Source organism: Cyrtonyx montezumae, unplaced genomic scaffold (assembly GCF_038088225.1).
Source record: "Cyrtonyx montezumae isolate F1298 unplaced genomic scaffold, pur_monq_1.0 scaffold_21, whole genome shotgun sequence".
Classification (NCBI taxonomy): Eukaryota; Metazoa; Chordata; class Aves; order Galliformes; family Odontophoridae; genus Cyrtonyx; species Cyrtonyx montezumae.
Genome location: NW_027071948.1, coordinates 2358027 through 2418974, shown reverse-complemented (window position 1 = coordinate 2418974; position 60948 = coordinate 2358027). Strand labels below are relative to the sequence as shown.

Sequence of the window (60948 nt, the reverse complement as noted above, 5' to 3'; positions counted from 1 at the left end):
AAGTGAAATTCATGTCATACAACATGCAGGCAAACAACCAGGCATGCTTCAACTGCACACAGGCCAGGTGAAGAGCACTTTTATCAGTTCTGAATGGAGGTTCCACTGCCAGGACATTCAAGGTGAACACACATATGAACACTCAAAGCATAGTTCATGCATCTACCCACTGTTACATGACATCCATGCATCTTTGCTACAGTGCAACCCTTGAAGGCCCATATAGATAGCACTTCTTATCCAGAAGTGAACAACTAGGGAGTTCAACTAGGGAGTTACTATCATTAAGTTATCATTCACCAGTAGAAGTTTTACATGTCCGTCTACTAAATCTAAGATATAAAAAGGTTTTCCCCAAATCCAAACTACTGTCTGGAACCAAGCTTGCTCCTGGGTTTCTCCCTGCATCCACATCACTTCAAAGTCAGCAACCAAATCCCACAGAAGTGGTTTAAACTAAACTATTTTACTGCAGACAAGTCCAAGCTTCCCTGAAGCAATCTTGCTGGGGACAGCCACACCGGGGTATTCAGCACAACATAACATCCACCAAGAGGAAACAAAAAGCATGCTGTCTGCCCAGAGTTTACAGACAAAACATGAGTTATACACAGCAACTTCCAACGTCTACAGCACAGACAAGTTATACCCTGCCTTTCCTCCTACTTTGAACTACAGTTTCCATTAATAACATTCTAAAAGAAGATACCACTCCCTTTGCCTTCTGGCAGCAAATACACAGATTCTACTTTTGAAACACATGAGGATCTCTATAGATCTTCAGAACACTTGGAGATCAGGAGCTATTTGAAGTCATGAATAATTTGTTGGTCTATGGGGGTACTGCTCAATATTTAACATGACATTTTCTCAACTGGTCTGCCTTGAAGACAAGCAGAAAAGAAAGAAGTGGCACTAAAGAGCCACTTCTCATCAGTCGCTTAAAAACCACCACCAGAAATAGCAGCTATGACAACTGTCTCTAGAGGCACAAATAACATACTGCTCATTTTGAGTGAGAAACAAAAAAGCTGAAAAAAATGGAAGCACAAAGGAGGCTGGCTAGGTTCATTTGTGGAGACTCACCATCTAAAAGGAGGAGAACTCCATTGGGAGTTGGCCTGAAACACTCAAAACAGCTGCACTGCAAAGAGATGAGCTCTGCTTAGCATCTCAAATTTGCAGGACAAGATAGAAGTCTAGTTAAAAAAGCAGGTCTTCTGATTTTCCATTTGTCAATCTGCTCAACAATTAGTTCTTACTGCTTCATAAAGACTTCCTGCTTTCTGAAGCCAACTGGCTTCCATTACACATATAATTGGTTAGAAGTGCACAAAGGACTGTATAAACTCAGGCTTGGCACCAGAGATGCAGCACAAAGGAGCTAAGGAAGAAGAATCACAGTTCACTAAGAGCAGCTACAATGCCTGAGGGCCACTCAAGGAGACCCAAAGGAACTGAAATACAATTAAACAGTTAACACACAGCCACACATATAGCCACTGAAAGTTCTGTCACATTCTTTGTTACAATTGACTGGCTCAAAAATGCAGGATGCAGTGAAGTGATGTGGAGTCAGTTCTTTATGAGACTGGAATTGGAGTCAACTTGTTCTTCCTGGATAGGAATTCGAAAGCTCCTTTCTGAAAGACAGAAAACAGACTTCTGTATAAAGCAGAAGGGGAAGGAAAACCAAAGTCATGGACTTCCCTGGTTTCATGGATGCATAGACACCTATGGGAGACATTTGGGTCAGTGGTGCCCTTCTCCAGCCTGTCCTAGCAAAGAACAAGCATAGGAAACAAGGGGAATACACTTCACCATTACTCCATGAATAAAATGTGAGGCAATAGCCAGGTTACTACTGAATTACAAATACTGAGGTCAGTTCTTCTCAGTCAAGCCTTTCCCATGTTTGCAAGTCACATGAAGAAAGTTCACTTTCACATAGGCAAAATAATTTACAGTCTACTCCTTAAAAAAAAAAATCACCTTAATTTCATAGGATCTCTCACTCTTTCAAATAGAATTCCATGCATAGATTAATTTTTCTTTTCTTTTTTTTTTTTTTTTGCAGGGACTACAGGGGAAGGAAGATTGGAGATCAAAGTCAGAGAGAAAGAGGAATACAAACCAAATCAAACAGTTAATGGTGTAAGAGCTCCAAGGAATCACATCAAAAGCTGTACAGGAATAATTTCACACCATTTCCACCAGCACACTATAAACTGAACCCTTCTGCACAACAACAAAGGAATCTCTGCTTTGTAACACCACCAACTTGAGGCAATATGTCCTCCAGCACATCAGGACTAAGAAGATGATTAAACACTGGCATTGACTGCAGATGGTGCTGTCCTACTCAGCCAAGTAGATTTAATTATGATGGAAATGATCAAAATTCAAGTAAGGGACCCTAATTATTCTCTTTCCTATATATTTTCCTCCCTAAAGAGTAACTCACTTTCATGGTCATTCCTACAAGGCCTCTTCTTGGTCTCTCTTTTGGCTGCTTGGATAATCAACATGAAAATGGATATTCCAGACACCACAAGGAGTATCAGACAAATCAGGATAAGTGATAGAGACCCTGGAAAAAACAATATAAAAGATATTAACGAAAACTTATGATTTTTGATGGAATTTCCATAGCTTTCTATCTTCAAAAAGAAGGAACCTGGAACTTCAGATCTAATATAAGCAATCAGCTAGAGGGACAGTAAACCTGAACCACAAAGCTCCTAAGTCCCACATATCAAGAAAACTAGCAGATAGCCTGGAACCCCATGCAGGCCTTCCTTAGAGACTGTGTAAAATACAGATAAGTGTTCCAAGAAAGACCAATTTCTGATGAAATCAGCCTCAAGTGAAAATTCTCAGTCAGCTCTCAGAGTGACTAGGCTTGGTTATTCTCTCCTTACCCCAGTTAGTGTTTGTGGGGCCGTTCGTATCCGGGCAAACAACAATAGGGTTCACACTGGGTTTGGAAGGTGAAGGCACTGCAGTCGGTGTATTATTCCTGTAGTAGTTGGTGGAAAGGTGCAAAGTAGGTGTTGCATTTTGAGAGGTAGCTGGCTGTGTCACATTGTCACTGCAAACAGCATTATCTGATTTTGTCCCTCCTCGAAGAGTCTTTTTCCCAATAGCACTGCAGCTAGGAGATGTAAAATACATTACTTAGTTCTACAAGTAGTTACAGGAATGACTTTATAAGCTACCTCCATAGAACAAGCAAATGAAAAATTGTGAACTTCGTTTTATCAACACAAACTCGGGCTTCACCTTTTCCAGGTTCTACAGATATGTGAATAAGAATTAAATCAATCAAAAGTTATTACTGGAAAAAAAATTCTGCTTTACCTACCATCTGTGCACATAGCAGCCTCCAAGCACAGCTGCATTTGTTAAGGCAACTTTTTGCTACAGACACCTCTAGACCTTAAAAAGGGGCTGCATATATTGTTGCTCCAAGTGAAAAGAGGAAGGGCAGAAGATGGATGGATGCATAGACAGCCCAAGGCTCCTAGGTCATCAGCACCATGGTTTTACTAAATCTTCTGCTGGCTTATTATACAGATCATGACTTGAGCATTAATTGCTACAGAGTAAACCCAAACACTGTTCTGAATATGTTGGGATGAGTGATACATACTTGGTCCAAGGCTGGCAGCTTTCATTCCCTCCTGTGGAATAAAACCCTTCAGGACACAGTAAGCATACTGAAAGAAAGAAAAAAGCAAAATTTGAGTTCAGTCAGCAATGTAACCATATAGAAGCTCTGTGGTAGTTACACAAACAGCTTTCAGAAGGGATCCAACAAAACCCACAGCTTACAAAATCAATAATCTACCCTGGGACAGAATACAACATGCTCAGAGGTTCATTTTAGTCTGCAACTTGCACGGATTTCTGTTTTCTCTGCAGGCTAATTATGGATATTAACGGGCAGAGCATTACAATCTCTGACAGCTCAAATTACAGAGCAGCAGTTCACACAACTGCCCTGATACAACACTTGCTTTGAGATACCAATCAAACGGATGACAACAGCTTTTGTACTAGAAATTGCAATACCAGAAGTGGAGGCAGGAGCTGGAGAGTCTCACACGTCCCTAACTTACCACTTCCCAGTGTATATCTGACATCTGGCATGTAACCTGGAATGCACTTGCAAATTCTGTCAGAGGTCTTCTCACACTTCTTCACTTCCATGCTTCCCTTCTCTAGGAGCAGCAGAGTCAAGGAGAAAATAGAAAGCATCAATTAATCACTACTCAGGGCCTACCAATTGTGTGTAGAAACACTCTGCAGGCACTGCAGAGGACAAAGCCCTGCAGCAATTCTTGAGGTATCAGCTTTCAGGCAGTATAAACCCACTTCCCTCCAAAGGCTCTGTCACCAGTATCATTTCAATATCCGATTCTCCTGGTTGACAACCCAAGAAGTTTTTGGACTTGGGTCTTCTCAGGAGACAGGCTGTATGTCATCAGCTGATGAGGGGCTTAAAAAGATGGGCAAGCTTATGATGGCTGACACCCTCCCAAATTCATATCCAGAACTGACCACAGTACTACTGACTTACTAGTGTTGCAGACTGTACAACTCGTGCAGAAGTTATGATTGTGCTCAGTGCTAAAGTAATCATCTTGGCAGGGGGCACAAACTGTGTCTGTTGTTGCTGTGCAGCGGCTTCTCATTCTTTCACCTAAAATACAGGCAACACAGAAGGAGGAACTGATCGTTATAAGAAGGAAATCCTCTTTGTTATCATGTACTAGAACAAACTGTCCAGGAAGTCAAAGAGTTTCACTTACAACTCTGGCTGAAACATTCAGCAGATTTACACAAACCAGAATCCCTATAATAGTTATTCTATAGCATCATTGTAAATTAAGCAGTGAAAGCAGGCTAGTAGTGGCCTGGCAACTTGTGGAAACTTGAAAGCTCAGATGAGACTCCCAAAGCATTTCACTTCTTCACATGGTTTAGCTATCAGAGTTTGCAGTCAATGTCAGTTGGAGAAAGTAGAGGAAAAAAAGCATCTTCTCTCTTATCTGTGTGTAATATTGTAGCTTTGTGCAACAGATCCTGCCCTCCCTTGTGAGGTATTTCATGCAATTCAACACAAAGCTGGCATTCTTAAAGCCCATTAGGTGTGAATGAACAGGGCTGTACTTGGATTTTTATCTGCACTGCCATCCATCACAATCAGATTTGTTAATAGCTCCATTTCATACACGAGGACTGAACAAGATGGAAGGCAGGTATTTCTTATGACTCCATAGAGGGTATGTGCATTACACACTGCATTTAGAACCAAGCTCTGAACACCTGCACCCACAGATACAGATCTGTATCACACCAAGCACATTCATAGGTCAGATTTATGCACTGGGGTGCCAAGGTTAGTGAGCAAAACCACTTGCTTCAAATGAAACAGCAGGTTAACAGCCAAATTCAGTCAAAGAATCAAATTCCTCTGTCTCAGTAGCTTCCCTTCACACAGTGCAGGCAGGAGGAACCATGAACAGCTTTTAAGGAGTCTTAGATATATAGAATTTTCTATATCTGCATACAAGCATTTCCTCAAACTGAGCCCAAACCCACTCAGATTACAGTAGTTTCAGGAATAATGCAGTAACACTACTGCCTCAAGTTCTAGGTTTCATATTGAACACAAACTTACTGCAACTGGCACCCCTGAAGACAACACCATGTTCAGTTTCTACTGTAACATCACAGAGTATTGATCTCATGTAGCAGGCAATTGCAAAAAGAGAAAGTGCCAAAGTAGAATTTGCACACAGACTAACAGGAAAAAAAAAAGTTGGGTGCCTATCATCTATAGTTCTTCAATTGCTGTTTAATTTTTCTTTATCTTTTTCCTTACAAAACAGCAAGCCTTAAGTAGAATAAGCCTCACTACAGAAGAAAGCTTATAGAATATCCACAGCAAGAGAATAACTGAAGGGTTTCTGCCATTACTCAAGATTTCTGGGTTGAAATCCTTTTTCATAGGTAACAGTAACAACTCCTACCATCCTTTCTCAGATAACACTCTCACAGTGAAAAGGCATCAGACGGACACAGGAGAGGAACTGAGCCACAGAACTGAAGTGTAGCACCACTGGAGAAGGTTCATAAATTCAGGTAAGCTACAAAAGAACCTGCCAGCCTAAAACGATGAAAAATCCTCAAACCATTTTTTCTTTCACGTTATGTTTCCTAACTTGAGGACTTCCACTGAGATACTAACTAATTGATATTATATCAAACAAGTACAATAAACGTACAGTGAAGGTGACTTACCAGGAGCACAATCCTTGCAGCATTTTGCACCAAAGGGATATTCATGTTCTTTGCATTTCAATCCCAAGCAATAGGTAAAAGTGACTGCTAGCAGCAAGAATGAAACAGTGGAAGAATGCAAGTAAAAACCTGCAGCCACCATCGTGTAACCCTACTGTCCTAGAGTAGGAAACTCTACTCTGCCAGCAGCAAACTCTTGGAGGAGCTGATTGTAAACCAGTAGCAACCAGAACAAATTCTTATGTCAGCTGCTGGGAAATTCCCAGTATGTGTTCCACGCCCTCACATTTCTTCCCACCCCCTTGGCAAGCCCTATTTTTGTAGTTCGGAACTGTATTCAAAGGAAGACAGACATCATGATAAGTAGCATTATGAAATGACTATCACTTAACCCTAAAAGAGAGTGCCTCCAACCAGGTACACACCTGACCACCAACTGTTAAAGCACACAGTTTCAAAGTCAGGAGAACTAGAAGAGATATTCCTTAATGTTGTGAAGAGGAGAACTAAAGCAATATCGAGGCAACACCGGGTTCTGTATCAGAGCCACAGGTAAAATGAAACAGCCCACAGAGATTCACTCCTTAACAGGCAAGGAGCAAAGAGATTCTCCCCCCTCAGTGCCATGTAACAGCATTATCTGTCACTTCTATCCCTGCATAAAAACCAACATCGTTAGCACCTTTCTCTGCTTAGAAGAGTCATCTTCATAACATCCTCCAAACTTGCAAAGGCTGAGACCTACTTGTACAAGTCCAGATGAAAGCTGTAACGTCACATTCCCTGCACTGCCACCGAAGAGAGGTGCGTGTGCTCCTGACTCAGAAATAGAGACTGGTGTCACTTTTACCATTTGCTCCAACGGAAGGAAATTTTTCTGGTAGAGGTGCACTCTGTGAAAGCAAAGGATGCAGTATTTATGTACCAGCTACTTTTGATGCCTATTTTGTTCCACACAGCACAGGCATTGCAGTCTGCCCCTCACCTAAAGAAGTACACATAGTAGAGGTTAAGGTGCTCACACTAGGAATCCATAGGTTTCATCTTCCAGATTCATTACTGGAATTTTCCTAATACAGGACCCAAATTCAAAGGTCTTCTCATGCAGAGACTTCAACAACTCTTACACAAAGCCCAAGTAAATGAGATATCCTACAGTAATCGGATACTTTATTTTCATCAGATTGCCTAAAGTGGATCTGTTGTCCATTTACAGGTAAACATGAAAGATCTGACTGGAACAGACTTACACTTGGACTCCCAGTTAGCCTGCAGAACCTGAAAGGACCAAACAGCAATACCCTTGGCCTAGTTTAGCTGGAATGCTGCTTTTCATTTCTTCAATTTCTGTGAGACTGTTTAAGCACAGCAGGGAAGACAGAATACTAAGGCAAAAGGGTAGCTAGCTTTCTACTTCTCTTCTGTATTCTGGAAAACAATCACTACAGAAAAGAAGTTACATCTGAAAACCAATCCTTCAAAAATGAAGCGGAGCTGAGAGAGAAAGTAAAGCAGCTGAACTTCAACAACCTTCACACTCAATCTGCATGCACAAGATAACCAAATCTCCTTTTCATGCAGTATTGCACTCAGTGCCACTTAAGTGGCTTTACACCTCATGACTCAGTTATTCCCCCAGCAATATTGAGACTTCTTTTTCCAATAAGAAACTGAAAATGCAAGCTCATGATATTCAGAAGCAAGGTCTGGTTAAAAGTCTGCTATCTACATTTAAACTGAAAACTCCTAAAATGTTACATCAGCAATGAAGCACTCACATTCTTGTTAAGGATGCTTTAATACAAATGAAGTTCTCTGATGGGTTTCATTGAGAAACCTAAAACCAGCAACATTTCCAAACCACAAAGAAAAATACTCAATACAAAAAGATATATGTATATAAAGACTCTGAAACAAGCCATTTAACAAAAACAAACAACAAAAAAAGTAGGGAATACTGAAACAGAAAGACAGCAATACTTCTATTTACATTATATTAAGAGAATAAATTTAATCAAATATAACATCTTACTTGGATTTTTCAGGCAACCCTTCAGAAAGAGGGCTTTTACAGTAAAGATGAAACCAGCGTAAAAATATTTTATTTAGACAGTAGTGGGCATGACCTTTGTGTGGCACGAGACTGTCAGAGATTACCCAAAAACAGACTGATTAAAAAACTCCAAGTGCTGACTGCACTTTGCTCTATCAAACACAATTCAAAAGCAAAAAATGCCTTTCTCCCAGCCTTAACACTCATGAGTGCATCAGCATCACCAGTTTGCACAGAAACAAGTAACTACACTGCTCTAAACAAGTTTTAGTTCAGGAGGAATATACACCTAGGTGAAGCCCCTTGCTCTATGCAACCTCTGAAATCCACACAGGGAAAAAAAACAAAACCTGGCACCAGTTTGCTTTTTAAACAGAAGCAGAAGAGCTTCTCAAACACTTAAAGCAAGCTCTTTTCACAGCTCCTAAAGTTCTGTTATGGCAGGAGAACCTGGATTCAATTCTCAACAGTGCATAGCTAGGTTGAGATGCCTTGAAAAACATACTGGATTACCACAGATGAACGAGGAATCTCAGGAATATGGCTATCATCTTTTCTCCTGATTCATGAATAACCACAATGGTTACTGGAAATGGACTGAGAACAGCATCTGCTGGAACTAGTCAACAACAGTGTTCAACACTTGAAGTAAAATCCAGTAAGAACTGAATCTCAAGACACAAACAATGACAATAACCAAATAACTCACTGATACTGAGCACAGATATCATTAAATGTGTATTGACTACACCAGTCAGTGGAACAGTAAGAAAAGAACTGAACGTGAGTGGAAAAAACACACATAGCAAGAACAGCCCAGGCAGTAGCATCCTGATACAATTTACTGATTTTCTTAATTAAAATAAAAACCTAAAACTTTGAAATGGATATGACCATTAACAAAATACAAATAGATGATTTGCCAAGCAAAACCAGAAGTATTCCCAATCAGTCTGTGGATGGATATCCTCATGAGGTCAGAACACTTATCTGAACCACAGTCCCCTTAACAAAAGCCAACATCTTTCAGAGTTCATTGGTGATTTCCCACGGATCAGCAGCTACGAGGGCAACAAGTTAAATATTTAAGATGCCTCCACCAAATGCAATTAGCCAAAAGCAGCTGGAACTTCAGCTGGATTAACTGAATCAAACAGGGTGAACTCATATAGTCCAGAACCTGCCTCGTTATTTTTGGACTTGGTTTTAATATTACATATCAAGGGCAACAAAGCTGCAGATCTTCTATAAGGACGGAGGGTTTTTTAGTCTAGTACAACACAGTACACGTATAACACAGATAGCAGCAAGGAAACTTGGTGAGTGTTGATTTGTTTTTTTTGAAAGCAGGAAAGTGCTTCAGAGCTCTGGAAAAGCGAGCAAGATCAGAACTCCTCATGGACATTACGTGCATAGTCCATAAGTTTGCTGCCTGTGAAGTATTCGCTGTATTTCAGGATCTCCTCCAGCTCTAAGTGATGGTTTTGATTTTCATCTGCGACCGCTATCATTTGCTTTGCTTCATTTAGGGCATTGTATTCGTTCATAGGATCCATATACTCCTAGAAGAAGAAAATTATCAGCAATCACTAAGAACACAGGTCTTCTGGTAAATTCTTCAGTGGAGAGTTATTTGGAGAAAATCCCTGCATCCACACACAAGTCTAAAGAGGCCATGCATTAGAATCCACACTTAAAAGCATAATTTTAAAGCATGAAAAACACTCTGAAAGACATAAGATCTTTGCTATTCTTCAGCCAATGGGGCCCCAGGGCTGCTTAATTTTACTTTAATACAGTTTTGTTTCTTTTAAATGAACACGTTGCCTGTTACTTGTTTAGTAAGTATGACTTATTGTCCCATTAAATGAAATTTGTCACTAGTTTTCATGCACTACATATCCATGCAAGCATCTACGTTACAAAGAAAATAAACCCTAAAAGCATACCTATGAATAATAGCAGTGCTAGGAAAAGTCCTCCTCCTCCAAGAAAAAGCATTACAACATCCTTCCTCCAAGCACCACTGAACAGTACTACAGTCCAAAATTTGGCAGACTGCTAATTCAAATATTTCTGGACTTCACAACCTCTAAAGCAGCCTCAACCCTTATTTAAGCACCTGCTGATTTCAAGAACACTAGAACTATTTGATGAGGACTTACCTCCAGCTCTTCCATCGTGACAATGCCATCATGGTTAGCATCAATGACCTCCTCAAATTCCTTCTTTCTGTCTTTCACCCAATCATCATCAATGTCTTGGGCTTGCTGGTTCTCCACAGTACCAACAGGTAGTGAAATGAACTCTGAAAGGGTAAGCTTCTTATCTCCATCTTGATCTGTGACAGAAATACACAGTCACTGAAACTTCCCTGTTTAATGTCCATTAGAAATGACATATTCCCTCACATCAGGGATGTCACTGGTACAGTTGGCCCAATTTCCACAGTCCTGACTATGCCACAGAAGAACTGGCTATCATTTATACCTTTGGTTAGCAGAAAGCTCTATTAGGGCACCCACACAGTGTTTTAGAACATGTCAGTATGCAAAAAAAGTACTCAACCATGTCTGAATAATGCACCAGCTGGCAGGCTAGGTCTTGGTTTATTTTACAGGTGCTGTTCATGTTTGTTTATTTATTTTTAATGAATCTATTGCAGCATAAAGCTTTTGATAGCTGTATCCAGCTTCCTATTAGAATTCAAGTAAAACATTCTTCACAAAACTGTACACTGGGATTCTGTGTGTGCACATCACACACTTAAGTTATCACTTGGAAACTCCACATTTATTAAATCACTTACTAGCAAAATGGGAGCTCGCTTTTTTTTTCCATTTTTTTTTTCCAAGTATGCTTAACTATTGACTCCATAGGAAAAACATCAGTGAAAACATCAACCACGTATTTCCACTTCCAGCAGTATGTATCACAATTCTTACGTGGCTGCTATGCTGCAGAAATACAAAGCAAGTACTGACTCCTCACCAAACATCCACATCAGTACTTGAATATTCATCAGATGTTTTCTCCCATTGCTACAGAGACCCTACAAAGCAGCAGCATTTGAGTGTGAAATGTCAGCTGAGCCGCTCTGTAAGAAATACTCAGAATACCTTTGTAATATAAAGGTGCTGCTCTTGAACAAGCAGAGGCTAAACCTAGTCTTGAATAACATACAGACAGCATTTGTGCTAAAGGAGAATGTGTAGAACAGAGGAAACAAGACATGCCAAAACTCCAGATTGAGCCATGACACTGCAGTGATGTCACAACACCTCCCAAGAAAACATCTATTAACATGGTATACCCAAATCACGGATGATTTCTTTGACCATAAATTTCAGCATTCCCCTGCTGTGCTCTGGATGAAGAAAGGACAAGAATTCCTCTTCGTTCAATAACATATCAGGAGGAGGGTTGTCAGCTTGGTACCACCGATCCTTCAGGTTATCTAAAACTTCCTGTGCTAGAAATGTAAGAAGATTAAAACGTGTTTAACCTATTCACAGGGTTTTTTTAATATATCTTCTATTAATTACTGTTTAAACAAGGATGACCTATGAACCAGTTACTTCACAGCTCAACTTCCAAGGAAAATTGAAACAGTATCCTGTACTTCAGCCTAAGTATTTTAATTGTTGGAACTATTTCAGACTTAAGAGGGTAACTCCACAGAAGAAATACAGATGTTATACAAAGCACCAAGAAATACATTTAGTTTCCAGTTAATTCTGGATTATAAGCACTCATTACTCCTTTTGGCACCCTAGTCTATTCAGTTTCAAAAAGCATGGGTTTTGGGTCTCAGTAAAATGAAGATAAAATATTTCTCCTACAAAGAATAAGCACAAGTCAAAGTGCACGTGTACAAGTAAGCACATCAGCACCAGTAATCATTTCACAACTCTACCTATTTCATCTTGCATCATGCCAAGAGGCAATTTTGAAGTGAAATTTACCTAAATTCAAATGAGGTTCATAATTTAAACATGAGTTTCCACTAAAACCATATCAGTGACTTGAAGAAAAGTCACCCCGCAATACCCAGCACGAACATTACACGCAGCAGTGGTCCTAACATAACCAAACAGGAAAACAACACCTGTGCAGAGCATTCTTTCTCTGGTGTAGGCATTTTCTAAATGACACACTGGAAAAAAAGATACAGTCTGTGGCATACCATATCTGTAAGATGTACTAAGAAATATGAAAAATGAAGCACTGGCATTTCACAAGTTATAAAGAAGCTCTAAAAGACCACAGTCACTGCATAACATACTTTTTTAAGTTAATAAGCTGTCTTTGATATCTCCAGTATGCTTTTGATATGATAGTTGCAATTACAAGTTAAGACTCCAGCACATTTTTTTGTGGAGTAAAATTCTTTGGAGTCTTAATACGAATCTCAAAGTAAGTTTGTAAATGGAAAGATTTAGTTGTTTCAAAAACACCATTTAGCACTGGGTAATCAGATCACGAAACGTTAGATGTCATAAGCCAGCCTCCCCCTTTGCCTGCCTTTCTTTTTTAAGTCCTTAATGAAATTCAACTGCCATTGATCAGTTGAAACAGCAGTTATCTGCATAAGATAAATCAAGTTGTGTCCCCAGCTTTGACCCGATTTTTAAACTGCAACGTGCTAGGGATCATCACCATCTTCCACCCAAAACTCAGACCACGTCTTATGGTTGCCATGTACAGTTATTTTCTACAGAACAGATATTAAAAGTACTTTTGCACAGCACTGGAGAACAAAAGCTTTGCCTATCATCTTCAGAAAGCAGACAGTTAATTTGCTTATTCTCAAATAAGGCTTGTTACCCAGGTAGAAAAATTATATCTATACTTCCTATATTCAGTCAATCTTTTATCTGATGAGCATTCTTGTAAACTGTAGCCATTAACCACACTGCCATAGAATACGCTGCACAGGTGTTTTCCCTGCCACAGCACTCAAAGGACCATTTGCATTTTAGTTGCTTTTTGATAAGTGGAAAATAAAACCCATTTTTAAATGACTAACTCCCGCAAGGAAAAGCTAAGGCTTGATGTTCTACTTAACAATAAATTTGAATACTTTTAGATGTGGGAAGGTTAATCTCTAGCATTGCCATGCTTGTAACAAGTCAGATTCAAATGAAAGTTTCAAAAGTAGTAAGGAAGAAATGATAGATCTCACTAATCTGAAGAATCTCTCAGTAGAGAACTTAGATGAAACATGAAACAATTGTTAAGTAACCTTCAGCTATTATCTCCTAGAAGCCTTTGCAGTGCCTGTTTGAACAGAACACCATCTGACATACACACACTGATATATACTGTATCTGCATACACACTCCTCTCCAATTTCATAGTTGGAAGTACCTGATTTCTGCTCTTTGTCATTTGAGGCAACAGGGAAGCTGGTACTCCAGGTAGCAATGCAACGGTCCACAGATAACACAGGTTAACAAATTTCAGCAGACCATTAAGCAGAGATACCTGGAACTGTTCAAATAGGAAGTAACAAATAAGGAACCAAAGTTTTCAGTGTTAAATATTTGTATCAGGAGTGTTGGGAGTGCAGACTTGATTTAGAAACAATTCTGGTATTTCTGCCTTAAAACTCACACGTGCTACTTTAGTAAGAGGCACCAGAACAACCAAAACAAGTCTCACTTTAAGAATAGTTCTGACACTCCAGCTTTAGGAAAGTAAAAAAAGACCCAAAATTAAAATAGTAAACTACACTCCAACAGTCTCCACTTACTTTCTTCATCTATTTTCAGCTCCTCATTGTTTTTGATCTTCTCTGCAATCTCTTTTTCATTAAATCCTTTACTTGCCAGAAATTTAATTTTATATTCATCCCAGGAAACATGACCTGTAAGAGAGAACGAGATCTCAGACATCACTTAGCATATTTGAAGCATGAACTTTGGGTCTCACTTCTTAACAAGGCCATCACAGTAAACTTTAGGAACAGTACCATGACAGCTACCACCTGATTCATTTTCCTGTTTCCTTACAGCTGACAGGCCTTGTGAAAGTAATATATTTATGTCACAGGAGGCAGAAGAAACACTTATCTTACCATCACCATCAGGATCCACAGCTCGGAAATGCATTTTGTTCTCTTCCACAGCTTCCTGGAAATGTTCATCTGTCTTTTCCATGATCCAGCGCTGCATCTCTTTAGCACTTATCTTTTTATCATTATCTACATCCACTCTATGAAAGGAATAGAAGATTTGCATTTTTTTTTTAATTTGAAGGGATTATAAATAGTAATAATACAGAAGACAGCACAGACTCTGGGCTTACAGCAGAAAAGCACACACAGCAGAAGGTTCTTGTTTTTCACATCCACTTTTCTACAACCAGGAACAACTAGGTAACTTCCTAGCTCAAAAACATTCTACCACATACTCAAAAGCATAGGATCAAAATGAGTTTATGTTTTTAGAGGAAACTACAAATACAGATGGTATCCTAATGGCTCACAACTGCCAACTGGTAGCTCTTGCAGACTTTCACTATGGTGACCTACTTCTACCCTAAAAATCTCCCAAACCAGTTACTCCTTCTCAAATTATCTTTCCAAATCCTTTTTCCTTCAAGGTCTCTGAAGCTTACAGATAAGCTGCCTTTACATGTCTGCCTCAATCACATCCTATTTATTGCAGCCATTAAAAATGATGAGAAGGTAAGGTGAACATCCTTGGCGCAAGGACCTTCAAACAATTTCATAGTTTGTTGATCTTGTAAGTGGGGGTGGGGGAAATAATCAAGTTGCCTTGATGATCCCTTGATCTCTGGTAACACATTACAGGTAATACACTTCAATTCTTTAATAAGCACATTTCAAAAGCTCTGCACATACATTTGTTCTCATCATTTTAGGGCCAGGAGGCTCACTTGGCTTTGTCAAAACGTACAGTGCTATTGAGCAACACTCATATCTGCTGAGAAACACGTTGACAAATAGAGATAAATAATAGTGAAATAAATAATAGATGTGTCCAACCTGACAGTCCACTGTTCTCCATGTTCTACCAACACCACTTTATCAAGACAGACAGACTGCCAAATGAACAATGCCATTAATACTTATTTCCTTACAAAGAATATAAAGGTAACAGGTGTACAAAGACAATAACCTGCCACTTTGTTTTTTCTTTTTCCTCAGCATATCATTAAGTATTTAATTAAAAAAAAAAGAATGTTTTAAACTGAAATCAGTCATATTTAAAAGGCAAGATTCTATTTAAAGCAAAACAAAACCACTCTGATTCAAAGATAAAGGCTGCCAGGTTGTTTTCTCTTTAAACTGAACTAGTCTTAACACTACTTGAAGTGTTATCACTGAAACTCCAGCTATTAAGTGTGAATGCATTTAAATGTCACATTAATGTTAAAGGCTTAAGACAAATAACAACCCTAGCATCTGATCTTCTGAAGCACATTACCACTGTTTTTAAATATTGTAAATACATTTCTACCTATTTATGCACAGACTCAGCAACTTTCCACCAAACAGCAGTAAGATCAGTAAAATGGTCACGTTCCACTTGTGTCATCTTGCACTCACCAGGTGAGCAATGTGGGTTTTGATACAGAGTAGGTGCTAACAGAAACAAGAAGGGAAAATAAAGCATTGAGGTGAAAAATGCTTTATGTTCTAGTTTCTTTAGACCAAAGCTCCCAAATTTACTGCTTCCACAGGGTAAGTGAAGGAAAGGTAACAAACACCCCATTTAAAGCTCTACTAGCTCATGAAGGTACACCACTGTTCTGCTAGCACAGTACAAATCAGCACCAAAAAACATAACTTGAACGTGCTTCCCGCAGAAGGACGATCAATAGTTCTCTGATTGAAAGTGCCACCTCAAGATTGCAGGAGCTCTGGGCTGTCAAGCACTGGAAGATAAGAAGGTTTCTATAAAGCCCTGTAGTAAGGGCTGCATTGAAGATGTGAAGATGTCAAGCCTGGAAGAACAGCTGTTAAACACTTGAGCCCCATTTCTCAAGCACAAGCCATTAAAAACCAGATTTCCATGGCCACTTGCCAAAAGGTCTGACAGTATTATTAATAAACAACTGGCCACTCAAGATTTCCAGATTCACATTTTCAAGTTCCTCAATGACAACAATGCAACATGGGGGGAACGAGGCAGCAGCGTGCCCACCTACAGAGATAAAGGAAAGTACATTGCTTTAGAGTTGGTTTCTGATTCAACCAAATAATGAAAAATTGATCCAGAAAATGATTTTAAAAGCCAGAAGCCAAAGGAAAGCACTACCTAAATCATAGGAGATACAAAAAAGTAATGAGATGTACTCCTAAAATGGTTAGGAAAACACAAATTAGGGAACACACGTTACTTAAAAGCTTCCAAGCTCATGAAATACAAACTTTTTAATCAAGCAATACAGAGCTGTAATCAAAACAGAAGATATCAAAAACAAGACAGCTCAGAACACCCCCAGTAGAAATGCAAACTCTGCAATGCTATGAGACAAACTCAGAACTTGCCAAGAGGGATGTGCAATGCAGAACCATTCAGCATGCACAGTCTAAAAGAATAACTTCACATTAAATAAAGGAAAAAAAAAGGCTGTATGTGGTGGTAGTAACAGAAGGTGTATTTAAGCCTCTGACCTGATCTATTACCATCACAAGACAACACACTCAGCTAACACCAAGATTTTAGTTCATAAACCATAAATCTGGAGCTGCAAGCCACTGAAAACATCGATAAAATGCAAATCCTAGAAGGGTACTCAACTTTTAACATCATGAAAGCAACTCCATCAAAGACATTCTAACAGAAAAGCCATACATAGACACTACTAAACAAAACACTCCTGAATTTATCTGTTTACATTCATGAATGTGAATTAGTACAGGAGATGTGACTTAACTTACAAGATAACTTGCCCTTAAAACCAAGGCTCAACAAACTGAATTCCAGTACTCAATGTCATTGATTACATAGCATAGCATCACAGAACAGCTTCAACCTTAAAATCACCCAGGTCCACCCCTGCTGCTGTGGGCGAGGCTGTTAACCACTACATCAGACACTAGATCAGGTTGCTCAGTGACTTAGTGAAATCAACATCACCATAAATAGATTCAATTGCTTTCAACATCCTTCCTCTTTCTTTCCTCCCATAAAGTCCCACCTACATATATGCCAAGCTACAGCATACTGTAAGAAAATTATTTATAGAGTTCCTGCTAATTAAAGTAGATACTTGAGCTCTCTCCCTCCCCTTCTCCATATCACTTAAGACCCTGTCACACACCTGCTTTGCCTGAAGGTACCAAACACCTGCCCTTGGCAGGGAATGAAGACTACAAAATGCACCTCAGATTCCTGCACCATGCTTTAGCTTCCCAGGGCTACATGGAAGAATGCATTCAGTTGTAACAAGTCATTTCTGCAAACAAGTAGAGCTTTCCCTCACAGGAAACAGGGACTTCAGAAACTGAAATACAGAATTACGACATACTCTTGCTCTTTCAGTAACACATAAGAGCTAGAAAAATATTTGGGAAGCTTACCTTCCACATTTTGCCTTTATTTTCTGTAACCCTATTAGTTCAGATTTAATGCTTTGAATTGAGTACCTTGTATCACACTGGCACACCACTATCAAATTTTTCATCAATCAAAAATGAGTGGAGGTTCTCTTTAAACCCTGAAATACACAGCACCTGTGTACACCCGTGACTCACTGGGCTTTTCCCAAATGCATTTCAGACTTTAAGGGAACATCTAGAAAACCAAATCCCTCAGAATGTACCTTCATATTTCTAATCCGATCACCTGACAGAATGCAATTTCAAGTACACAAATTAAGTTGACAAATTAATTTGATAAGCAATTGCCAAAAACAACCTCTTCCATAACACGCACAAAGAAACAAACAGAGATTGCAACTGTGAATGGCATTATTACTAACCACCACCTGAATGTTTCCAATAAACACAAGGCAGTAAAGAAACTGAAAGCTTCTCACCACAATTGTGCTATTTATGTTTGTATTTACCCTAGCAATAAAGTTAGCAATCTGAATACCATACCACATAGTAAAGAACTGCAGATAAAGGCAGCCTGGCTGTCCTACTCGTCTTTAGCTGCTTTTATTCAGGAGAACACTAGTTGAAAAGAATAAATAACGATTGATATTGGTCCCTTTTTCCCTGCTAACACAAAAGTTACAGAAGATTTTTTTGCTAAGCCTTCTCGTTTCATCTCAACTATACAAACATACCACATCAGCATTACCAGGATAATCTAAGCTGTTGTAAAATTAATCCTCAATAGCAATCATGCAAAATAAAGCTAACTCTGCCATCTAGTGGCACTGTGGCTCAGCCTGGCAGCAGCTCAGCACCCCACACCTGCTTGCTCACTCTTCCCAGGTAAGATGGGGATGAGAACGGGAAGGGTACGAGCTCAGGAACTCACAGGTCGACACAAAAACAGTTTTAACAGGTTAAAGGCAAAGATGAGTTCTGCTTTGCTTGCACACAAGGCATTCATCCACTGCTTCCCATCTGCCAACAGGTGTCCAGCCACTTCCAGAAAAACAGGGCTCATCACACACAGTAGTTGCTTAGGAAGAAAATACCATTTCTCCAAGCTTACAGCAGAGCAAGGCAGCGTATTACTGCTGGAACAAAATCCATTCTCAAGTCATTGCACAGGCATCCTACCATCAGAAAACTCTTCCTTACTAACTCTTTAGTCTACCTGGCAATTCACTGAGAAAGCAGGCAAAAACAATGCCACTTTTCATACTCATTATAACTTTTAATTACACATTTTTCTCTGAAGCTTACTTAGAGAAGATGACCATGAGCTTCTTCCTGTTTTTTCTGGGTTCTGAATCTTCCTCAAACTCTTCCATCTCTTTTCCCAGAAAAACTTCTTGATGAAACTCTTTGTTGAGATGTCCATCCATCTCCATTTTGACCCCATTCAAGTGATCTGGGGGCAAGATCTCATTCTCATCCTTACTGTCAGCTGGCTTCTCTTTGAGGGCCGAATTATTTGCAGGCCTTGCATAAACGTCCATCAGAAGAAATATAAACAGAAGGGATAAATACAGAGATCCCAAACCGCAGAGAAAGGCCTGCCTTGACATCATCATTTTCCCCTTTTTATTCAAAATACTGGCTGATTAAATAACCTAAAAAGGAAAAAAGACACGGAAGTTAAAAACCACAGAGCAACATGCCAGTAATAAAGCTTCTCCCCAGAGCGTGAAGAACAATTGCACACATGTATTTAGAGAATACAGTCCCTAGCAGAGAGCACTGGCCCTGCTCTGGGGCCCTGGTCAATCTGACCTGCTGGAGGGCACCAGGCCACAAAAGGGGCTGGAACTCAATGGGTTTTACAGTCACTTCCAGCCTGAAACACACTAGGACTCTATGAACACAAAGCTCCTTTAAATAAAACGTACACAACCAGAAACTGAACTGTGTCAGATTTCAGTCCATATGGCTGTAACCTCTATCAGAGGACTTTGGATCACTAACAGCCTAGCTGTGCTAGGCCAACCTCCAACCTCAGGTGTTGCAGGATGAGATGACCTGAGAGCTACAATGCAGAGACAGCTCGCAGAGCACAGAGGCCTCAACACCACCTCCATAGAAAGGTGGAGGAGCAGAAAGGAGTTTTTGGGGAAGAGAGGCCTGAGAGGAGCATGGAGACAAGCGGCACTGCATGCTGAGCAGCCGGGCACACAGAATCATAGGGGTTGGAAGAGACCTCTAGAGATCATCGAGTCCAACCCCCCTGCCAAAGCAGGTTCCCTACACCAGGTCACACAGGTAGGCATCCAGGTGGGTCTTGAATATCTCCACAGAAGGAGACTCCACAACCCCCCTGGACAGCCTGTGCCAGTGCTCTGTCACCCTCACCATAAAGAATTTGTACAGAACTTCCTATGCTGCAGTTTCTGTCCGTTCCCCCTTGTCCTGTCTCCATACACTGCTGAAAAGAGTCTGTCCTCACCACTTTGCCCCCCAACACCTCAGATATTTATAAACCTGGATCAGGTCTCTGCTCAGTCTTCTTGTCTCAAGGCTGAATAGACCCAGTTCACTTTGCGTTTCTTCACAGGGGAGATCCTCCAGGCCCCTCACCATCTTCGTGGCCCTTCACTGGACTCTTTATAAGAGATCCCTGTCTTTTTTGTACTGGGGAGCCCAGAAGTGGACACAGAACTCCACGCAAAGCAGCAGCGCGGGGCAGACACGCCTCCCACCACCTGCATGCCGCTGGGGGAAAAATCGCTGCCACGTATTAACTCGCAGGCCTCAGAAACGGTGAACAAACCCACACACGGCCCTCAGGGGGGCAGAGCCCCGGGGCACAGCCGGAGGACGCGCGCACCGAGCGGCGGCCGTTATTAAATCTCCTCAGGAGGAGGGCGCGCCCCTCACAGGACCGTGCCCTCAGAACCGTGACAGAGCGGCCCTCTTCGGCCCGCACCGCCTCCCAATCGCCTCGCCCCCGCAGCCCCGGTACCTATGCGGGACGCGGCGGCTCCTCATGCCCGTCCCGGCTTCCTACACCGCAGCAAACAAAAAATACAGACGAAGCCCCGTCCCGCTCCCGCCCCTCAGGAGGTTACAGCCACACAGAGACGACCGGGACGAACCAGCGCTGCGCTGGAAGTACGTCACACGCCGTGCGTGCGTACGTGCGTGCGTGAGGGGCAGCGGCCGCCATCTTGGAGCCGGGCACGAGGCGCCCTGGGGGCCCCTCGGCCGCCATTTCCCCTCCTGGCTCAGCCACTTGCTACCAGATTTCGAGGTCTTGATTAAGACGGAAGGCAGAAGCGCTGCTGCTGAGCGCGGTTACTCGCATGCTGCTGGCAGCCTTTGTGAAACGCGACAGTCACCTAGCCAGTTAACGCGCAAATGAGCTCCGCCCGCTCCCTCTGCGCCCGCCCCACCGGCCCGCGTGGCACGGCGCGCCCTCAACCAAAATGGCGGCGCCCGGGCTTCGCCTGCCCTATTTCAAGATGGCTGCCGCCGTGCGCCGCCGTGTGTGGGCCGGGGCGGGAGGCGGGGCCGCGCCACACGGCGACGGCGGGCGGAGCGGAGCGGGCTTCGCGCGGAGGGTCTGCACCGGAGGCCCGGCAGGTAGGATAGGCCTGGGCCGGTGCTTCTCTGATCAAAAAAAGAGGCTGGAAGGTGTCGTGAAGGGCAGGCGAAGCGCGGTGGCGGCTCCCGCAGGAAGCTTGTCCCCTCTCGGAGGCCGTACCCCGCTCAGCTGCTGCCATTCCCGCCTAAATCTTCGGTGGGTGTGTGTGAGGGGGGAGTCCGCGCCTCGAGGCCTGCAGGCTCCATGAAGCTGCTGCGCCTGCTGTGCCGCCACAAGACGGCCGTGGGCCTGGGCGGCCTGTCGCTCTTTGCCGTGGTCCTGCTTTACCTGGCCAAGTGCACCTCCGAGGGCCTGCGGCCTCTGCCAGCCCCCCGCGGGCTGCCCCACCAGCAGCCCCCGCTGCCGTGGGGGGGCAGGGGGCCGCCTGCTGTCCCGCCGCCCTCCTCTCCTCAGGAGTCGGCCTTCTTGGCGGTGCTCATCACCAGCGGCCCCAAGTACACCGAGCGCCGCAGCATCATCCGCAGCACGTGGCTGGCAGCGGCCGGCCGGCCTCCTCACGGCAACATTTGGAGCCGCTTCGTCATCGGCACGGGTGGGCTGGGAGCTGAGGAGATGCGGAGCCTGGAGCTGGAGCAGAGCCGGCATAGGGACCTCCTCCTCTTGCCGGAGCTGAGGGATTCCTATGAGAACTTGACGGCCAAAGTGCTGGCCACGTACGTCTGGCTGGATCTGCACCTTGACTTCCAGTTCGCCCTGAAGGCCGACGACGATACGTTTGTACGCTTGGATGTGCTGGTGGAAGATCTGAGAGCCAAGGAGCCACATCGCCTCTACTGGGGCTTCTTTTCTGGCCGGGGTCGAGTGAAATCTGGTGGCAAGTGGAAAGAGAGTGCCTGGGTGCTCTGTGACTACTACCTCCCCTACGCCCTGGGTGGGGGTTATGTGCTTTCTGCAGACCTGGTGCACTATCTGCGGCTCAACAGAGATTATCTGAACATGTGGCAGAGCGAGGATGTCTCCCTGGGAGTCTGGCTGGCTCCTATCGATGTCAAAAGAGTGCACGATCCTCGTTTTGACACTGAGTATAAGTCACGGGGTTGCAACAATAAGTACATAGTAACGCATAAGCAAAGCATCGAGGACATGCTGGAAAAGCACCAGACCTTGGCTAAAGAAGGGAAGCTCTGTAAGGAGGAGGTTAAGCTCAGGCTTTCTTACATGTATGACTGGGGAGTACCACCTTCCCAGTGTTGCCAAAGGAAGGATGGCATCCCCTGAAAGTCTGAGGAAGGAAGAGGCGATTATTACTGAACTCTGTGAGCTGGGTTACTGTTATCTGGGGAGAATCCCAATAACTGGGGCTTAAAAATTACTCAAAAGATTTTGCACGATTCGTTATGTCGCAGTCAATGAAACCCTGAAACTCCTGAGAGCTACTGGTGTGGCATGATGTAAAGTTGTTTATAAAAGAGAAAGATATGACAAAAACCTGGAAAGGCTCGTGTTACAGGACTGAAGGCAAATAATAGGTTGCAAGATGGATAGTACAGAATTCTGGGGGAGATAACTTGGATCAAAAGCTGCTAGAAGATTTTTAACAGATTCTATGATATATTTGCTAAAGATCGTGGCAGGCTTTTATGCTATAAGATTGTGAAACTAACATCTGGTACTTATTTACTGGCAAGAAACAATTGTCAGTTTGGCAAGGTCTGAAAATTCAAATGCGGCCGCAAATCGGTTGCTCTTGCCAGTGGGAACAGGTGTCTGTCACAAGCATTCAAGAAAGGAGAACAGTTTTGCACCAGACATTGGTGTTAGGGGAGTCTGTTCTTTGGAGAGTGCTCTGATTTACAAGCATAGAATTATTAGACCTTTCTGTGTAACTCGTCTCTTTTTGTTGTTGTTTTAAAGACACCTTGTACATAAATTGCCTGGCAGCTACAGAGTAAATCTGCATTTAGAAAGGTGGATGAGTTATGGCATTTGGCAGGTAGAGTATATTGTTTGGGGGCACATAGTTATGCTACAAAGCTAGCCTTCAGTTGTTAGGCATAGATGTTGATCTTAGCTTACTGTCCAAACCCAGGACATCTGAAGAAGCATCCTGCCTAAACAGCAAATGTTCCTACTGCTGTGCAGTCAGATGTTGTAGCCTTTGGATTTATGTTGTTCTAGAGGCACTTGGGTACAAGGTATGTTAGCAGGATTAGGTCAGTGGAGGGTATTCAGAAGTCAGATGAGATTGCCCTAAATAGGATAGCTCAGATGAGAAAGTAAACTCCTTATATCGTCAAGATTATCATTTTTAGGCTGCTCTGGTTATCATTTAGAGGAAGGGTGTTGTTGTTACCCTAAACTTTGAGGGCAGCCCTGTCTGCAGACAGCCTTTTCTCTCAGGAGCTGCATGGCACTCTAAGAAAACAAGTTTCCCAACAGACCCATTCCCTCCTCCCCAGTAGTACCTCGTAGTGAAACAAAAACAATTTTACTGAAGGTCTAAGCTAATTGCTCAAGTGATATGCCAGCAAAATAGGATTATTTCCCTTGGTCCTGTCTGCTCTACAAATAATTCTAGTGCTGACAGAGTTTGTCAGCATCGAGTACAGTGGTGAGCAGTGGACTCAGATGGGACTTTCTTGACTTGTGGAACAGATCACTTCCACAGTTCCACCATCTTATTTACCCTCAGACTTTTAGAGTACGCCTGCAATTCAAGCACTTTTGAATGGCAGATGCTCTAGTACACAAACCAGTATTTTTATTCCAGCAGTGCAGAGCTTCCAATAACTTTTGTCAGCAGCAGATCTTCCAGTATGAGCAGTTTTCTGTGCCTGAGTGGCATGTTCCCAACCATCAGTTTTACCTGGTTGTTGCACACTGCACTTTCATTTGGTTCCTGTGATTTCATCCTCTCCCTGGGCTGGTGTCTGTTCTCACCTGCAGAAAGGCACAAATTGCAAAGGAAAAACAAAACAAAGCACTGCCAGTGTCTTTAGTTTCATTTCTTAAGTTAACATTTCATACCAAAGGAACAGAGGATGTTATTTTGTTATTCTTCCCTTGTTTTGATTAAATTATTGGATAAGTCTTCTGCAGAGAATGATTCTAGTATGAAAATCTGAATGAACCCAACTTCCCTTCAACAAACTTAACAAATGAAGACATTGGAAATAAGTTGTTTTAGCATGTGTCCATTCTGGTGCACGTCCACGTATTGATGGGCAGATGTGCTTTTCAGCAAGTGGTATCATTCCAAAACAGTGAGGTAACATTGAACAGGATTACAGGGAATAGAAATTGGTTCTAGTGTTTTAAAAATACCTGCTTGTTATTTGGGATCAACCAGTATTGTGTGTATATATGTGATGAAATGCTTGTAATGTATTTATAAATATTGATAACGTGTTACGTAGAGGTAAAGTAAGGTAGTTAAGTGTCATAATTTAAATTTGTTTACAAAGCACTTCAGTGTCCATGAGAATTGCTTGAGATTGTTGGTGTGCAGGCCATTATTTCAAGTCCTGGGATCTGAAGGGTGAGCCAAAAACCTGCAACACATCTCTGGAGCTAACGAGAGCGTGCTGCTCAGCTCCTCAACCCACGTCTGAGATGGTGGGAGCTGTTTACATTGCTGACTTGGACGCCCCTTACTGCCCCAGTAGTTGTCCTTGGGAGGAGTGCTGAGTCTCCATCTGATCTCTGACCAGTGGAAAACAGATGCACACAAGCACTTGACAGCTGTGAAATCCTCTTGAGCTGTTTCTTACACCTTCTTTATTATCGAGGTAGTTGGAGATGATCTGAAACTTGAAAAACCACAGCGTTAATTGCTGTCTCTCTTAAGTCAGTGTGAGGAGGCTGATTTCAGTGGGTCCAGCATCCAGGCAGGTATTCCTCTGCTTCTGGAAACTGTCCTTTGTTGGTATATGTCAGCTGTATGAGAATGGAAAGCTCTGTCTCAAAAACAGAGATACCCAGAAGCGGATTCATTATTTATGGCATTCTTAGTGACAGCAGCTTCTGGGTACGTTGGCTTTTTGTCTTTTAAGTGGTGCTTCTGCTGGCTTTCTAGTTTTCTGTTCATAAACACTTTGTACTTTTAGTATTACTGGTGGTGTGCAGCAAAAGGAGTGCTTCAGCTTTTCGACGTGGCAGTGATGACACACCACAAGTTGTGCAGACGTGTGGAGCGTATGAGTTCCTACTGGTATCCGTGTAGGACTACCACTGAGTCAGTCTGCAAGACCACTGAGCTATTTCTTGTCATCAGGTCCTTCAAAACAATGTATAAATCTGAGATTCAGCATTCTTCCAGAGGCAACCAATACAACAGGGAGATTGATTGTTTGTAAGGTATTTTCTCTAGCCACAGCTAAATCTTGATGCTGAAATACTTAAAACTGACAACAGCATGAGCTCAGCTAGGAGCTAGATTTTATTTGTAGCTGAATCATTCATTCCAATACTAAACAAACAAACTCTGGTCTTTCCAACAATTCCTATAGTCAGTTTCAATTAAAAAACCAACTTTATAAATACCATTCCTCAAGCTGAATGCTTCCATTCCCAGCTGGCTAGTCTTGCCCACATGATGCTTCCTCAAATCCAGCATCTGCACGTCGTACTTCTGATAAGCACTGCATGTTTCTTAGTTGAAATGCATCATTTTGAACATTTCAACCTGGATTCCTTCTCTCTGTTCACGCTAACGTTTGGGGGTGGGGATCTCCATTGGGAGATTTCCCATGGCAGCACGGGCAGGGGATTAAGCTTTGCATTCCTATTCCTTACTGTTCAGCTCCAGCATCAGAGTTGAAACACGTTCCTGCTATTGCTGCATGCTTGACAGGCTGTCAACACCTATCCTGCTCTGTGTTTAATTTATAACACACTGCCTGCAAGACTCCAATCTGTTGCTACACATACCTGTGCAAGATATGCTTTTGCCCTGGAACTGGATCTCCTTTATACCAACGTAACATGCCTGCTATCACTTTCTAATCCAGTCCATTTAGTATCCATCCAGTAAAACATGCAGCAGGATCTGTTCCCTGTAGCCTACGTGAAGGATGCTATGTGATAAGTGTGCCTTTATGAAGTGGGATTGGGGTAACTGTGCTGAGTGTGTTTTAAACAACTGAATGAAATTGCACTTTTTTTTCTTTTGCCGCTGTTTGGGAGCAGTGAGCAGCATAGTGTTTGCTCAGTTTATGTAGGGAGTAAACTGCTAGACACCCACAACTGATGATGGCAACATTTGGTATCTGTATATTATATAGGTGTTCGTGTCCTTCCATTATACACTGGCCAAAGGGTCTGTGTGCTGTGATCTGTAATAAAAACAAATACTTTTGCTGTAGAGGCGACTGCTTGTTCTGCTTAAAGAAAGAAGTGCTAGGATTGCTTAGCACTATGTGATCTCCTCCTCTACAGAGATAGTCATTCCAGTGGTAAATCAAGTTAAAGAGATCTTGTCCATCACCAATCCTGGATGGTCAAAATGAATCCCTGTTAGTAACTTTGGGTGCTTAGGAGATAGTCAGCAGGATCAGGGTCTCATGTCACTCAGCTCTCTTCTGCCACTCTCTGGTGGCAAGGAGACAGCCACAGCAGTGTGAGAGCAGTGAGACCCCAGCTCAGGGTCAGGACAAACACGGTTAGTGTCCTGTTTTGGGATACGCATTGAGGCCACGTGGTGCCCAGAGCCATAGCAGAAGAGCCATCTTTGGTTATCGGTCTCCATCAATTTCTGAGGAAGCCATGGGGAAATGGCTTGGAGCAGCTGCTGGCAGCCACTATGAATTATGCATTATTTGCTCTGCTCAGGGCCCAGCCACCCCTGCCTTTAAATTATTATCTCTGGGACGTGGCAGGATCCCATTGCTCAAAGCCTCGTTACAAGCACAGTCGGCCAATTCCAAAGCAAGCTACTTCAGAAATGGTTCCAAGGCCAAATGATCTAAAGTAAATAAAGGCACAACTGTGAAGCCTTGAACCTAAGATGAGTTATTTTGCTACATGATGTTAGGGGCTCGAGCTCCAACGCAAACCATCAAATTGCTGTTGAAGCGAGTGTACGGAGGAGGAGACTGACAAATAATGCAAGTCAAGGGAACCATTTCCAAGCACAACGCCCGGGTCATCTACCAAACCACATATGCACTGGGGTTTCTGCCAGTTACAGAGCGAGTTGCCTGCAAATAGGATTTACGGATCACAGAAAAATAGAGGAGCAGTCAGTGTCCAAGGGCAGGCAGGGTTTTGTTTCACAAGGCGAAGGGACTGCAGCGGGACCACACAGGGTGAGGCTGGAAACAGATCTGGCTTATCCAGAAAGCTGCTGCCTTCCTCTGGCCGAGGGGAAAGCTGAGTGAGTCTTAGGCACAACCAGCAACGAGAGCTCTTTCCTTTGCAGTGAGGCGTGCCAGAACTGTACAAATCCATCTCGATTTCATCCTGCTTGTGGCAGCAGAACCGAGCCGTCCAACCATCACTTTCTTACAGCAGCTTTGCCTCCGTTGGTAACTTCCCTATGGACGTGTAAGCATACTTTGCAGACTGTCTGGGAGTTACAGTGGCAGCTGTCAGCCCCCAGGCCCAGAAAACGAGCACTTTGGGTGGCTCTCCATCAAACACTGCACTTATTTACCCTGAGCAAGCACTCGCACGGCAGGAGGGAAGCAAACAAACCGGGCTGAGGTGGTCCCACCAGCTGAACGCCTGCGGCCAATGCACAGCACCAGGAACTCCAAGCAAGATTTCAGAGCGATTTTCTCATAATTCAGGCCTCTAGAATAGACACACAACACATTATATCTCCTCTAAACGCAAACCCACCTCTTCCACGAGAGCCCACCTAGAGGAACCCTGCTTGAAGCCCATCAGCCCGAGCCCAAATAGCAGCCATCTGTCCCAGGCTGATCCCTGGTGTCCTTCTCACCACCCAAACGCTCCACATCAACAAACAAAACCAGACCAAAACAAACGAGAAACCCACAGAGCTTATTCCTACTGCTTTTAAACCCCATCACTGCCCTCGAGGAGGGAGCTGGGAAGGAGCCAAGAAGCTGCAGACGTGGACCAGACCCAACCATTTCAAAGGGACATTAAGTAGTGTGGATGTTGTCCATCTGTCTGCCCAGGTGTTCTGAATATTTTTTGAACGTGTTTTCTTCCCGACTAAGATCTCTCACAGCTTTATAGCGGAGCTCACTTCTTTTTTGCATCTTTTAAAAAAGAAAAAAAGAAAGGAAAAAAAAATCTATTTCTCATAATAACAAATTAGAAAAAATATTTTCGGTTACTTAAGTCAGAACTTAAGAAAAAAATCTGTTGGGAATTGCTGCTCCCTGGGTTGCTTTGCTTGCCCTGCGAGATTCAGTCGCTAGATGTCACCATGCATCTTTTAGAGCACAAAACGAGATGAGTTCCTCTTTTAAGGAAATCCAGTTTTTGGGGGCCTTCCTCAAGAAATGATGATCAGCAACCTGATGGAGCTGCCCTGATCAGTGCATGGCAGTTGGAGACCAGATGGCCTCGAAGGGTCCCTCCCAACTCAAAACACTCTAGGAAATAAATGTGGGTTTCACCAGCTCAGAACACAATAGGTTTAAATGTTCAGATTTCATCGTTTGAAGGGAAACCCTCCCCTAAAATTTTCAAGGAAGAATTGGGTTCCCAAAGCACCTGCCTCCTTCTTGAACTTCTGGTTTGATTAAAGGAGATGTAGGATTGTAACGTATTAAAACTTCCCGACACATTTATTGAATGGAGGAGCTCCTCAGGCGAGATATTTAGTAAGGAAATAAGGAATGAGGCAATAATTGCTCGTTATATTTATCCATCAGCTCCGGAGCTCTGAGCAGGAGGAGCCCAGGATGAGCGGAGCCGTGGTGGGGCTGCACCCCAGTGGTGCTGGACGTGGCCCAGAAATATTTGATGTCTCAGGGGGATGGAGTGGTTGATCTGTTGTTGATCTCTCACAGCCTTTCTGCTCAAGCAATGCTTAAAATCCAAACTCCAGCCATACTTTCCACATCCCCTCCGCCCTTTTTTTTCTTTCTTTTTTTTTTTTTAAATTATGATTGGGTTCAACAAAAACATTGGAAAAAAAAAGTGGAAAAATGTAGACGCTGATTCATCTTTTGATGACAACTCAACAAGCCGCATCCACTCCCCTTCTGCCTGCTGTTGGATGGTGGCTCCTGATTTCTGGAGACACCATCTTGGTGTCTCCAGAAATCAGGAGCCTGCCTCTACAAGGCAGCACACAGCAAGCCTTGCTTGCCTCTACAAGGCAGCACACAGCTTGGCACCGGGACTAATGTCTCCTCATTTAAGGCCACATCCCCACCTTCTGCTGGTCCCTCTCATTCCCTACTTTGCTTGATAGCCACGACCAGGGGACGTGAGCCCTGTTAGAGCATCTGTTTATTTTCCAGTCTGATGTGCAGTACTGAAATCTGAAGTGGTGGGTAAGTGGAGGAGTCCCACACCAAGTGCCTCCAGTGCAAAGTGCACTGTATTTAAACAACAGCGGGGACTGGAAAATTAATAACATTGCCTTTTTTAAATAAAGAGAAAGGTTGTTGTTGTTGCTGGTGATCAATTGATCTGAGGTGGTGCCAAATGGCTCCGGTTGGCTTTGAAGCACTGTAGCACAAGACACTGCAAAAACATTTATCTAGAGCAGATCCTAGCCACAAGAGTTACAAATATTTACTTTATATATTTACTTTAGGGAAAGATTCAAGCCAGAGATAGTAGATCTTGATTGCAAACACAGCAGCAATCGAGGTGCTAAGAATTGGAGTTTGGGGTCTGATCTTATCTTGTCTAATAAATTTGTCTCTTTTCATGCCTTGACCTCAGTAAAACAAATGCTCTGCGCACCAGAAAACACCCGTACAATGGCATCACGCTGTGCTCTGCTAAGATCAAGGAGCCAGGAGCTAACCCAGGCTCAGAATAACTTCTGTATCTTTTGTCATTCCTTGGGCTGCAGTGCCCTGAGCTCTGTGTGCCGTGCATCAGCTATACAGGCAGAACCCAGTGGAAATAAGTGTTGAAATGAAAGCACCGACTACTGCGTGCCTCAGTTTCTCTCTCAGCAGAATGATAACAGCATTATCTCCTCTGAAGGCGTTGTGAAGCAAAGCTATCAAAGACCTCTGCATCCAGGCACGGCTGGATCCGGGGAAGCGTGTGATTATCTTATGCTTTATAAAAGGCCAATCTGGCTCCTGAAAAACTCCATCAAAGCAAAACCCAGAGCTGGAAGGTTTATGAGGACAGGGAAAGGGGTAAGAAAACAATAAGCAAGATCTAATTTCTTAGGAGTAACAGATAGTCCCGGGAGGATATAATTGAAGTCTGTAATAGCTACAGATAAGATCAGGCTGAGTTACTATTTTCAGCCAGTCTGAGACATCAGGACTGGAGACACCGAAATAAATTCTAAAACCTGAGACAAATGAAATGCAGTCGTCAAGAATCTGCAGGGTCTCAAGGAGAGTGAAATACATAAATACTGCAGTGAGTGGAACTTGCCACCAGGCAGACTGTGCTGTCCCGGCTGTCCTAAGCTCTGGGGTCACTAAGGAAGTGAGAAGTGTTTGTCTGGGGAAGGACCAAGATGAAAAGGAGGAGCCTGATGGGGTAAGATGACCTTGATTCTCATTCCAGCTGTGACAAGGGGAACTTTATCCTCATTACAGTGCACCAGCAACAGCTCTCCGCTCCATTTGCTTTTGGAAATGAGCAGGGCACAACAACAAAAGAGCCAAGTTCAGAGCAAGGAGTTGCATCAGGCTGATCTGTAGGAGCCCACAGAAATGGGCAATGGCTGTACGAAGAAAGCTTCTGCCAGGGGAAACCTGGTCACCATACCATGGTCTGTAGGCCTGGAAGTGCTCATCTGAGGATCCCAAAACATACTCCCTGCACTACCAAGGCAGCAGGGCATGCCTTCAGCTGCCTGTTTCCAAACACAAGCTAAAGACCCAGGGCAATAGGCTTGTTCAGGCTGGAAAAGACTGTTCATAGACTGGGAGGGCTTAATAGCAAACTACTGATATCTGAAAGGTCAGCAAGATGGACCCAGGCCCCCTCTGTGGCAGGAGGACAAGAGGCAACGGGCCTGAGCTGAAATAAGAAAAGTCCTGAGTGGGTTTAAAGAAAATCTCCATCATGTCAAAAGTACTTAAACAGTTTGTTCTGCAGTCTCCGTCTAGGGAGGTTTTCAAAACCCAACCAACCAAAGCCCTCAGTAACCTGGTGTGCCCCCAAAGCTGAGTTATTGGCGAGCAATACGTTGGGCTGGAGATCCTCTGAGGTCTCTTCCAACTTGACTTCTCTTAGGACTGACAGCATCTGCCTCCACTCATCGTTGGCATGCACAGAGATCAGCCTGGGCCAGGGCACATGACAAATGGGAGATTACATCACCGGGCAGGGGAACGCTTGGGAGACATCCCATTGCTCGCTTTACATCAGTTCCACACTGGCTTGTGCAGAGAGCACCCCACCCAACCCATGTGGATCTGCTCACTTCCTACCTCTGACAGCTTGTTTATTCAAAAGCATTTGGCTCTCAATGCCTTGCAGATGAAATAAGAGATCAAAGGCCCTAATTTCCTTTCCTCCCACTGCATTCCCCTTCCACATTCAGGCAAGGGTTCACGTTGACCAAGGAGCCCTTCATGGCCTGAGAAGCACAGCTCTGAAGAACCCCCAGCAGAGGAACAGCCACTTCCATTGAGCTCAGGCACTAAACAGGACCCTCATTGCCAGAAAACCTCCCAGGCTCTACCTGCCCTGGCCTCTATCAGGAAGGTTCATGCAATGAGCTGTTTCAGAAAGGAATATGACAGGAAGAACACAGTGACATCACCACAGCATCCATCGCACCCCAGCATGCTCTGCCTCCCCCATAAGCTTGACACAACTGTCCCACGTGCCCACTCCTTGAATTTTTCATTCCTCTCCTGCCTGCAAACAACCTGTGATTCACTGATTTCTTTCTAAGCAAACACGCAACCCCTTCCATGCAATCAGAGGTTGTTTACTTCCCAGCTTCCCCTTTCATGTGAGGCCTGTGGCTTTCCATTTCTCTTCAGGCATGGAGTGCTAATTTCACTTGGCTTTTGTCAGAGAAATGGGCTGGAACAAAGAGCCATAAACAACTAGATCAGTAACACTCATGTTTATTTAAAAGGCAGTTTTGGGTTGGTTTTTTTTTTCGCTGTCTTTTTAACTCTTGAAACCCAACATATTTCTGCAGCTGTGTAGTTTCTCTCTCTGGCTTTGCAAAAAGAGAAACTGAAGAAAGAAAACAAACAAAAAAAAAGTATTCCCTACAGAGTTTAGGATGATAGGATCATTTAGTGCTCATTGATCCCACACTTCACCAGCACAATGCACACACCTGCTCTTGGAGGCTCATGCCCTTACTGCAAATGGAGTTAGGTAACAGGTTTGAGGGAAGGGAACGGGAGGAACACTGTTGCTGGGCAAAGCTAGAACAAGCCAGTGAAATGAGCCTGGGCAAAATGCCTTTTAAATAGCTGCACTGCTAACATCACACACTGCAGTTCGGCAGGGATGAGAACCTGAAGGGCACGGCCAGAAACCCACATGGTCTTACAGTCAGAACTGGAGATATCATTTTAATATTAGCAATTTTCCATTCAACGTTTTGTGGCTGTGGCAATGATAAGAACACCTTTACAAAACAGGTGGAAATGAAATGTCCCTCTCAGGGAAGGGATTGGGGCCGGTGGGTCCATTTTATGATGGCTGCCTAACAGGGCTGAAGCATTGCCTGCATCCAGCCCCAAGTCAGTCCTCAAGCTCTGCATGGAGAGCGCTGCAGCATCCCACTGCTGAACCCTCCTCTTTCTGAAGCTCTCAGATCTGCACAGAGCATTTTTTTGTCCTTGGGGAATGTTGGAAAGAAAACAGTGTTGTCGATAACTGTGAATTGCACTAATTGGGATATTTAATACTTGGTTGCAATTGCACTGGTGCTGAAACCTTCGTACCCTGGCTATAAAAGACCCTAGTGTCAGAAATACAGTAGAGTTTTTCATGCCAACTGCTGTTCTGGGTTATGGCTCCAGTCTGGCTGCATTGCTTGGTGAAATGTGTTATTAGAAAATTAAACCAACAAAGACGACGTTACAGCAATGCTCAGTCTGAGCCCAACCCACAGAGGGCTGAGACATCCATCACAGAGCAAAGAATTGCATCCCAGCTCTGCCTCAATGCTGGCCTCATCCTGCAGTGCCATGGAAGTCTTTTGCTTCCTCTCCTGTGTCCCTGTTCCCAGCAACGTGCTGGGACATAGCACCCTTAGTCAAAGGTCTTGCTACATGCCCTCCTCTCCTCTCAGGGCCACTGGCAAGCAACATGACATCACCCACTCCAGAGAGCCCATCCAAAATACAGCAGCTATGCCAAGGCCACCAGCAAGGAAGAAAGCTTCCTGGTCATGATGTCTCTTTGTTTGAACTGGACTCGTTTTGGGGTTGCTTACTGGTGACAGAGGCTTTGCAGTCCATTGCATCGAGTGCCATTTAGTCCAACTCATGCCACACTCGCTGCAATCTCTGCAGCTCACACACAGGACTCTCCTGGCTGAGCCAAAACCCACTGGAGACACATGAAATTTCCCAATCCCAGTCTGGAATAAAAGAAGAGAAATATCACCACTCCACGTGCCGGACAAAAGTTTTGCAAGCTACAATTTTTCAGCAGAGGGAGTTTGAGTACTTGGGGCAGCAAATCAGTATTTGATGTATTATTTCCACTGCCTATAAACTGAAGTGATGGATCCACTTTGCACCTGAACGATGATTTAGAGTCTCCACTACATTAAATGAAACAAATTGATTATTTTTTTTTGCAAGAGGTGCAGAACAGAAAGAGAGGATGACTATCAAACCTATGAGGCTTTCCCCACTCTGGTTCTACACTCTTGCTCAGCCAAGCTTTCTGCAGAGGAGCTGAGCCAGAGAACTTTTAGTGGTAACCCAAAGCCCATCCCAAGGGGGCTTATGGGTGAGCCAACACCAGGCAATGTCCTCTGCGTCTGGTGTGGCACTGCGAGCGGGCGCCGTGGTAATTCTGTGATTTATACCTTCATTTCCTACTCTCATCTGTGGTTTTAGGTCCCCAGCTCTGCAGCAGCGTGTTCTTCACAAGGATACAGGCTCACAGAGGAAGGATGGAATAACAGCGATGTGCGCAAAGCCATTTTTTAAACACCCACAGATTAAAAAGATAACAAATAAAGCCACCAACCAGAAGAAAATGAAACTCCACACGCAACCCAAAAACAGCTGCAAGAGTTGCAGTCAAGGAGAGGGCAAGTTAAGAGCAGTGGAAGCCTCTGGCTGTGGATGAAGAGAGAAGAACCAGAGTGGAGGGCCACGTTATGATGGGGATGGAGGAAGAGTGCAGTGAAGCTGCAAGGGCTCAGCAAATGTAAGGTAAGCTCTGCAGATGGCTTGCTTACCACTGCTGGAGGCCTCCAGAAAGGGAAAGTGACAAGTTTCTGCTTTATTAAGCTGCCATTCCTATTCTCAGAGCTTCTGTCAGCACACTTCCCAGCTTAGGGAAGCATGGCTGCCCATTGGGTCAGCTTGGAGGGCTGCAGCCACCTCTTAAGATCACAGTACACCAACATTCTTCGACTTGCTCGTCTCTGCAAGGTTGTTTTTCTGCTTACCCCATAATTTGTATCCCACCTCGCCCTGCTTGTACACTGACCCACTGACAAAACATCATCCACACCCATTGACGTTGATTTGGGCAGGAAGCTGAGCACTGAACGAGGAGCCAGAGCAACCAGGTCATGAAGAGGAAGAGAACCCCCAGAAAACCCCAGAAATACAGGATGCAAAATGAACCATGAAGCAGCCAGAACACCAAGAGCAGCACCTGACTTCAGCATCATTTTTCTGCTTGCGTGGGTCCTCAGCCCCTTTGCTTTCCACCCAAAACTTTCTCCCACAACACCCATTTATTTCTGTCTGTTAAACAAAAAGAAAACCAAACCAACAAAACACACACTGGATTTGTTAAACTACATTCGTTGTTCTTCATCCATCAGAGCTTTTCAAAAGCTCTCTTGCTCCAGATGTTGAAGCAGCAATCACTTTATAAAGCTCAGACTGGGAGCTCAGGAAGAGGAAGAGAAAAAGGTGCTGGAATGATGTTTGTCTCCAACGTTTCATGCATTTCATGGATGGTTTTCAACAGTACTACTGAAACTATTGCCCCATATACCTTCTCTTTGCACTATACCATAGTGCTCTGAGCACAGAGATGATCCAGACCTTAGAGAATACCTTCTGGTGGTAAACTGCCCCATGATTATGCCTTGTGTAGGGTAAATAACCCCAAAGGATGCTACTCAAAAATAGTGTGGAAGATAGTATATTTCTGTAGGTCGATATAGATGGTGCACAGAAAGCAGCAAAAGAGGGTGGATCACCTTTAGGACGATAAAGACTCACCGTAGACTCCACACAGGAGGGATCTCCAAGAAGAGATCCTTCCCTGGTGGTGGTCAGCCCTTAAATGGGGTTTGGGAGAGGTGGAGCCAGGCTCCCCCCCCTCCAATCACACAGGTATATCACCTCCACCTGTGCCCCCATGGCTGACTCGGTGCTCAGCTCAGGTGACCAATCAGTGGTTCAGGCCGTGATTCAGCAGTTCCCATACACCTTGCTTCATTAGGTCGGGTTCTCTCTCATTTCCTGATACCTTGGGTGATGACACAGTCATTTGAAGGACCTCTAGCATACACTACAGGGCAGTAGACGCAGAAATGCTGCTTTAACCACTAGAAAAAAAGAGGTTGTCTGGGTTAACTGAAACCCCAGAATCCTTCCCAGCCAATATAACAATTTGTTTTCTGCCATCTGGTGTCCAGAGACCAAAGGCAGATGTTACCTCTAATCAGAGGCTTACAGATGGTCACCAGCCTCAGGATGTTTGTCTTATACCACTCCGCAGCCAAGAACCAGCGAGCGCTCCTCATCGCCAAAATTCAACAATCTCACCGAGGGAAATACCATCTGTGTGCTCCCACAGGGATTGAGTTAGACCTAACTCATCTGGAAAGAGCATGGTTTGGCATTTGGGAAGCTTCTTATCCTATCAAAGATCTCCAAGTGCTTTGATAACGTTAATCAAGCCTCATTAAGCCTCACATGCACATCTGCAAGGCAAGGAAGGATTCCTCCTGCCTCAGTCACAGAAGAAGACACTGAGGCACTGCAAAACAAAGTGACTTGCCCTGAGCATGGCTGTTGGATCTTAAGACATTAGCATGAATGCTGTAATATAGTGTTGATGCAACTCCATAATTCTGGGGTCTCAAACCTTAATTTTTGAAGGCTCATAGCAGGCAATGTGGCAAGTCTATCGTGAAGCCAGGAAAATGAACAAAGAACATAAACTTCATTTTCTCATTTTAAAGTACCTTCATTCTGATCTCATCACAAAGACACAAAATAGGCCCCTTAGCTTGCAGCAAGTCACACTCTCTCCAGCAGCTTCTGATCTGCACTTAATTCACGATCCTAGGCTGTTTGCTAGTCAAAGCTTACCTGCTTTCCAATGGAAACAGATTCAAAGTAAATGACCCCACGTCCTGTAGGGGTTTTCCTAAAGGCTTGACCCATGTCCCGTCGGGGTTTTCCCATGGAGATCATAAGCACACAACCAATCTCATCATGGTTTATTCCAAACAAGGTGAAGGTGTAGCTTGGCTAGTATGTGTGTACCTACTATTAGAGGATGCAGGCACTATATGCTCATGGGAAAGGTGTTGTTGCTTGACTGAAGTTTGGCTGAATTCTATGCATCTTTGTTATTTGCTTTGTAATTCAGATGATCTAAAAATTGCCCAAGCCTCCACTGTTTACTTCAGAAACAATAGAAAATGACTGGGTCTCAGTCACATGTATCCAAATACTTTTTTCTTGAGCGCAATTAGAGTTCCTTCCATGGCTAATTAAATTCTCCAGTGAAGGAAAACAAATTTCCTGGAACGAATATCATCTTGCTTCACTTCGGGCAGAGCCAGGCTTCCATGCTTCTCCCACTCTGTTCTCGGGGGGTGTTGGCTACGTTTCTGAAGTCAGAAGCATCTTTCTGGCCAAGTCCCAATACTTTGCTATTCTGCCACATTTTCCTTCCGAGGGAAGTACCAAAGTGCCTGTCAAAAATGCTCATGTGGTGAATGGGTACGTAGCAGGTGATTTTTAGTGCAAAATTCCCCGCAATAACAGCTCAAGAAAATGGCATCCTTTACCTCTACGCGTGGTGTAAGTGTACAGTGATGGAGAGATGCAGTGTTTTGCATGATCCCATTCATTTTAATTGGAGAGCAATTTGCTTAGAACTTGCTGAAGACTACCAAGAGTCAATTTGCGAGCCACTTTGGGTTTGGAAAGGGCAAGATATTTCCCAGTGCTGGTGAAATCGATACCTGGCAAAGTCAGCTCCTTTCCTATGCTTGTTCCCTGGTTGTCACCTCCCCTGTGAGTCTATATTTTGTCCTGTGTGTTCCCTAGGGCAAAGCAGGCCTATACTCTGCATTTAGCAGTCAAATGAGGTTAAGCTCAGCCCAGAGCAGACAATAAATCATTATCGTGGTTAAACTGTGAGCAGATGCCTTTGGAGGCCATCCATTCTGAAGGCAAATTCCTTCCCTCTCTGACGTTTGCTTTCCTGTTTACCCCTTTCTGAGCCTCCATAAATGGTGCTCAGTTCTCCATCATCTTGTAACACCGAGCTCCTCGAGTCCAACTGGCCTCCAATCATCTCTTGATGGTAAACACCACCAAGTTCCCTCATGTGCTGGAAATTTTCGTTCTTCCATCTTGAGGCTCTCTGTTCCATCACCCAGTTTCCATGGACTCACCAGAAAGCTGATCCAGCCCAAGCATTGATAAATAAGACAGAAAAAAAGACGTCGTGTCACAAGTTTTTCTAGGAGGCGGCCTCAGAGGTCGCACAGAGCACTATGTGATATCTGCTGGGGTGTTTTGTCACCCTGGGTGTGTGAGCTCAGAGAGCTGTGATGTCACATCACTATTATATCAGGTAGTGATCAGCTAGTGGATTTCTGTGCAGTGTCATTCCTCTTCTGTGCTGCAGTGATGAGTGGTGGCCACGCTCCAGGTCTGAGGCTGATCTGCTCCATGAAGAGATGGAGGTGTCTGATTTGCCCAAGGGTTAGGAAATTAAAAGGATCAAATGCTTTTTTGGATTCAGCCTCTGAGTGAATCTGCAGCTCTATATTCTACTCTGCGCCCAAGGTTATCTTAAATCCTTGGACTTTGGGGACTCAAATATTCAGGTCTCTTTTTATACAGCTTCTGAGACTGGACGCTGTAGGGTTCACATTTCCAACCAACAGCTCTGGGGAAAACAGTTTCTTACAATAGAAGCCACAGGAGTTGTTAGCCCTACAGTTCCACATCAATTCTGCTTTGAAGATGGAATTGTTTCCTAGGCCTTGTGCCCAAACTTAGTTTACTGTGAATCGTTCTAAATATGCTACACGTTTTTGGTCCAAGTTTAGGTTTTGGGACTAAACCCCTTGTACTTGGAAACCTTCCCTTACAAACTCAGCCCTAGTTATTCCCAGCTCTTTGCTAAAATGATGTAAAACAAGTAGACCGCTTTCACCTAGGTGTCAGGCCAACGCAGAACAGAAATGCTGTGTTAAAAACGGAATGGACATGATCTCATCTTGTGAGAACTGCAGTTCTTGAATTACTGTTGTTTGCTTAGTAATGTGTGAGTTGTTATGTGTGAAATTATGGGTCTACTGAGTCAATTAACTTCATTATGCCATGAAATATTGGAGAATTTAACAGTAGAAGGCTGATTTTATGCAATGCTTCATGTTGCCAAGAAGTTAGCTTGTGTGCGTGCTAAAATACAGGATGCAGAAAAGCCCAGAAGGTGGGATGGGGCACTGGGCATTGTGGGAGGCAACACTACCCATGGCAGGGGGTTGGAAATGGATGATCTTTAAGATCCCTTCCAGCCCAACCATCCTATGATGATAGGATTCTGTGCAACCAGTTGGGAAGACACACTCCTGTTTTTGCACAGATCAGTGGAGATCTTCTATGGATAATTATGTTATTCTTGGGTCATCGTGACCTCTGACAGGATCCCCATCTCACTAGCATAACGGCAGAACTCCTATCAGAAAGAAAAGCAAGTAGTTCAGCCTGAAAACACATGGGACTCTGGCTTCAATGCAACCAAGTTGTTCCTCTCCCATCTGCCCTATCAGTTCACAAGGATGAGGCACCTTGTGTGCCAAGCAGGAGGAATGCAGTGCAAGGTGAAGTCTGTACTCATGATAACAGAAGGGAAAGCCCTTCCCCTGCTGCCTGCCTCCCCTTTCCCCAGCTTTGGCAAGCTCTGTAGTCAGCTCCCACTGAGGCCCTGTCTGGAGCAGAAAGAAACACCACTTAAGCAATTTTCCAAGCTGCAACATACAAATAAACACATTAGCCATCTTTTCCTCAGCAACCACAGAACATCCTCCCAAAAGCAACACAGCAAGTCACTTATTAGGGATTTAATGAGCTGTGGAAAAATAACACTATTCATTCTCAGCTACTTATTCTCTGTCCTCTCAGAAGTCATAACTCAGGCCACCACAGAACCACACAGGCAGTGTATAAACTCATGGCCACAGACACAAGCACACTTCAGCACACGAGCTTCCAAAGAGCGTTTGCTGGCCTGCAGCTTTGGCTCTGACCTGGTTTGACTCCAGCTCCGTTAGCCCTAAATCCAACTTGGATTGAGCTCCTGGATATTACGACCAGAAGAATGGTGGGAAGAGCTATCCCCTCAAGCAGTAGATTAGCTATACCCCATCCTTACTTTGTAAGGACTGTACATGGTACTATAGTACATTTTTTTCCCCAGGATCTCAAAGCACATCATGAAATGAGTGTTACTCATATGTCAGAAATCCATATACAAGGGAATTACTCATTTTCTGTTTCAGATTTTTTTCTCTGTCTCCGAATAGAAGCTGATGCTCACATGAAGAACAGAAAAGTTGCATTCGATAGGTTTTCCTTTTCTTACAAATTAATTTGGATGCGTCTGATGGTCTTCAGAAAGACTCAGTATTTCCTGGCTCTAATACAAACCAGATCTGGAGCATGGGGTGGGGTGAATTCTCTGCCAATCCCTTAAAGGTTCCCATACTTGACACAAGTCAAATGATGCACTGACTGATGTTGTTTGCAATCACATCTTGAAGTTTAGCAGGAGTTGCTCCCTAATCTGCTTGGTTCAAAGAGCAGCAACAAGCTAACCATGAACATCAACTATTTACTTTCTGCACATGGTCTGCTAATGAAAACCTGAATAAAACCACAAGTTTGTTCAAACGCTGATCGTATTCCATCACTTCTGTTTGCAAAGTTGAGAGCACCTGCAGGCTAACACTGTCACTAAGAACCCTTTTTCCCCCCCCTTGGTTTGCATTCATTATGCATACACCACTCAAATTCTCCAGACCATTAACCCTTCTCTACCCTTCTTCAAGGCTCTGTCCTGCAAGATGATGAGCCATGAGCCAACAACACACCTGGGCACGTACCTGAACCCATGCACATGAGCAAGCTTGCTGTGCCCAACACCAGGGGCCAACTCTCAGCCGTGGCCAAGGGTTTCCAGTAACTGCATCACGAGGAAACACATTCTCCTTGCAATGAGCATTTCTTTGCTGTGAACAGAGCTTTAGGAATGTGTGACATTTTTCTATACTTTGGATCTTTGAATATAAACCAAATCAAAGGCTTCCGAGCAGAGCCAGCTACTCTGTTTTATAAACCAACTTATTTCTGGAATTCACACTCTTCAGAAATAAGCACTTGCTAAAATTCGTGGAGATCATCGAGTTCAGAACATCGATTACATGGAACTGCAGAACAGTGCAAAAAAACTGAAAATCCTTTCCACTGAACAGGAGCTCAATCACCCTGTGATTCTGTCCATCGTAGAGGATTCTCTGCCCCATGCCCTGCCTGGCACAAGCTGCATCACTCTCATCCTTTCTACCTAAGCCACAGAATCCATTTCAGAAGAGTGGCAATCACTGCCTGAGCGCACCCAAAGCACTGAGCTGGTTATAGGTCTGTCAACCTGACTAGGAACCCCCAGACGAAAGAAATACCTATATTTATTTTTCTGCACATTCCAGACTATCAGATTTCTGGCAGTTTGACTTCAGCACTCTAGGAATTGAGAGCCAAGGGCCAAATACGACACTATCACTCTGCTCTCTTAATCTTGTTTTGCTGGGAATTGCTGCTGGCCCCAGGCAGTCTCCAAAGAATCAACTCACTTTCTGTCTTCTTCTCATGTCACCCCAATGGGGTCTGACATCCCAAGCAGATTTTTCATCTCAGCATTGCTATCTGGCTCAACAGACACAAGGAATTGCAATACAAGATAAGCTAGAGAAGTTGTTCTCAAAAGGACAAGAGCGTGGGTCTAAAGCATCCAAGTTCCCAACTCTGACAAGCTGATCAGGAAGAAGGGAAAAGAAGTGAACAAGAAGCAAATATTCATTAATTTGTTCTTAAACTCCTCAGCTTTATGAACCAAACATAAATTGACTTTTTTTTTCCCCCAGATAATATCAGCAAGTTTTAAAACACATACAGCTCAAGTCAAATAAAAGCCTCAATGTTTTGGGGAGCTTCTCAAAAAATCAGAGCCCTAAACACACTGCAGCCTTCCCACGTAGCCACAATCATTCCTTTACAGGTGCTCCAAGAAAAGAACTGCCCTTCTCTTGAGTTCAGATATGTGGCTGGGGAAGTATCAAGCAGCTGTAAGTGAATGCCGGGGAGCTGGACCCAAGAGTCCGCAGAACGATAAAAGCAGAAAGACCTGATCCTCAAAGGGACCAGCTTTCCTTTATAGAGGTGCCAGTGCTGGCCCAAGGAGTTCATTCTGTGAACAGAGAGTTGGCTGGCACCCTACAGACCTTCCCAAATTATCCAACTCACTTTTCCACATCCAGACAAGCTTTGGACAGGTGCTCAATAGCTGAGCAGAGCTAATGAAAACCACTCTTGCAAAACCTGAACAAGGCCAATCATGTATTAATGACCATTCCTCTGGAGCTCTGGTAGAGCCTGGGGATGAATCTTTAGAGTACCCAATGTCTTCCTGGGATCTGGGGAAGCTGCTTTGCTGCTGCCCAGACACTGGGAAAAGGCAGTCTGTCAGGAGGCAAACCAGGCACTTGAGGATGACCTGAAGTGGGTAGGCTGGCTCTGTTTGCTCGACATACTCTGGATGAGACTAATGAGGCAATTGTACAGAGGGTCATAGAATCATCCCATAGCCACGCTGAAAGCTGAAGCCCCAGGGAGGGGAAAGACACTGGAGGAAACCCAATCCTCCCTTGGAGGAGCCCGTTTAGGCCACACACTGCCAACGATCACTCCTTCAGTCACAAAGCTTCTTCCCAAGGCTTCCTCCAAGGATTTCTCTCAAGAGCTTAAACAGGAGAGAAACACAAGCAAAGCGATAAAAGTTGGAGAAGGTTGTGTTTGTTTCTCCAGTCAGTTAAGCGAAGGGTAGAGCAGCACTGCCAGACCACACAGTTCTGTTATTCAGGTATTATTTTTTTCTTTTTCCTTTTTTTTTTTTCTTAATAAAGAGACAACTTCGTTTTTCTTTCTTTGGTTCGTAAATACAGCGTGTGTGTGGTCTCCAGAGGAACACAGCAGCCTGGGCTTTCCCTCTCCTCGCCTCTTCCCAGCCATTTCCAACAACCTGGTGGTAATGTCATCAGCGTGTTTGTGTGGGAAGGAGAACCCTGAACATGGCACAGCACCGCGGCCTCTCTCCTCAGGGGACAGCCGCCCTGCCTCTCTTTTCTCTTGCTGCCAACGTATTTCCTTGTGCCTGTGGTTTAAGACCCAGATCCAAGGCTGGGGCACGCCAGCGGGTCAGGCCTACAGGGCTGGTGCATGTGCAAGGGCCAGCCCTGCCTACCCGGGAGCAACTCAGAGGCAGCTCTTGTTTTACCACAGGCCTGGGAGAAGTGTATTGCTTTGGTTTGCAAGCACACGGAGCAGGGACCGGCCTCCTGTGTTACTATCGTGCATTATCACTGTGTCAAAATAAATAGGGTATGTTGTCATCACGTACAAATGCTCAGATACTGACACAGAGCAGCGGGCTTGTGCAGGTTCTCTATGGCTTACACAGCCTCGTTCAGCTGATTTGCCCAAGAAATCACAGCAGCATGCATTTCCACTGCTTCTGGACAGCTTTGTTTCTGGTCCCCATCAGCCATTTGCTCTAATTTTCATACTTAATGCAGAGCAGAACAGCCTCTGGTCTTCCAGGCAAGCTGTGGGACCACTCCCGCTTCTCCACCTCCGAAATGTAAAAAGCACGCAGCATAATCTTCCCTTCAGTCATGAAAAATAAAGTATAATCTTAAGTAAATATTAGTGTTTCACTTATGTAAATACAAACTGCCATTGAGAGCTAAAGCGCTGATCCTGTCAAAACCCCTGGCTGAGCATATTTCTTGGGGAAGGACAGTAAGGGTCAGGAGTGAAAGGTGCTTTGGTGTTTGCTGGGAGTTAGGGGAACAGTTCTGGAAAGAGAATGGGACATTAGACCTGGTACTGACTGTATACCCACTGAAACTGTAGCATCACGGAGATGAGCACTTGTCAGCGTGAAAGATGGACCTTGTTTTACAGTGTATTATTCTGCCTCTTCAAACAGCTTTCAAGAGGCAAAGGGAAAAAAGCAGCCAGCTTTCTCTCAGTATCTACAGTCTCATTGAGCACTGGCTCTTGGGAAGGTCTGCTCCAAGATTCATTAAAGATGAAGGACTTAGGTAATTCAACCATAGATCTGCCCCTGCTTGAAGTCCTCAACCAATCTTTCCCACAGTTTCCTTTGCCACCTCAAATCCATCTCATCCACTCAGTTCAGTATATCTGTCTTGCATAGCCTGGCTTATTAACTTTCACATCTCACCCTTTATCACCTGCATACAGGTATTTCTGATAAGTTTATCCATCACAGAGAACGCTTTAAGGAGCTGGCATTGTAACTTGCATCTCCCATTGCACATCACAGAGTGGATGATGGAACACAAAAGCTCTCGGGGCTGTAAATTACCACTGATGACTTGAATCTGGAAGCCACAGGGACACATAACATCGTATTTCCAACTGAGTTAAAAGGTATGCCTAGTTCCAAGGAAAAACTCGCCAGAATGGGATAACACAAACTCTGCCGATCAAAGCCAAATATCCCTTGGCCCTCTCAGGCCTCCCATCACCTACCACGAGCAGCTAGTCCTTCATGTAGATCAAAGCATTTCATCTACACGATTGCCTGAGTCGCAATTTGAAGAAGGCACTGTTATTCTTCCCATTGTATTTGGGAGTCCTCAGCAGGAGGAAAAGCAAAGCAGGATGCCTGAAGCCAGCCAGGTGCTCAGAGCTGGAGGTAGAACCTGCACCATTCGTTCCCAGTCCTCTGTGTGTGCCATGATGCCCTCCTCCCACAGCAGAGGGATGGCTGGATCCTATCCCTGAGCAGACTAGTTCTGTCAATATTTTATTAGTCTCTGAAACATCAGAGACATTTCACACTTGGATGGCCCACTATTACTTTCTCTAAGCATTAATTCCAGGCCTGTTTATCTCATGCCCTTTTTCCAGCTCTCCTACTTTGAGCCAAAGCCCTGCTTGTTTCTCAACTGCCACAACTTTGATACAGCAGATTTCAGAACAGAGCTTTGGCAATGGAAATTTTCTTTTTACTGCTGACATCAAGAAATCCAAGCACGCTGTGTGCCTCTGCCTTCAGGTTCCTGTGGACAAGGTCATTACTTCCATTGGAGATCTGCACTGCAGTTAAGCACGTAATGAACCAACTGCTTTCCTATAGAGCTGTGATCTCACTGTCCACCTGTGGGAGAGCAGCAGCAGCAAATCACACTCCCATGGAGACACTGGCAGACATTTGGAGAATCCAAATCCTCCTTAGCAGGTCTGGGCTCCTGCGTGGTGATCTAGGAGACACTCCGGGCCCTTTATACCACTGCCCTTCCTTCCCAAGAGCACCGTGCTAATGTAGGGAAACCACAAAGGCATTTAAATGCCAAATCCCCGCTGGCCTCAGTGGGATTTAGTCTCCTGAATACCTTCATGAATCTGCACACCGACAGAATGCCAGGAAACAGTGATAAAGAAAAAAAAAAGAGAGAGAGGAAAAATAGATGAGCTCAAGCTCACAGCCCTGCAGCCAGACTAAACGAACCCAGCTTCTTCCCCAGCTTGCCATCCCTAATGCACACAACTGTGAGCACTGCAGAATAATCACCTATATCCAGTTCCTCCCGCTAAGCCCTCCCCCTCCCGGCTCCACTTTATGACACTAAAAGCACGCACAGCCCATTTTAACATTTTCCAGCCCGAGAGCTGTAGTCCAACCAGGGTGGGCAAACAAACGTCTTGTCACCGCCAAGTATGGCCCAACATTGGCTCCGGCGAGAAATTTCCAGCCACTATGGAGCCAGACACATTTACATTCCTCTATTTGAAGTAAAACCCTAATCCTTTGGAAGATTTGCAGTCTGAACAAGGGCTGTGCTCTCACCCATGCCTTTAAGGTCTCTTTGTCTTGCAGCAAGGGGCAGCAGTAGGATTACATAGAAAGAAGGGGATGCGAAAGAAAATGAGAGTTTTGCTCCCCCCTACCTACTGAGTATGGGTAGAATTGTTTTAAAAACACCTAAAAAGTGCAGCTTGCATGGAAGTCAGAAGGAAGATGGCTCCAGTCAAGCAAGGGCAGAACCTGGCTTTGCACCCCACTAGTTGTGGTTTTGCTGTAGAGCAGAAGAATAAAGAATCAGAATGGACATTCACTGTGAACATCTCCTGTTTCATGTGTAACACATCTACCTCCATTGAATGGTAATCCAAAGTTGGATGTTGGGCCAGCACCACGTGTGCTTTGCTCAAATGCAAAGAGGACAGAGGAAAAGAGAGCAGAAAATCCATCCTAATGGATTTAAGGGGATCCAGAACAAAGTTGTAATGAGATTTCTCTCATCCTAAACAAGATTGTATCCTTCTACACATATCTCAGCCTGACAGATGGGATTTCTGACCCCTTTAGCTGCAGTTCTGGAGCTGCTGAAAGCTCCCCATACCCTGCCCTTCCCTCCAGTTCAAGGCTGCAGACCGACAAGAACAGCTCTCAGCATTTCCCAACACCTCCTGGGAACGGAGGCATCCAAATAGGAAGCAAGGCATTCAATCTGACAGTGAACACAGCTCCGTGTTTCCCCTCACCCTACCCAGCCCAGGTGAGGCTGCACCAGTTGCCGGCACAGCCCGTGGGGTGAGCACACGATGGATCCTGCCCAGGCTGGATGTGCAGGATGTGGTTGTGGTCTGGAGCTCAGCCTCGGCCCCCATGCACGATCACTGTCAGCTGAAAGGCTCCGACTTCCTTCCTGGCCAAGCTTGAAGACAAGAAGTTGTCTCCGAAGGGGTCAGTGAATGGCTTCTCACTCCTGGAATTCCATAAGGATTACCTAGCAAACCATAAATTAGCCCAGCTTCTGCATTTCCAGTCAAGGGCTTGGGCTTGCTGACCTGGGCTCTCGTTTCTTCCAGCACAGACATTGTGAAACTCCAACTTTCCTGTTTTCTCCCTCTTTCCCCAACTTTAAGGGCTGGCCAGGCTCATGCAGCAGCTCTCCAAGCAACATTACCACAAAGGTTTCTCCTTTCAAAAGTCAGAACCAAACCCCTCGCTTATTCAGTGTCTGCAGACTGCTCATCTGCTCTTTTCAGGAGGGTGAGGGAGTATTTGATGTGGGGAACCAGGGTAAAAATTGGAGGAAAGACAGGTTAGTCATGTGCTAAAGCAATATTCTGCCCACACTTTCCTCAGATCACCCCACCACTGCCAGGGCAGCTGTGAAAGCAGTAAGTAAACCTGCTGCAAAGCTCAAACATGGCACTCCAGATCTTTCAATGTGAGAGAGAGAACTTTTCTGGCAGCAAATCTTCAGCTCACGTCGAGGATGTGGGTTCTGCCATCGTAACTTTGGGTCCCTCTGTTTCCCCTCCTGAGAACCTTTCTGCAAAGGGCTTAAACTTAAAGATACCCATGCAAAAGCCCACCATGTATGCAGCACTGACCATGCCTATTGTCATCACCTCCTGCTTACAAGCCAGCTTGGGCACGCCTCAGAAGCACCACAGCTCCCTGCAGCCTTCTCACTGCAGTTCCTATCGCTGGATACCTAAAGCTCTTGGATAAAGCAGTGATTTGTCCCAGGTCTCCTCGCTGAGCAGCTCTGGAGGCAGAGACAATCCAGCAGGATTACAGCAAAGTAGTTAATAACCACTGATGAGGATCATTAGAATCCAATAGGAAAAACAAAACAAATCAGAGGAAGGGGAAAAGGGAAAGGCAAGCTGGATCTTGTCCCCAGCCCCGTTGCATCTGCTGCAGAGTGACTCCAACCACTCAAGCCCTCCCGAGCTGTGCCTTTCCAGCCTGGTTCAGGTCAAGGGTAAGCTCATCACAGGCTCAAGCTGAGCACCCAGTTGCTAATACATAAGGTCTGTTTCGATGGAAGGACAAAAAGCACTAGCTCTCCACTCAGGATAGTGCCTGTTCCTGGCTTTTCTGCAAGGGCTTCTTGAGTTCCAGCTGAGTGAAGGAAGTCAGAGCAGGAGAAAGCTCTTCCTCTGTGCTCCTTCAGTTCTTTGTTTTTGGTAATATGTTGAGAAAAAGGTACAAACAACGTTGACATCTTCTTAACAGCATTTTCCAGAAGACTGAAACGAAATTCAAGTGACAAACCTCAAAATTCCTATGAAGTTCCTCTGTATGCCACTGCAAATTAGGAATTTGCTGCCCCGACCACATATATTGAACTGGCTCTGATCCCACTGCATTGACATTCTGATGTGTTTGCCTTTCACCCCATCTCATTCCCTTCTGCCAGCTACGATTGTTACATATCTGTGAATCACAGCTTCCTAGTCATCAGGGCTGACCCACTAATAACAACATTATTTGTACTGTATTCAGTCTCTATTTTGCTAGACATTGAGCAAAAATGTAGAAAATGACAGACCTCGCTTCTCAGAGCCTTCAAGAGAATTAGATGTCCGATCCCTCCAGCACAGAGCAGTGGGAGGTTCTTGAATTCACTCCTGTTTGTTCAAGGGCCGCCTGGCAGCGGGGTGCTGAGCAGTCCCTCCATTAACTAGCTTCCACAATGCTGCCAAAATACCATCCTCATCACTGACTTCCTCTCCCATCAACAAAGAGGCCAAAGAAGCAATAGGCCATGAGCACTGAGTCATCCTCTTGCTGCAAGGGATGAGGAACGCACTCTGCTGCTGCTTTTGGGACTGACCTGGTGGGAGCAGTGTTGTGGGCACCCAGGGAACTGCTGAGCATCCTCGTCCTTTGGAGAAACCCAGGGGGCTGATACAGGGAATCAATACAGGCAGTGTGATTTCTGGTCTGAATTTTGAGTGAAGCCTCACATCCACTCCCCAGCTGAGAACGGATCCAAATTCAACTTCCTCAGACCCCAAACCTCTCTCCAAACCCTCACTTTCAGACTACCCAAACCCTCTCCTTTCCCCCCTGCTTTTCAAGCCATCCACACCCCTGAAATAACTTTCCTATATTAGGCAGAATAGCCTCAAAACTCGGTGCTGAGCTCTTCGGAGAAGCGTCGTGTCGCCGACAAGCTCCCACTGCCTACATACTTGAACCCGGAGGCATGTGCTCCTTGCTGGCAGACTGAGGAAATCTGCTGAACCCCAGCCAAGAAAAGAGATGAGGCAAGGGGTGTTAAAAGCTACTGTCTCGCCTCTTCGTACACATCACACGCACGAGTGCCTTCAGCACCCAGGGCCCGGAGCCCAGACAATTCGCTGAAAGTCTAATGCATTTCAGATAAGGCTTTGACTATTACCTGGATTGACAGGCAGAGAATGGGAGGAAAAAACCCGGCTCCGGACCACTCAGCCGAGCAGAAAGCATCCCAGTTCATGGGCTAACCTAGGTCAAGTGATTTGGCGCCTGCGGGGTATTAAAGCTATTTACCAGGGAGGGATCCGTGCAATCTGGAGGGAGCCAACCCTCCTAGTGAAAATTATTTTTATTATTGTAATTCATGATATGTCCTGGCTCTGCGCCCGCAGTCAGGCTCGGAAAGGCACTGTCTTTAGTGGAGACGGCGTAAAAACAAACAACACTTCTAAAATAAAAGCTGCCTTGCGCATCCACCCAGCTTGGTTTTACTCTACGGGTCATCTCCAGAAAGCTGGTCCTCCTAAAGAGCCCCAGGGTGCTGGGAAGTGGGAACACTGATCCTATCTAGACTTTAACTCCTGGGAACAACCCCCATCTGGTGAAGCCCAGCTCAGTACATCACCGTCTCCTCACCACCCAGACACTTTTATCCAGTAGAAAAACCAGAGTGGGGATTACTCCTGAAGGAACTGGACACATCCTCCTTTGGAGCCTTAGGAAGCTGCCTTTCCCACCGATCCAACCCCCCCTCTCTGTGCTGTTTGTTGGGAAATCCAATATTCTGTGAACAGTCTGCCCCCACCTCTGCCCGTCCCCACCACCTCCCATGCCCCTCTGCTCTTTGATCCAAAGATCAAAGTGAAGAAAGGGCACGAGCTGGCGACAGCACGAAAATCAGCGTGTGCTTGGAGGAAAAGAAAACACCTTCCTACACATCCATCCCTCTGCTTCTGGCGGCCCCACACGCAGCTCTGGTTCTCCTTCTGACCTTTGACAAGCATCCCTCTGACCAACGCACACTTCACGGAGCTATGGACCATCACCCAGAAATTGATGCTTTTCTCTTAAGAAACCTATTTCTGTGCAGGGCTCCAGCTCTATCGCCTCCCCCCAGCGCTGAAGAACCAAGGAATGGTGCTGAGGGGCTATGAATCAGCAGTGGAGGGAAACCAAGCCCCAGAGCACCCCTCCTGCACCAAGCCGTGCTGCCCAGGAGTGCCACAGCACTGAGGACACCTCTCCAAGCCCTTCTCACAGGGCGGCTTCGCTTGGAAGGGACCTTAAAGATCATAGAGCTCCAATCCAGCACTGCCAACCACCCGATCAGGCAGCGTAGGGCCCCATCCGTTCACCCTTGGAGAGGTTTTTGCAGCGATGGAATGGATAGTTTGGGTCTGCCAGGAAAATAGCTCAGTCTTGGTTTTGTTGTTGTTGTTTTTTTTTCCACCCCCCCCCCCCCCTTTGGGAATTGCCTAGTAATTAAAATAGAATAGGGGCAGGGGGCACATGAAACGGCAGGGGGATGGATGTTGCCTGCTGCAAAACCAGGGCTAAAAGCAGCATCCCCACGGGCTGTCAGCACTGATGGGGATCAGCTGGTCACTCATCGCAGGAAGGCGGTCTGGCAGGCACAGCACACCCGACAGGCTAATGATGACAGCCGGCCTTACCGGGAGCAGCCTGCTATTAAGTTCCCAGGGCGTCGTCCTCCAGCAAACCCGCATCACGCACCCTCGCTTTAGGGCGGAGGAATAACAGCGCAGCAAAGAGCAAGGAGCAGGGCAGATCAATGAAGCGGGCACCTCGTTTCTGTGGGTCCCGCTGGCTGGGGGCCAGGCTGTCACTCAGCACTGCCCTGTCTGAGCCCCCCTGCCACCAGCCTGGCGCCCGGCCCCCGGGGGAGGATTGTGTCTGGTGCAGGGGAGGATGCGATCCCAAAGAGCTCAGCGCTGGAGAGGAATGTTGCAGAGCCAAGGGGAGAGCGCAAGGGATAAGGCAGCAAACGGCCTCTCCTCTTGCTCTGTCTCCTCTGTGTGTCCCATGGGTTAATCACCAGCCCCTCTGTCTCCTCTCAACCTCTTCCTCACCTCTTTTTGTAGCTCCTGGCTGTGCACCTAGTCCGGGCACAGTCTCCTGCTCAGCGTGGCTCAATGCTAGCACACGGTTATCCCTTTATTATTCATTCCAGAAAGCTGTAGACTTAGGGACACGGTCAGTGGGCAGCATTGGTGCTAGGTGGGCAGCTGAACCAGACGATCTTAGAGGTCTTTCCCAACCTTGATTCTGTTTGGAGCGAGGTGCTTCCATCCTGCTTTCCACCAGCGTCACAAAACTCCATACAGCTCCACGTGTATGCCATGGATAACCATGGGCCTCACAAATCCCTTGAGCCAACAGCAGAGCACTTCCCCCATTCTCCTTACAAACCCCACCACCCCATCCCCGCTGCTCTCTGCCAAGCTGCGTCCTGCTTTTTTTAATCTCCCTGACTAATTCTCCACGCTGCTCCGCGTCGCATTAAAAGCCATCACCCGGGGCTGTGTCTGCTCAAAGCAAAACAAAGCACAGGAAATATTGCTCCCAGCTAAAAGAAACATTCTTCCAACGTTATGTCACCATTCCTTTCCACCACATCTCACGTTACCGCTCTGAAGGAGGGCACGTTTCACCTGTGAGCAGCAGGTGGCTTCACCCCATTCCCCATAGCTCAAACACCCATAGCAGTGATGGGGCAGAACTTCCACCAGGACACAGAGGATGAGCTCAAGTGGGAATGCAGAGCTGCTCCAGTGCTGAGCTGCTGCAGATTTGGGGGTGCAAGAGCAGAGCAACCCTCGAAGAGCACCCAGGATGGAGGGTGCCATACACAAGACACCTTCCCCTTGTTTAAGCTTCCTTTTTACAGCTTCATTTGCAGAGATAATTGGAGTTCTTTTGTACACACAGGCCAGCCTTTCCCTTGAAATACTGTCAATTTTGGTCACCTTGAGTTAATTGAAACTATCAGCCTGCATTAGCACAGCAAGGTCACAGCCCAATTAGCCACCAGCCTCTGCTGAACCACCAGGAGCTGTTTAATTGTTGCTGCTTAATCATATCTTCCAGCAAGGAATTCTTTGCAATCTTCCCACAGGAGACTGCTGTCAAATATGAGCCTGGAAGCACAGGGGAGAGGACAGATCCTCATCCCATCGTGGAAACAATTGATGCTCAGCTGCAAACTCTTAGGGACAGGGCAGGAGCACACTCCTTTGATGGGAGTGCAAAGCCTGGGGGCAGATTGGAGAACCCAGTGATTTGACTTTGGCAAATCCTATCCACCCCACCCAGACCTTCCCACTCAACATATCCACATCAGCACTGAGATCATCCTGCCTTTCCCTTGGCTACGGTTGGTGCTCCAAACTGCTTTGCTCCACCATCTATCCTTTTTCCTGCAACAAACCCGAGTACATCAAGTTTGTCTGCTTCACCCAGCTCCTGGTCACTACGAGCTGAGCACCTGAACATCGCTGTGGCTGAGGACTGAGGTACAAACCCTGGTGCCTTAAGGAGGATGGCATGCTTCTGCTGAGGAGCATCCTAACCTGCACCCTAAGGCCCTGGGAGCACCCAGCACTGCTCTGCCTGCATCCCCCAGGTCATCTCAGGAAGCACCTGCAGTGTAGGTGCCAGACAGAGATGATATTGAATGAAACTTTGGCACTAAAATTAACATACTTCTGCTGAGCCAATTTACATTCCTGGCTCTGGGCTTCTGGAGCCAAAGTAAAAGGAATGTTTTTTGTGTTGCTTTTTGTTGTTTTTTTTTTTTTTAAACAAAATGTATTTTGGATCCAGACTTGACTCCATGGCTCCAGCTTGCCTAGCATCCCTCCCCAGAACGACGTTCTGGCTCTCAGCACCACGTCCCAAAAGTGTCCCCAGTGGGCATTGCACAGTCTGTCACAAGAGCAGACTGGGAACAAGACGGCAGTTATGAGCTCGTGATGAAAAGTGATCCATTTGTTGCGTTGCCCAACTCTGTTCCCGTCCTTGTCCTCCAGGGCTCCCTTGCAGACACTGATTTCTCTTTCCCTTTTTGCTCCCTCCCTCCCCCCACCTTCCTGACACTCCACGGGATCCCTCCTGCACTGCACCCCTCCTTGCAGCATCACTCCCAGTGAGCACCCCAAAACCCATTCCTCCCCATTACCCATGGCTGCCCACTGCTCCCACTATAAGGCAGAGCTCAGTAACCCAGCATCAGCTGATTCTCATATATAACATTATCTTGATGAAACGATATCAAATGACACACAGCACTGCCGAAGCCTCCTGTAACACCAAATATCCATTCACCCACGTGCTTCATCTCTTGCAGAGGTTTCAGGAAGGCACCACCTGACTGTAACGCGATATCAACACAAATTATTTAGCAGTGTAAATGTTTCCCAGTGTTTAGGCTCCTCGTTGGGACCTGGCACAGTCCCCCTTGGCCTCTGCAGCTTCTACCCAAAGCAAATAAGCTGAGCTGAAACGAAGGCAGTGCTCATGAGAGCATAAAGGCTTCAGCATCTCGGCTCGAGCCTTCATCCTTATCAGTGTGGGAGAGGAGCTGTCAGTCTGCACAGGGCTCGCTGACACTGGTGCTCGTGAGTTCAAGGATCACAGCAGGTGCAGTAATCCCCTAGGTTTTGAGCTGGCTGAATAACGTTCACGTTCAGATTCAGTGATAAGAGACAGCTCAGAGCTTTCCAAGGAGCGATTTCCTGGTGAAGATCACTGCCATCCGCATCCAACACACACACAAACACTGCCGGGCAGCAAGGTGAAGGCCTCAGGCATCACCTTCTAAACATTCCTTCCCTGGCACGGTCCCTGCAGGCTGAGGCTCAGCCCCCAGCTTATGAAGGGTGGACACCAGGGCACAACCCTTCCTCTCCCCCCACCCAGCTCTGTTATCAGATCCTGTCCATCACGAGGGTTAAGCTAATGGCTTCCTCACAGCAGCCCAGAGCTCTGTTATCATCCAAGATCCCTATCACCCTCTAATATACCTTAAGGCTCCAGCTCTTATTTGCTTAAACTGAGGGGGGGAGAAAGAAGAATGTAACCCATTGAGCCTGGAGATGCAGCACTGAGATGTCTAGCACTGCTGTCCGACATCTTCACCCTCTTTTCCCTGCACTTTGCTTTAAGAGAAAGGATAAATACATCAGCACAGCCCATCTCCATACATATCAGGCTGCAAAGATGCTTTCCATGCAAATCATCAGCACTGCTTTGGGCTCCTGTTCCCCACCAACATTTCCTGAGCCAACAGAGTAGAGTATCCCCAGAAGTGTGATGTTTGCTGTCAAACCACACACCCCATCCATCCATTTCTTCCTCAGTGTTATGTATTTTATAATAATAAAACGGTGTTTTCACGTGCTGAACATGGATGCCCTATGCACTTCTTTTTCTCTTCTTTAGACCTTTTTTGTTAATTGATTAAAACACTCCTTTTAATACAGCAGAGAATTTAACCCCTTCCTCTCCTCCCCAGGCACTCAGAAGCTCTGGCAGAGTGAAGTGGAAAATAAACTCTTCCCCAGTCACCCCGCAGGTCTGCAATGGGAGGAAATGAGGAACCTTGCACACTGTTCTGACTGCATTAGTCAGACACCACAGCATTTTTCAAATAGTCTGTCATTAATCACAGCAACACGAGGGAGTGAGAATCAGATCAAAGAGGTAGGAGCCCGAAATTCCAGTTAGAGATTCTCTGAATTAAGGTAATGACAAGGCTAGGATCCAGCAATAAGCTATCCCAGTCCAGCACTTCTGTACGGCCCCTGCTCTTAGCTGGTGTGGCCCGGGTGAGGATCCATCCACACAGACTTATCCAAACCACAGAAAACAGCAAAGCAGGACTGCAATCTTCAGAGGATGACATTTCCAGTAGCTCCTGCCTGCGGTTGGATCTGGAAATACCATCCTCTGAGGTCACCTGCAATGGAGGAGCACCTCTGGCAGCACAAAGACAGCAAGAAAATGGGGGGAAAAAAGCACCCAGGCAATGGAAGCCATCCAGATGGCACCCAAAACTTCCAGAACAGACATGCCACGGCCACCACTGGGGAGATTTTCACTTCATTTTCATCAGGAAGGTTTCAGGAATGCTAGTAACCCCTTCTCTGAAAGGAAGGAAGCCACGATCCTTCAGTGCCAATGCCTGAGGCCTGAAGTCCCCTAATTCCTTCAGTGCCTTGTCCTTCTCAGCAGCAGGAGGGACACAACATTCCCACGCTTCATAGCACCATTAGCAGGAGATAATCAAGCTTATAATTGAGCTCTTCAGAAATAATAATGTTCCTATTGGTGTGTAAGGATACCAAGTGATACCCAAAGCCAACAGAACTCCGGCACTCGTTAACCTTGTGTTGGCCCAACACATGAGGTGCTGGATCCACCCAAAGACCTTCTCTCTTAAGGCCTACATCACCTTCTCTCAGGGCTACCAAGAGCCCCATAAGGTTATTTGAAATCAGACAGGCTTGCTACAGAGAGAATAAGAACACAACATCATTTCCAAGAGATAGAGGCCGTCTGACCAGTAACGAAGAGTTTTGCTTTCCAGATAACAAAAAAAAACCCAACAATAAAATGACCACTAACCCTGCAGGGCTCCAACTCTGCTCTTAGGAATGCCTGGTTACCAGCTGCTGGGTCCTAGGAAACTGCAGGATATTGGCTTTTCTGCACAAAATTTGGTGCACCAGAAGGCCTCACGTCACAGCCTTTAGTCAGTATTGATACCAGCCTGGCTTGAGCATTAAGAATATTTACTGGAGCCACAACAGAGGCTGTTACAGCTTCCTCTGCCACCCTGATTACAATGCTGAAGTACCTGGTGTTAATTTTAATACATGAAATGGTATGGGTAGCTACACAGGGCTATTTTATCTTACTTTTGCTACCGTCACCAATTCAGAATGGTTTTCACATTCCCCTTGAGCTTTCCTGCAACGCTCGCCCCTGGGTGCAGGGCTCTCTCTTTCTGTTGCATTTCATCCACAGTGCTGATTTATAACGAGAGTTTTATATGGCAAAGGAATCATTTTGCTCCAAAGTTAATAGGCCACCATTCAGGGGGAGTTTACATCTGCTGGGCCCTCTTCTACTGTGTGAGGAAAAGCAGGCAATCCGCTGCTAATCCGACATGAATACCCCTGGAGTCAGTCTGGAGCGTAGCATCAAAATCATTTACAAAAGTGGAAATTTGAATAGAGCTTAAAACCTCATAACCTGTCAGCTCCCAGCCAGGGAAAATCCTTGCAGGCTGGGTCCTCTTGCTTTTATTTGACTGCAGAAAGCAGAGTGCAGGGCTTTGCTCAGCTCCCGACCCCAGCACAGCTTGCCCAAGGGCTGCTTCGTGTGAGCTAATCAGAGAGGTTGGATCCCTGCAGGTTTCAGGTGTGAAGGGCTGATGCAGCACAATGAATGCAGGAGTCACAAAGACAGGTCTGGGGAGGGCACCCATCACCTCATCAAAAGGAGCTAAAGAAGCCTGCTAGCAATGCTGCCTATCCTTCACTTTTTAAGCCAAAGGCAGAGGCACATCCCAAAAGCAGGAGGCTATGATATTTACCATAGAATCACGGGAAAAGATCATCTAGTCCAACCATCCACCTACCCACTAAACCCTCTTGCTAACCAAGTAACTTTAGCCTGAAGCTGGAAACTTTTAGCTGGACTCTGTTTAGAATAAGGAATTATGAGTGGAAATAATCACTTTTATAGACGTCAAAATTAGCAGCCGATGCTTCTCCTGGGATGGCTTGGTTTATTGTTCCTGAAATATAAGCAAGCTTCTTCTCTGAGGGATGCTTCATGGGTCCCATAAAAAGGCAAGGCTGAAGACGTCAGCATCTCAGTGGCCACGTTCATTAAGCAACGTTTAATTTGTCTCTCTCAGGTTTCTCCTTGCCTTGCCTGTCACAAACTGCCATTCCCGTTGGGTGAGATTAGCTCACTTGCCCATTAAACCATAGGCTCAAGCACATGGATTTCACTCTGCTACAAACAACTTGCTCATACTGAACTCAGTCCTTCTGAGTCGTTATATTTCCTTGGGCTATAAATTTTACGACTACAAACAGAGGAGCACTGAAACCTCACTTCTCACATCGTTAATCTCCTCAGCCTCCAAACAGCACGGAAGCCTTGCAGAGCATTGGTGTCACCCACAGCCCAGCCAGGAGCCTTGTGCCCAGCTAAGTTCTGACTCTGGTACACACGTACCTCAATGCTGGAGGCCAGGCTCAGCTTACTCCTGGCTGTTTCAACCCATTCTTCCCATCGTGCTGCTGGTGGGACAACCTCATGCTTGCACTGATGGCTGTATCCTCAGGATTTGAGAGAACTGCAGCATAAGAGTCATGAAGGTTGACCACTAGGATCACCAGGTACAACCACCAATCCATCACCACCATGCCCACTGATGTCCTTCAGCACCCGGTAGCATCCAGAGCTAAAATAAACTTAGCAAGGCAGGGTGGCTTGCAGACAGAACATGAATCACAGAATCATCAAGGTTGGAAAAGACCTCTAAGATCATCAAGTCCATCCTCTCATCAACCAGAGGCAGAAACAGTTCACAGCAATTCACCTCCTGTCAAGATCATAGGAATAATTGATTTATAATTTATAATAATTTGATTTAGTAGTTGGGTAGGGATAGTGATAGGAGGATGGTTGGACTAGATGATCTTGTAGGTCCTCTCCAACCTTATGAACCTATGAATAAAACAAGACAAACAGAAAAAAAGAAGTCGAAAATCCCAAAACAAAATCTGACAAACATTTTTTTTTTAGTTCTACAACAAAATAAATATTTAAACTCTGATTTACCAACAGTGAGACTTTGTTCAAAAAAAAAAAAAACACCCCATAGGTAACAACATACACTGAATGTAACAACACTTGGAGATTACGTTGCTGCAAGTCATGCACAGAATAGCCCCATTTATTACAAATATTCACGCAGTAGAAAGTACAGTATAGTAACAGATACTGGGATATAGGCCATGTGCCCTGACTACTCCTACTCCACCAAAACCCAATGTAAACAGCCAATCCTTGCTGGTAGGGTTTAGTGATCTTCATGTGAGTTACACACTTTGTGAAGCCCCAACAGTCACTGCTGTGGTGAACTGCTGTCCCATCTTTTCCACACCTCCTGCTGTCCCCAGCACTCTTGGTTCTCATTGCATGAAGGCGTTGTAATGGATCACAAAAACACGACAAGGTTAGAGAATGGATATCTTCCATTCACCACAAACGTTCAAGAGAAGTCTCTGGACTCCATTTGGGGCCCTGCTGCCATTTATTTATGAAGCTGCTAAACAACAGCCATTTCCTTTGTTAAGTTGCATCGTTAAAAGGCCAAGTGTCTGCTGAAGGGAAAGAAACATGAAATGACAACACCCATAAGCAGCAAAACGCATCTGACAGATCTACAAACAGATATACGACACCTGAGAGGATGCTGTGTATGTGATGCAGTCCAGAGCCAAAGATATCTTACTAAAACATAAGAACATAACTGAGGGAGTTCATGCTAGAACTGGAGCCATTGGCCTTACGTTTCCATAAAACTAAAACTGCACAGGCAGCGAGGTATTTGGCTTCATCAGTAAGATCAGAGACATTTAGGGAACCCCCATTAAACAGTCCAACCCTTGGATTCCCATCTTTGAAAACAGGCATTGCTTGAGAATTCAACATGCTACTTGTCAAACGGATCTAGGTCTGAACGTGAGAGAGGGCCTACACCATTTACAACTGTGAAAAACAGCTTTGCTGACAAATTCTTGTCTCCTTCCTCCACAACACATGGAATGCAGTCACTGTTTTGCTTCCCCTCTCAATCCTTCATTTACAAACTTAAACACCCCACAATCAATCCCGAAGACGTGCTGATTACAAGTGTAATCGTGTGACATGAAGCTGCAACAAATGCCAGATCTCAGTGTACTGTTCTGTGTGCGTCTGGTGAAGCACATATTGAGTATTACAGAGTTCGTTTCTGAATTATAAAAGTGTATTTTTTAAGGTGAATGAACTGGTGTGGACCTTTGAGAAGCAGTAGCCTCTGAAAGCAAGCTGAAGTATTTGCAAAAGGAAAGGCTCTTTGCTTGTTTAAAAAGATGCCAACTGTTAAACGAAGCAGTCTTCAAGAGTCAAAATAAAGGTTTCTTCAGTCAAATATATGCTGTAAGGCTGTAACGTGATCTTCCCAGATGATGCTATGCGCCCATTAACATGCCCATGAAATCAGATCCATTCTGAATGGTGACAGGAGCTCCAGCACTGTTGTCCACAAATATGGAGGTGTACTGGCCAGCCTGCAGAGCGAGCAAGAGGGAAAGGAAAAGTCACAGATCATAAAGGTCAGAAAAGACCACTAAGATCATCCAGTCCAACCCCAAACCACCTCCGCTGTGCCCACTGGCCCTCAGTGCCATGAAGAGCTACCACTTCCCTGCCACCAATTCTCCACAGCCACCCTGGGTGCGCCATTTAACTTCAGTTAACCTCATCAAGAAGGTTAATAGCTTTCCCAACCCCTGGTGAGAATTCAGCCTTGCCAGTAAATAACTCCAGACCAACTGTGAGTGATTCCCAGCCCGCAGAGCCCTACCTGCAGCTGCAGCAAGCCGTGCACGTAGACAGTGAAGATCTTGCTGTTACTTTCCAAACCAGCAATGACTTCCAAAGACCTAAACAGTGGCGAAAGAACAATGAAACCTTGAGGCAGTCACGACAGCTGACCATCATAAATAATCTATACTTTTGATATTCTGCAAAGAGAATGTAGCTGTAAGCACTCCGCTGACAACAGGTCATTTTGAAGGTATGAAGGGCCAACTTCACTGTAAAAATACGTGCAGACCATGCAGGAAAGAGCATACTCTGCAGCTGAAAGCTGGTTTGGGAAGACACCTGCATCAGGAATCACTTAAAAAAACAAAAAATACAAAAGTCCTTCAGATTAAGCTTGAGGTATAACTCCAGATTACCCCACAGTCCTTCTATGATATCAGCCCCTTTCTAATCCCATAATGCCCAAATAGCCACCACGTTCCTCACAGCAGCAAGATGCAGGACAGCTGCTCCTCATGTTGTCCTCTGTTAATGAAGAACCACTCCCTGTGCAGGACTCAGGATGGAAGAACGTGCCTGAAACAGCAACTCACCCAACGTGAGCTGAGCTCCAAAGCAGTGGGAAAGCACAGAGCTCCATGACTGGCTGGCTTTTCTGAAATCTACCTGGCCACTGAGAGCAGATCCGGTTGTTTTCCCAAACAAACCAACCTCTTCCCTCCCTTTTTTCCATGAAGGGGTGGAGACGAAACCTAGCAAGTGCAAACGTGCTGCTTCCATCCCCCTTGCAAGGAAATAATGTGCAGAAAAGGTAGGGGCAATTTGGCCCAGAGAGAGCAAGCCACTTGGCACCACCTTGACTGAAGAGCTCAGTCTGTGTGTCATATCCTGCCAAAGCCTCACTTGGGTGGGAACTTCCCACCATTA

The 60948-nt window shown here is 45.1% G+C and overlaps 4 protein-coding genes across 7 annotated transcripts in view; 1 reads left to right on the top strand and 3 right to left on the bottom strand.

Moving 5' to 3' along the window:
* Window positions 1-813: 813 nt before the first annotated feature.
* Window positions 814-6523, bottom strand: TNFRSF4 (TNF receptor superfamily member 4). Its single transcript, XM_065738016.1, has 7 exons — window positions 6310-6523; window positions 4583-4705; window positions 4122-4223; window positions 3653-3719; window positions 2922-3154; window positions 2465-2590; window positions 814-1643 (listed from the first exon to the last, which is right to left on the bottom strand). The coding sequence occupies exons 1-7, from the start codon at window positions 6449-6451 to the stop codon at window positions 1576-1578; spliced, it is 861 nt and encodes a 286-aa protein (XP_065594088.1). The 5' UTR covers window positions 6452-6523; the 3' UTR covers window positions 814-1575.
* A 3169-nt stretch (window positions 6524-9692) lies between these two features.
* SDF4 (stromal cell derived factor 4) lies at window positions 9693-20981 on the bottom strand. The gene is made up of 7 exons (XM_065738009.1): window positions 20899-20981; window positions 19203-19552; window positions 14442-14578; window positions 14118-14231; window positions 11676-11834; window positions 10528-10703; window positions 9693-9924 (listed from the first exon to the last, which is right to left on the bottom strand). Exons 2-7 carry the CDS (start codon window positions 19511-19513, stop codon window positions 9748-9750), a joined length of 1074 nt encoding a protein of 357 aa, XP_065594081.1. The 5' UTR covers window positions 19514-19552; window positions 20899-20981; the 3' UTR covers window positions 9693-9747.
* Window positions 20982-21685: 704 nt separating this feature from the next.
* On the top strand, window positions 21686-23446 carry B3GALT6 (beta-1,3-galactosyltransferase 6). The gene has a single exon (XM_065737978.1). It carries the CDS (start codon window positions 21724-21726, stop codon window positions 22756-22758), a length of 1035 nt encoding a protein of 344 aa, XP_065594050.1. The 5' UTR covers window positions 21686-21723; the 3' UTR covers window positions 22759-23446.
* A 34741-nt stretch (window positions 23447-58187) lies between these two features.
* C1QTNF12 (C1q and TNF related 12) overlaps window positions 58188-60948 on the bottom strand; it is a 16785-nt gene continuing 14024 nt past the window's right edge. For all 4 annotated transcript variants that reach the window (XM_065737974.1, XM_065737973.1, XM_065737976.1 and 1 more), the window contains 2 exons: window positions 60059-60137; window positions 58188-59762 (listed from right to left, as the gene is read on the bottom strand). In XM_065737974.1, coding sequence (XP_065594046.1) covers window positions 59664-59762; window positions 60059-60137 — 178 coding nt within the window. In that variant the 3' untranslated portion in view covers window positions 58188-59663. The remainder of the gene's footprint in view (window positions 59763-60058; window positions 60138-60948) is intronic.

Excerpts from the sequence above, each read along its gene's own strand:
- SDF4 (XM_065738009.1), bottom strand. The coding sequence starts at position 19,513 with ATGATGATGTCAAGGCAGGCCTTTCTCTGCGGTTTGGGATCTCTGTAT. Across the intron at positions 14,579-19,202 it reads CTCATGGTCATCTTCTCTAA|AGTGGATGTAGATAATGATA; the intron begins GTAAGCTTCAGA and ends TTCCTTTCATAG. Across the intron at positions 10,704-11,675 it reads AGAAATCATCCGTGATTTGG|ATCAAGATGGAGATAAGAAG; the intron begins GTATACCATGTT and ends TTTCTGTCACAG.
- B3GALT6 (XM_065737978.1), top strand. The coding sequence starts at position 21,724 with ATGAAGCTGCTGCGCCTGCTGTGCCGCCACAAGACGGCCGTGGGCCTG.
- TNFRSF4 (XM_065738016.1), bottom strand. The coding sequence starts at position 6,451 with ATGGTGGCTGCAGGTTTTTACTTGCATTCTTCCACTGTTTCATTCTTG. Across the intron at positions 3,155-3,652 it reads AGCTGCCAGCCTTGGACCAA|CTGCAGTGCTATTGGGAAAA; the intron begins GTATGTATCACT and ends TACATCTCCTAG. Across the intron at positions 1,644-2,464 it reads TTGTAGGAATGACCATGAAA|AAAGGAGCTTTCGAATTCCT; the intron begins GTGAGTTACTCT and ends TCTGTCTTTCAG.